At 49.9% G+C, this 69,113-nt stretch overlaps 4 protein-coding genes across 4 annotated transcripts in view; 2 read left to right on the plus strand and 2 right to left on the minus strand.

Annotated features, from left to right (window-relative positions):
- Positions 1-13,802: 13,802 nt before the first annotated feature.
- On the minus strand, positions 13,803-26,401 carry FBRS (fibrosin). The gene is made up of 18 exons (XM_060648989.3): positions 24,811-26,401; positions 24,342-24,521; positions 23,568-23,603; positions 23,418-23,447; positions 22,309-22,357; positions 21,917-22,217; positions 20,221-20,522; positions 19,810-20,015; positions 19,650-19,694; positions 19,339-19,434; positions 19,034-19,102; positions 18,202-18,231; positions 17,751-17,822; positions 17,321-17,441; positions 17,135-17,215; positions 16,086-16,169; positions 15,755-15,962; positions 13,803-15,624 (listed from the first exon to the last, which is right to left on the minus strand). Exons 1-18 carry the CDS (start codon positions 25,261-25,263, stop codon positions 15,042-15,044), a joined length of 2,946 nt encoding a protein of 981 aa, XP_060504972.1. The 5' UTR covers positions 25,264-26,401; the 3' UTR covers positions 13,803-15,041.
- Positions 26,402-27,824: 1,423 nt separating this feature from the next.
- On the minus strand, positions 27,825-32,853 carry PRR14 (proline rich 14). Its single transcript, XM_060648990.2, has 12 exons — positions 32,675-32,853; positions 31,805-31,876; positions 31,512-31,680; positions 30,737-30,858; positions 30,477-30,666; positions 30,199-30,242; positions 29,888-29,997; positions 28,998-29,586; positions 28,792-28,861; positions 28,620-28,711; positions 28,288-28,359; positions 27,825-28,197 (listed from the first exon to the last, which is right to left on the minus strand). The coding sequence occupies exons 2-12, from the start codon at positions 31,825-31,827 to the stop codon at positions 27,918-27,920; spliced, it is 1,761 nt and encodes a 586-aa protein (XP_060504973.1). The 5' UTR covers positions 31,828-31,876; positions 32,675-32,853; the 3' UTR covers positions 27,825-27,917.
- Positions 32,854-56,178: 23,325 nt separating this feature from the next.
- On the plus strand, positions 56,179-61,048 carry LOC132677642 (uncharacterized). The gene is made up of 3 exons (XM_060629424.3): positions 56,179-57,405; positions 57,592-57,705; positions 58,629-61,048. Exons 1-3 carry the CDS (start codon positions 57,210-57,212, stop codon positions 59,840-59,842), a joined length of 1,524 nt encoding a protein of 507 aa, XP_060485407.2. The 5' UTR covers positions 56,179-57,209; the 3' UTR covers positions 59,843-61,048.
- A 5,931-nt stretch (positions 61,049-66,979) lies between these two features.
- ZNF689 (zinc finger protein 689) overlaps positions 66,980-69,113 on the plus strand; it is a 5,571-nt gene continuing 3,437 nt past the window's right edge. The window contains exons 1-2 of the mRNA XM_060648988.3: positions 66,980-67,757; positions 67,970-68,083. Of these exons, the coding sequence (XP_060504971.2) occupies positions 67,553-67,757; positions 67,970-68,083 (319 nt within the window). The 5' untranslated portion in view covers positions 66,980-67,552. The remainder of the gene's footprint in view (positions 67,758-67,969; positions 68,084-69,113) is intronic.

The following is a 69,113-nucleotide window of genomic DNA, read 5'->3' on the forward strand; positions in this document are numbered from 1 at the left end:
CTTCCTCATATGCTTCTGTATTTTCTTTAAGTTTTTTTTTCCTTAACAAAACAATTGCTTCTCTTTACCCTTCTTCTTCTTCTTCTTCTTCTTCTTCTTCTTCTTCTTCTTCTTCTTCTTCTTCTTCTTTAAAGATTTTAAGTAATCTCTACACCCAACATGGGGCTTGAACTCACAGCCCCAAGACCAAGATCAAGTCACATGCTCCACTGACTGAGCCAGCCAGGTGTACCACATTGCTTCTTTATAATTTATGAACTAGCCCCAGCTTTACTGAGATATAATTGACATATAATATTTTGTTTTGAACTTCTAAATTATATTTTTTAAGTTTATTTGTTTAGAGAGAGAGAGAGAGAGAGAGAGAGAGAGAGGGAGCATGTACGCATGAGCAGGGGAGGGGCAGAGAGAGGGAGAGAGATAGAATCCGGAGCAGGCTCCACACTGTCGGGACAGAATCCGACTCGGGGCTGGAACTCACGAACTGTGAGATCATGACCTGAGCTGAAACAAAGAGTTGGACGCTTAACCAACTGAGCCACCCAGGCGCCCCTAAATTTTTTTTATTGTAGCAGTAATAAGTGTATGCTCTTCATAAAAAATAAAATCCAGTATTAAATATAAAACAGAAAGTATGTCCTTCCCTTCACCTTTTCAATTCCACTCCCCAGAAGGCACCGGTGTTAACAGTTGTTTGCATTTGCTTAGCAATTTTCCATGAGTATCTGTGTCTTTCTGCCTGCAAATGATGTCATACTATATATATTGTTCTACATTTTGCCTTTTTACACTCAATAGGTGTAATGTCTCTCCAGGTTGATGCATACAGACTTATCTCTTACTTTTAAATAGGTGCTGAATATAGGTGGATATACCATGTGTGTAGCTAACTTTGTACTGCGCTATGATGAGCAACCTTGTACACTTGATCTTGAGCTGCACAAGTGAATCTGTAAATTCTTTTTTTTTTAAAGTAATCTCTATGCCCACCATAGCGCTTGAACTCATGACCCTGAGATTGAGAGTCTCGTGCTCTACTGACTGAGCCAGTCAAGCGCCCCTATAAAGAAAATTCTTAAAGTGGAAGAGACTTGCCAGATCAGAATATGTGCATCTAAGATTTCCATAGACACTACTAAATATTGTCCTCCAAAGTAGCTGCACTTTTCTGCCACCAACAGGGTATGAAGGGTGCCTGCTTGCCCCTCCCTCATCAATACCACTAATTAGCAAGCTCTTAAAACAAACATCTGCTGGAAAACATCAGCTGTGCTGAATTAAAAAACTTGTTTTTATTTTAATTTTTAAATATTTTTTAATGTTTATTCACTTTTTGAGAGACAGAGTGTGAGCAGGGCATGAGCAGAGAGAGAGGGAGACACAGAATCTGAAGCAGACTCCAGGTTCTAAGCTGTCAGCACAGAGCCTGATGCGGGGCTTGAACTCACGAACCATGAGATCATGACCTGAGCTGAAGTGGGACGCTTAACCAACTGAGCCACCCAGGCACCCCTGTATTTATCCATTCTTCTGTTGAAGGGCGGTTGAATTCTTTCTTTTGTTGGTAGTGTGTTGTTGTTGTTTGTTTGTTTGTTTGTTTTTTTGCTATTTATTCGCTGCTGTTATGATTTTTCATATGTATGTCTCATGGAGCACAGGTGCAACACTTGCCCCTGGATATTTGCCCAAGAGTGGAATTGCTGGGTTTTAAGTATGTAAGTATTCAATTTGACAAGAAAATGATAAACTGCCTTTCCAAAATGGCTGAATGGATATACATTCCTACCACCTATGTACAGAAGACGTATTTCTCTTCTCCAACGCCTGGTGTTATTTGACTTCTTAATTTGTGCCATAGACTGCATATAAACCAGTAAAGCAGCTTGTTGTGCCTTGTATTTTCTTGACTACTAGTGATGCTGAGCATGGATCTCTTCATGCGATTTTCAACCATGTTTCCTCTTCTCTCACGTGCATATTCAAGCTTTTTACCCATTGTTTTTCACGGGCTTAATGCTCTTTATTGATTTGCAGAAGGTGTTCAGAGTATCTTGATATGTATCCTTGAGTGATTACATGTGTTTGCACATATCTTCTTCAAATCTGTAGCTTATAATTTAATTCTTTTAATTTTAATATATTTTTATTTATCAATATTTTCTTTTATGATTACTCTTTTGTGTTTTAATTAAGAGATTCTTTGTTACCCCAAGTCTGGAAAGAAATTCCCTTTAGAAATTCCACTTACCAAATAATCCCTCCTTTTTAAAAAAAATTTTTAATGTTTATTTTTGAGACAGAGAGAGACAGAGCACGAACAGGGGAGGGGCAGAGAGAGAGAGAGGGAGACACAGAATCGGAAGCAGGTTCCAGGCTCCAGGCTCCGAGCTGTCAGCACAGAGCCTGATGCGGCGCTGGAACTCACAGACCGTGAGATCATGACCTGAGCCGAAGTCGGACACTCAACTGACTGAGCCACCCAGGCGCCCCAAATAGTCCCTTCTTTGATGTGCTATGCCACCCCCCATCACTTATCAGAGCTTCTTACATTCATTAGTCGATTTTGGTGAATTCCTATTGCTACCAACACCAACTTGTCTTGTCTTCATTACTATAGCTTTTTAACAATCCTGGGAGAACAAGCCTTCTCTATTCTTCTTTAGAAACATCTTCCTGTTCTTAGCCCTTTACTCCTCTCTCTCTCCCTCTCTCTTATTTATTTATTTATTTATTTATTTATTTATTTAAAGTAATCTCTATACCCAGCATGGGACTTGAACTCATGACCTACAGATCAAGAGTCGCATGCTCTTCTAAGCCAGCCAGGCACCCCACTGCCTATATATTTTTTAACTGACTTGTTGAGTTTCATAAAAAAATTCTGTTTTAAGTTTAGTAGCATTGTATTGACTCTTACAAATCAATTTGGAGAAAATGGTATCTTTACAATCCTGAGTTTTCCTCTCCATGAACACAAGATATCTCCACTTCCTAAATAATAAATCTTGAAGATTAGTCCAGATCTTCATGTTAGGATCTACCATATATTTAAAACTCTTTATTTCTTCGTTTGTTTGTTTGTTTATTAGAGAGAGAGAGTACATGAGCAGGAGAAAGGGATGGGGGGGTGGCGAGGCAGAGAGAGAATCCCAAGCAGGCTCCGAGCTCAGTATGGAGCCTGATGCAGGGCTCAATCCCACAACTTTGGGATCACAACCTGAGCTGAAATCAAGAGCTGGACGCTCAAGCGACTGAACCATCCAGGCGCCCCAGATCTATGTTATATTTTTAAAAGCCAGGGGTGCCTGGGTGGCTCAGTCGGTTGAGGGTCTGACTTGATTTTGGCTCAGGTTGTGATCCCAGTGTCGTGGGATGGAGCCCCGTGTCAGGCTCCCCGTTGAGCATGAAGCCTGCTTGAGATTCTCTCTCTCTCGACCTCTGCCCCTGTCTCCTGTGCATGGTCTGTCTGTCTCTGTCTCTGTCTCTGTCTCTCTCTGTCTCTCTGTGTCTCTCACATAAAATTTTAAAAATTAAAAAAAAAATTTAAGCCATATTGGTCCTTTCATTCTGTGAATGTCAAATGATGTGTTTAATCAATCTCCCATTTTGGACAGTGGAATTGTTTTCATTCTCTAGGTTCTAGAAACAATACTTTAGCGGATACACTTGTAGTGAATATCTTCACGTATATGAAAAACAGTATTTGGTTTGTTGTGGGGTTGTTTTAGTATCTCTCTGTGGCTTACCTAACCAGCCTGGCCTGCGCCCCCGCACTATGGCTTGTAGGTGTCCTCATTCCTTGTTCCTCCCCATGTTCCTCCCCCATGTCTTCCCCAGGAGACTGACAGCGGCTCTGTGACCCCCAGGTGTTGAGGTCAGCATCCTCCAGGGACTCTACAGTCGCTTCTCCTGAAATTAACGGTGGGATGGGGAGGTTAGGGGTAAAATAAACTGATTTCCTTAGACAAGAAAAATTGCTTTGTTTCTAAGAGGTCCCAGGCTCTTCCTACACAGTTCAAAGCCCCCCACCAGCCCAGCGAACCTGAGGGGTTAGCGTCATTAGCCTGAGACACTGCGAGTTCCCAGTTCATAGAGCATTTTAGAGACCTCAACCGGAGACCAACCTGGGGTTGTCTCAGCAGGTCTTGGGAAATGTTTATTGAGGAGTAGAGCAGGGTGTGAGTATATCAACACACACTTGCGAACTGATTTTTCTCCTTTCAAAGTTTTAAAGATTTCCCTCGTCTGTGTCAGCGGGATCATTGTTTTGTTAATGAAAAGTCAACATTCATTTGCATCACTGAGGGCCTCTCCTCCTCATTCACAGTGGGGCTCGGGAGGGCGAGGAACTGGTATTAGGGAAAGAGTGACCGCAAAGACCTGGTTTCTCATCTGACCTCAACACCTAACACGGGCGATGCCTCAGTCCATAAATATTATAATCACTCAGAACATTTACAGAATAATTACCCTAATAGCAGCTATTTCCTGGACAGCTGCCATGCTCCAAGCACTATAGGAGGCCTTTTTCTTTTCCAGCAGCTCTTAATCCCTGAAGCCCTGTGAGGTCTGAAGCCTTGTCCCTCGAGCTCAGAGAGGTTAACTGGCCTCAAGTCTCAAAGCAAATAGCCTGCAAAGCAGGGATTGAAAATCGTATTCTGTACGTCCCTAAACTCTGCCTGTCTTGAATTTTTCACGAATTTTGTAAGCCCTTTTCATCTTTGTGCCTCATTGTACTTATGTATAAAATGGACATGATCAGACCAGCCATGCCTGCCTCTCTATATAAGTGTGAGATTAATTATATTCTTACTATTAAATAGGCAACCCAAGCAGTCAGTGCTGGAGGCAGACCAATATTAGCAGTAATCCTTTTTTTCTTTAAGTTTATTTATTTATTTATTTGGACAGCAGGGGAAGGGCAGAGGGGGAGGGAGAGAGAGAATCCCAAGCAGGCTCTGCACTGTCACCATGGAGCCCGATGTAGGGCTCAGTCCCACGAACCATGAGATCATGACCTGAGCTGAAACCAAGAGTTGGACGCTTAACCAGCTGAGCCACCCAGGCATTCCTCAACTTAATTTTTAAAAACTTAGTACATCACAGAGAGCTTTCTCTGTTTCTGCAAATGCAGACACACATCATTCTTTTTAATTTTTTTAATGTTAATTCTTGAGAGAGAGAGAGAGAGAGAGAGAGAGGGAGACAGAATATGAGTGGCAGAGGGAGGGAGACACAGAATCTGATCCGATGCAGGCTCCAGGCTCTGAGCTGTCAGCACAGAGCCTGTCGCAGGGCTCGAACCCACGAACTGTAAGATCATGACCTGAGCCAAAGTTGGACACACAACCAACTGAGCCACCGGCGTTCCCCCCACCTTTTAAAAAATTTTTACACCTCATTCTTTTTAACATCTCCATGTTTACCCACTGATGGTCATACGAGCTTATTTAATAGATCTCTGTGGATAGACATTTGGGTTGTTCCCAGTCTTCGTGCTACGGTGAACAGGGTTTCTGGGAATGTTCTTTATTGTTGTTGTTATTACAGAATTATAATCCATATACCATAAATTCCAACCCTTTCATGTATACAGTTCAAGCATTTTTAGTATATTCACAAAGTTGTTCAATTATTACCACTAATTCGGGGAACATTCTTGAACACAAATTTTTATGGCTTTGTATGAAGGTGTCAGCAGGAGGCACTTCTAGAGAGTGGTTGCTGAGCTTTGGGGAGATGATTCCCTCCAATGGGGAAAAAGGTAGGTTATTTGTTATCCACAAGCAAAAACCCTGGGCCTAGAAGCTTGGGATCACCACATTAGCCCTGTCATATTGAGCACATGGCTATGGCAATGACTGCCCAGTCCCTTAGAGAAAATCAGGTCCATCTGAAATTCCACACACTGGATTTGCTTAAAACAGGCCAGCCCCCTACATTTTCCAGTTAGAACAGGCTAATGATGAGAAATGCCCCAGTGACATGTGTATTGTAATGGCTCAGTTCACAGACCATGCTATAGTATGGTCCTTTAAAAATCTAATTATGGGGGGTGCCTGGGTGGCTCAGTGGGTTAAGCTTCCGACTCTTGGTTTAGCTCAGGTCATGATCTCACGATTCGTGGGTTTGAGCTCTGCGTAAGGCTCCGTGCTGATGGTATAGAGCCTGCTTAGAATTCTCTTTCTCCCCCCACCCCCGACTCTCCCCTGCTCGTGTTCTCTCTCTCCCTCAAAATAAATAAACTTAAAAAAAAGAAGCTAAATTGGATAATGTCATTCCTCTGCTCTAAAACTCTCCAAAAAAAAAAAAAAAAAAAAAAGGTACAGCCAAAATAAACAAATAAACTTTGCAGTGGCTAGCACCTCACTCAGAATAGAAGCCAAAGTCCTTACAAAGGCCTACAAGGCCCTGCATGATCTGGTCTCCACTTATCTCCCAAACCCCTCAGCTCACCCTGCTCCAGCCACGCTAGCCCTCAGGCTCCAGCCCACCTAGCACATTTCCACCTCAGGGACTTCGCACTGCTGTTCCCTCTGCCTAAAGCATTCCTCTCCCAGATGACTGCATGCTTCCTTTCCTCATTTCATTCCCACCTCTGCTCCCTTAAAATCCCTTTGAGAAACTCTCTTTAATCCTTGTATATAAAATAGCACCCCAGAACTTTCTAGCCCATACCTTACTTTCTCTCCATAACATGTATTGCCAACCAACATGTATTTATTCCTTTACTCTCCATCTACCCCCTCTAGAATTTTAATCTCCCAGAGAAAAATACCTTTGCCCTTTCTGGTCAGTGTCACATTGCTAAAACAGAGTCTGATATACGGTAGGTAAATAAATATTTGTTGATGGAAGAAATGAATGAGTAGCTTTCACTGAGGCAAAAAAACAAAGGTTATTAAACAAACAAACAAACCCAAAGAGCAGGGGGAGAGGGGAACGGGCAGACATTTGAAGAGGCAATTCACAGAAAACAAAAACACGAATTTTAAATGTCCAGCAAGATGTTCAGGTTCACTCACACTAAAAGAAATGCAGATTCGAATTTCTACAGGGCACGATCTTTCACCTGTGGAATTGGCAAAAATCAAAAAGCTTGTTAGTTTTCTGTGTTAGCAAGCGTATGGGAAAACAGGTCCTCTCAACACTGTGGACGAGCATGAAAATTGGCAGTTGACACAAGGTTTGTGCAGGGGAACTCAGCAGCATCTAAAATTTGAAAGCATGGACTCTTTGGCTCAGCAAATCTCTGCCTAGAAATTTATCCTGCAGATTTATTTGCTCAGGTATACAAAGAGGTGGGTATTCACTGCAGCACTCCTTGTTCCAGTGGTAAAAGACTGGAAAGAACCTAAATGTTCACTAATGGAGAATGGCTAAATATATTATGGTATAGCCTTACAAAGGCAAGCTATAACCCGCAAGAGATAGTTACTTGAGAAAAGCAGCACACAGAACAGTGTGTACTATATGTAAACATTTGTTTAAAAGAAGGAAAAAAAAATGAATTGTGCTGGAGAAACAAACAGGAAATCAACATGGTATCTCTGGAAAGGAGAAATGGAGCAAGGCAGGAGGGTATCAGGGGAAGGAAGGACACTTTTGACTCTGTCTTTTGTTACAAGCTACAAGACTTTTTATGTTAATTACACTGGCAGTTGTTTTAACTTTTAAGAACAGGTAATACATACACTGGGAGACAAAGACCCAAAGATACAAAAGGATAAACAGTAAAAAGTAAGTCTGGGCTAAAAATACCAAAAAAGCAAAAAGCCCCACAATGAAAGGGGCATAGGAGCCAACTGAAAACTGGGGAGTAATAAGTAAAGTAATACTGGAGTATGGCCTAAAGCAGAAAAGAAATACCCATGAATCCATCATAGCATAAATACATGATAGAATAAATAAATAAAGCAAGAAGAGACAACTTTCCCATGCAGAAGAATTCCAAGTAATTTGTGTGGATACTCTGCCCTCAAGGAGGTGGAACATAATTTCTCAAGTCTTATAGTAAGGGCTGTGCAGAGCGACTTCCTCTCAGAGTAAAATGTGCAAAGAAGGGGGAAAGAGCAATTTTGCAGTGGAAGCTGATAAGCCCTCCCTCAGCCACAGTGATAAGTCATCTCGAAGGCATGTACCGTCCATACAATGTGATGAAAACGGCACTTTACCTCTGCTTCCTCCCCAAACCCCTGCTTCCTCCCCAAACCCGTAACTCTAGTCTAATCCTAAGAAAGACGACAAGCCCAAGTAAGGGACATATTCTAAAATACCTGATGAATACTCCTCAAAACTGTCAAGATCATCAAAAACAAGGAAAGTCTAGAAAAGTCATGGTTAAAAGGAGTCTAAGGAGATATGATGACTCCGTGTAATGTGGTATCCTTGTGGTGGGATCCTGGAACACAAACGATGTTAGGTAAAACTAAGGAAATCTGGGGTGCCTGGTGGCTCAGTTGGTTGAGCGAGCATCCGACTTCAGCCAAGGTCATGATCTCATGATGAGTTCGATAATCACATCAGGTGAGCTTAAGCCCTCTTGTGAGATTCTCTCTGTCTCTCTCTCTCTTCTCTTTCTGTCCCTTTCACTCTCTGCCCCTTGCTCACTCACGCCCTCTTTCTCTCTTTCAAAAAAAAATGAATGAAAGTTTTTTTATGTTTATTTAGAGAGAGAGTGTGAGCAGGGGAGGGGCAGAGAGAAAGAGAAACACAGAATCCGAAACAGCTCCAAGCTCTGAGCTGTCAGCACAGAGGCTCGAATCCACAAACTGTGAGATCACGACCTGTGAGACCATGAGCCAAAATCTGACGCTCAACCAACTGAGCCACCCAGGTGCCCCATGAATGAAATTATTAAAACAAAACAAAACCAGGGTGCTTGGGTGGCTCAGTTGTTTAAGGATCTGACTTTGGTTCTTGTCATGATCTCACGGTTCATGAGTTTGAGCCCCACATCTGGTGAGCTCTTGCCCTGCTTCAGGTGTGTTCGTGCCCCGCTTTGGGTGAACACAAGCCCCGCTTCTCTCTCTCTCTCTCACCCTCTCTTTGCCCCTCATGAGATTTTCTTTCTCTGCCCCTCACACCTTCTCTCTCAAAAACAAACAAACAAAAAAAAAAACGCTAAGGAAATCTGAATAAAATATGGACTTAAGTCAATAATACATCAATACTGATTAACTGATTAACAAATGCGAGATGTTGGGGCACCTGGGTGGCCCAGTTGGTTGAGTGTCCAACTTCGGCTCAGGTCATGATCTCACGGTTAGTGGGTTCAAGCCCTGTGTCGGGCTCTGTGCTGACAGCTTGGAGCCTGGAGCCTGCTTAGGATTCTGTGTCTCCTCTCTCTGCCTCTCCCCCCCCCCCCCCCTTGCATGCGCTCTCTCTCTCTCTCTCTCTCTCTCTCTCAAAACAAACATTTAAAAAATTTTTTTAAAAATGTGAGATGTTAATAGGTGTTAATACAGGAAACTGAGTTTAGGGGATATAAAAAAATCTATGTACTCTTTTACTATCTTTGCCATTTTTTTTTTTTTTTTTTTTTTTTTTTTTTTACATCTAAGACTGTTCTAATAGTAAGTTTAGGGGCACCTGGGTGGCTCAGTTGGTTGAGTGTCTGACTCTTGATGTCAGCTCAGGTCATGATCCCAGGGTTGTGGGATTGAGCCCTGCGTGGGGGTCCATGCTGGGAGTGGAGTCTGCTTTAGATTCTCTCTCACTCTCCCTCTGCTCCTCTCTTCCCACCTCTAATTAAAAAAAAAAAAAAGAATAAAAAATAATCAAACTTATTTTTTAAATCTTTCCAAATATGTATGTCTCCTTTCTTCTAACTCCATACATCATATAAATTTCTCTGAACTTCAACCTACCCATCTTGAAGTAAGGGACCTGTTTATAATCTTTCCCACTGCGATCAGTAACAACACTCTCATTTAGTGAACGTCCAGTGTGTACTCAACTCTGTGCTAAGTACCCTCTGTCTGCATCATTCTATGTAACCATCACAATGAACCTGGGGGCTGGAACTGTCATTTTCTTTGGAAAGTGGAAACCAGCTAAAGACCAAATTCACAGAGCTGATTGGTGGAGACCAAACTTAAACTCTGATCTGTCTGATGAAGAAGGCTCTTAATCTGTGTTCTTCACTGGCTCAGGCTCCTTCTTCCTTCTGTGCCACTAGCTCTGTGCTCCTCACCTCAAAGTCTGTTGTGGAAGACGTGCCTTCCCAACAAACGGCGTGTAAGGAAGCATTCTCTTTGATTGAGCTCTAATATCTGCTTCTAAGAGTTTCTGATCAGAAAGGCATCACCGATAAGGACAGCAATAGGTTTTTGAGCACCTACTCTGTGCCAGGCACTGTTCTAAGAAGTTTGTGCTAGTTGACTTAGTGAATTCACACAGTAATACTAGGAGAACCCATTAAAACTCCCATCTTCAGACATTGCTGATAGGAATGTAAGATAGTGCAGCCGCTTTGGAAACTAGTTTGGCGGTTCCCCAAAATGATAAACTAAGAGTTAAGAGTTACCATAGGACCCAATAATTCCAATCCGAGGAACATACCTAAGAGAATTTGGAATGTGTTCATCTTGGGGCGCCTGGGTGGCACGGTCAGTTGAGCGTCCGACTCTTGTTTTCAGCTCAGGTCATGATCCCAGGGTGGCAGAATCAAGTATGGATCCTGCTTGGGATTCTCTGTCTCTCCTTCTGCCCCTCTCCCCTCTCTCTCTAAGGTAAAAAATGTGTTCGGGGCGCCTGGGTGGCTCAGTCGGTTAAGCGTCCGACTTTGGCTCAGGTCATGATCTCGCCGTTTGTGAGTTCAAGCCCCGTGTCGGGCTCTGTGCTGACAGCTCAGAGCCTGGAGCCCGCTTCGGATTCTGTGTCTCCCTCTCTCTGCCCCTCCCCTGCTCATGCTGTGTGTCTCTCTGTCTCTCAATAATAAATAAACGTTAAAAAAATTAGAAAAAAAAATGTGTTCATACCAAAACTTGTACACGGATCTTCACAACATTATTCATAGTAGTTAAAAGAAACAACTTAAACATCTGCAACTGAAGAATGAATAAACACGATGTGGTACGTCCATATAATGGAGTACTGTTTGGCAATAAAAAGGAAAGTAGTACGGATGCAAGCTACAATACGGATACACCTTGGATACTTACAATGCTGAGTGAGTGAAACCAGTCATAAAAGAGTGAGTGACTTATATGGTATGTGAGTTATATCTTAATAAAATTGTTTTTAAAATCCTCCATTTTAGGGGCGCCTGGGTGGCTTGGTCGGTTGAGCGTCCGGCTTCGGCTCAGGTCATGATCTCACGGTCTGTGAGTTCGAGCCCCGCGTCGGGCTCTGGGCCGATGGCTCAGAGCCTGGAGCCTGCTTCCGATTCTGTGTCTCCCTCTCTCTCTGCCCCTCCCCTGCTCATGCTCTGTCTCTCTCTGTCTCAAAAATAAATAAACGTTAAAAAAAAAATTAAAAATAAATAAATAATAAAAAATAAAATCCTCCATTTTCGGAGCACCTCTCTCTTTGCTAGATGGGGTGCTGCCCAATTCAGCAATCATTTAATAGATCCAGTTAGATCTTCAAATTAAAACGAAAAAACCCTCCATTTCACAAATAAACCGTGGTGCACATATAAGCCCGTGGCTCAAGCTTACGTAGCTGCACTTCGGAGCTCATCCAGAACAAAGAACTGCATTTCCAAATAGCAGCCTCAGGACAGTGAAGTGATTTCGTGTTTTCCTCAGCATTGACAGTCTTTCTGGATTCTTCTTTTCCCTCTGCCTGAGGAGCTCCTGAGTTGGGATTAGGACGTGTGGGGATGGTTCAAATGGCGCACGGTGGTTATGAGGACAGGCCCCAAGAGGCAGCCCTGGGGATTCCTGTCCTTCAACCTTTTTTCTTTTTGAGGCATGTACGGTTGCTCCTCCCAGTCCACACGTGTCAGCTTCAGGAAAGCTGGGATTTTTGTTTACCTCTGTATCCGCAGCCACTATTCAGTGCCTGGCATGACGAAGTGAGAGTGGTTGAAACAATAAAAGGCAGTTCAGACAAGTGAATCCATTGAGGTAAGAGGTGGGTTTCTGACTTGGGTGCTGATAACAGAGATGGAAATGGATTGGGCTGGAGAGCACAGCATCAGATCTAGGAGATGACTGGGTATCTGAGTTACTTGTGGGGGGATCTAGGAGAGATTGGATATACATATCTAGAAAGTATTATTCTTCTGGGGCGCCTGGTTGGCCCAGTCAGTTAAGCGTCTGACTTCAGCTCAGGTCATGATCTCATGGTTCATGAGTTAGAGCCCCTCATGTGGCTCTCTCCTGTCAGCAAAGAGACGGCTTTGGATCTTCTGTCCTCCTCTGTCCCTCCCCCATTCACACATGTGCACATGCCCCCACCCTCTCTCTCTCAAATAAAGTAAACATTAAAAAAAAAAAAGAAAGCATTTTTCTGAGAGTTTCACACCCAAATGTTTATGGGGGACCAGGGAAGTACCCTCAATAGTGACAATGGCTCGTTCCTAAACAATAGAGTGGGGGAGACAGTGGCAATGTGGAAAGATCATGCCCCATCTCAAGGGGCAGTCATAGGGAAAGCAGGTATGGCGTCAACGGATTTTTAGATTTTTCTAAAGAAGCTGAAAGCGAGGACTGCCATGTGAAATCTTGTCTACAAGCCAAGTTTCTTCTTCTGGTCAACCTGTTTGTGACTTGTTGGAGCGATCTAGGCTTGAGTCTTCCCTAGAAGTCTTGGGTATGTACAGTGAGTGACAGTAGAGAATGTCAGACGCATCTCTTCTAAGGCGATGGATACAGTGGGACAAGACAATTCTGGGTGGCTTGCGGGGGAGCCAGCGGCTCTAGCTGGGTTTAGCCACTTGGACTTTTTTTTTTTTTTTTTTTTTTTAACATTTTTAAAGTGTATTTATTTTGAGAGAGTGAGCACAAGCAAGGCAGAGGCAGAGAGAGAGGGGAGAGAGGATCCCAAGCAGGCTCCATGCTATCAGCACAGAGCCCGATGTGGGGCTCGAACTCAAGAACCGTGAGATCATGACCTGAGCTAAAGGCAGACGCTTAACCGACTGAGCCACCCAGGTGCCCCTAGTCACTTGGTTTTCAATGATCACATCAAAAAATAATGTTAAGTGTAAAAAAGGAAAATTAGGACATTTGAAAAATAGTACATTTCACAGGATCCCATTTTTTTTTCACGGTATTTTAAGCTTCTAGCTAGAAAAATAACTGGGGGAATATACTCCTGACAATTAGCAGCAGTCATCTCTGAGGGGTGATATTATGAGGCACTTTCCCTCTGTAGTATGTATTTGCATTTGTTTTATAGTGACCACACATAAAAATTAGTGTTTAAAAAAACTGCAGATCTTTTTCTAACACAACTACGCAAGTACACGTACGCGTACGTAAACACACGGAAATGGGCCTGAAGAACGTATATCAAATGATCGCGAGTGGTTACCTCAGAAAAGGCATGGGGCTTGCGTGGGTTGGCAGGTGAACGGGAAATTTAGTTTTGCCATCCTTCTGTCTGGTTTGAACCCGTATAGTATGTACCCCTGGGTTATATAAAAATGTGTGAAAAACGTCAATGCCCAACACCCCAATTCATCCATCTACAAGTAAAAGAACCACTCTCCCAGGTGGGAAGGGGAACCTTCCAGGACATGTCCTGTCTTCAGTATTGTCCTCCCTCATCCCTCCCTGACCCAATGCCCCTTGCCCGCCGCCGGATGACCCCCCCCCCCCCCCCCCCCACTGAAAGAGCAGCCAAGGGGCCTCATTGTAACACTCATTTTTATATAAATATCCGCAAGTCATGTTACAGAATAAGCCCCACCGGGGAAAAAAAGTCAACGTTATGTTTTTGTTAAATTGACCCCTGCCTTCTAGGTTGGGCCCCAGCCTGGGGGCGCCTGCTGCTTTGGGAAGGCTGGGACTGCTGCCGAGAGGCTGCTGAAGAAGCTGCCCGTGTGGCCCACCCCCGGGCCGACCCCCTTCTTTGGTGTGTGGTACATGGTGACCTTCTCTGCCCCCCACCCCCCCAGCCTAGGGCAGGGTTCTGGGGAACAGGGTTCTGGGGAGCAGGGCCCAGGAGTCCTGGGGGCACTTGGAAATGGAGTAGGGGGACTGAGCCACTAAGAGGTGGAGTCTGAAGCTTAGAGATTTGAGCCTTTTGGGAATGGTGGCACACAGAGGTAACAGGAACAAGTTGGGGGGGCGGGGGGGACCTGGGCTGTTAGCCAAGCAGGAAGCGTTTGCCCTTCTTTCCAGCCTAGGTACCCAGGTCCCTTCCCCTGTTGCTCTGTCTCCTGCTGACTCCATATTTCCAGGGATAAGCCCTGGGTTCCTGCCTGTCCCCTCCCAGCTCTTCCCTCTACAATCCCCCCTCCCCCCACAGAGAGGCCAGAGGCTAGGAACACAGCACCAGTCTGAGGATTTAATTAACCAGGAAGGGGGGTTATTGGGAGGGGCACCCCTGTAAAAATGTACAAAAGGTCTGGGGGGCTATGTGGAAGGGGAGATAAATATGTACATGGAACCCCCCTTCCGTTAGCCCCTCCTCCCCCAGCCCTGAGAGGGCATGAGGACTTGGGTGGTAGGTGAAGGGGAGGGGGGGCACTTTGGCCTCTGGCTTAGTGAGCCCTTGGGGAGGCAGGCCAAGGGCCTAGGGGCCCTCAGAGGGGGCGATGGTGTACCTCAGGAGATCATGAGCTATGACCTCTGAAATGACCCCCACTCTCATCTCTCACATGTACACACACACGCGCGCACACACACACTCACACACACACCCCTCTCTCTAGAGGATTGTGACCTCTGCCCTCCCAGTGACCCCAAGGTCCATCTGATGCTTGATCTTGTGGGGGTTGGGGCTTCTGCTCCCAGGTTCCATGACCTCAGAGATGGCTGGTGAGGTCATGACCTCTACCCTCTAGCCCTGGCTTGAAACCTCAGCTCTAGGACCTTGTCAAAAGGAAAGGGGGATGGAGCTTGGCCCCCGCCCCTCCCCTTCCCTCACCTGTCAGCCCGGGCTGGGCCAGGGGCCCTAGGTGGGGAACTAGGCCGGGGGGCGGGCACAAGTGGAGGTGGTGCCCCCAAAAGGGCTCCTGGGGGGGTCTTGCTGAGAAGGTGAGGGGTTCCCGGGGCCGCAGCAGGTGGCGGTGGCGGGGCCAAGCGGCTGTATAGCAGGGGGTGGGCAGGCTCCAGACCGTAGAGGCGGGCGGCAGCCACAGCCCCTGGTCCAGTCAGCTCCTCGCCAGCCTCATAGAAGCGGGGTGGCCTAGCAAGGCGAGGGGGCCCTGCCAACCAGGTTGGCTCCAGAAAGCCAGCGCAGCGCTCTGGGGGACTAGGGCCCAGAAAAGGGGGTGGCCGGGGCCTCTCAAACAGTAGGTGAAGGCCCTGAGGCCCGGTGGTGGCGGCAGCGGCGGCGGCGGCAGCGGCGGCGGCGGCAGCGGCAGCGGCGGCGGCAGCGGCCTCCTCCTTCCGTTCTTCCTTTACCCGCACTGATTCCTTGGCCGGTCTGGCCCCTTCCTCGCCAGCCCTGGCCTTGGGAGTAGCAGGAGAAACTCGGAGCTGGGGCCGTGAGAAGGGGAGGTCCCTGTGGGAAAGAATGGAGGTACTCCAGTGGTCTGACCAGGCTGCGACCAGACCAGGCTTCGGGGAGGGAGGGCCAGGGGTGTGGGCAGTGGGGGGGGTGGGGGGGGTGGAGGGGGGGCGGGGAAGCACACCTGTCTTTCTCCTCCTTGGTGATAGAGGGCTCTCTCCGCTCCACAGCCCGCTCCTTGTCTGAGCCTGGAGTCCGGGCGGCCTCAGGGGGCCGGACCCAGGCAGGAAAGGCCAGAGGACTGCGGTGCAGGCGGCCCCATGGGTCTGGCGGGGAGGCGAAGGCTGGTGGAGCCCCTGGGCTTTCTTTCTGGGCAAAGACGGCGCCGGAGTCTAGACAGAGGGCGAAGCAGGGAGTGACAGGAGCCACGAGGAGGAGGCCCCACTCAGGGACAACCCCCCCCTCCCCAGCCCACTGCCACAGCCACCCACCCGCCCCACCCCACCCGCACTCACTGAATGTGGGGCTGCCCAGGCCTCCAAAGGCCCCGTTGGAGAGGGCAGCCAAAGAGGCGAAGCTTGTGGGACGCCCAAAGGGATCTGTGGGAGAAAAGGGGAATGGTCAGAGCGTTGGCAGCCGGCTCTGATCAGGCACCAAGACTGGCAGGGAAGAGGCAGCTTATTAGCAAGCAGGCCCCAGAGCTCTCGGCCGCTTGGGTCTTGGTTTTAACCACCAGGCGCTGAACACCTCCTTAGGCCTGGCAAGGCACTAGGCTTTGACATGCATCGTGTTGTTTAACCTCAAAAACAAGCCCCACTAGGCAGACAGGATCACTCCCACTTAAAGATGATGAAACAGGCTCAGAGAAGTGAAGTGACTTGCCAACGGTCATCTAGCCAGTAAATGGTACCCCCAGCCCAAGGCCTCTCTGACTCCAGAGGTCAAGGTCTTACCCCACAATCCCCCGACACCAGCCACCCAGACTGGCTCTAGAGCAAACCATTCACCCGAAGATCTCTGCTGGCTTCCTCCCACCTGACATGCAGGGCCTTTCCCAACCTGACCCTAACTTCATGCACATAGCCAGTCAGAACAACTAACCTACCCCGCTAGGGGAACGTGTCACAACTTCCTCTTCCAGGAACACCTAATCCTATGCTATCAGGCTCAATTCCCTTGTGTCTACACAGACCCGAGTTAAATCTCCCCACGAAGCCTGACAAGACTGCTAGGAGCCAGCGACTATGTTCTCACCTGGGCGTGCACAGCCTTCCTCCACCCTCCTCTCCCAGGTGGCACACTATACCCCCTACCACTGGCTATTTCAGAGACAGTGTCTGAGGTGGCAGAGATTGGCAATCGCTTCTCCCTTCCCTATCCCACTTCACAGGTGACAAGATCAAGGCTCAGAGGGGTTAGAGTAACTCGCCCAAGGTCACGAATCAAGTGGAACCAGGCCTACCCCCATTCCAGCCGCCTCTCAAGTCTAATTTCCATCCCCAGCTTGAGAACTCCTGAAGTCAGGGACAAGGCCTGGGTTGCCCAACATGCCCTTGGCTCTTACCAATGTGGGTGCTGGGGCTCAGAAAGGTTCCGTGGGCCCCGGGAGCTGCGGTGAAAGGGTTGGCTGCAGCGTGGACGGCACCTGGGGCAGAGAGGTGGGAGATTCTGGTGAGGCTGAGTGGGCGCAAGGTGGGCCTTGGGCTATAGACAGGGAACCTCAGGCCCTGAGAGGGCTGGCCAGACTCACCAGTCGCAGTGAAGAGGGAGGCGGCCGGGTGGGAGAGCTCCTGCCCAGGGGGCAGGGCCCCATAGGGCCCCGGAAGGCAGGGCAGGAGGTCGTTCCGAAAGTCAAGCTTGTGGGAGTCGCCCTGCGTGGGACAGGGAGAGGGGTGGTGAGTGAGGAGCCAGGTGAAGTCCCGCTCTTGCTCTTCCACCCCTAGGTCCCCTCCAAGGGCTGGCGGGCGCCAAGAAGGGGCTTGGGTGCCTAGCCTCTGCCTCTCTCAGAGCCTTCTCAGACCACCTCCCCCTAGTTAGCCAGACAACCTAGTACTAACTGTGAAAATGCTCAGGCAGTGACCGGGACAGAGCCAAGCAATTCGGCCAAGCTCTGCCAAAGGCAGATGCCCAGGGCTCAGGCTGGCCCACTCTCGCTCTCCCCAGCCCTCCGGCCCCAGTACCTTCATCTTTTCCTGGTGTCTCAGGATCATGTAAGCCACGCGCACGTGCATGGCACACCACTTCCCTGGTTTCTGCCGCCCCAGAAGGATAACCAAAGGGAAAGGGAAGGAAAGAACGTTCACTCATCGCCCACTCCAGGCCTGGTCCTAGGCCCAGCCTTGCCACACAACATCCCCACTCATCATCCCTACAACTGAGGGATGACTAGGTTCATTTCACAGCCTAGGAAACTGAGGCTCAGAGAGATAAACTGTCTTGCCCAAGGTCCCACGGCCAGTTACATCAGAACCCAGGTCTGTAGCTTGTAAGCCTTTCCCTTTCTGCTGTTCCACATCTGGCTGCCTCCATGTCTTGGGCTTCTCGCTCATTCCCAAGCAAGACCCGCCCTTAGCCAAACACCCTGACACCAGCCCGCAGCCTCATGCAGCCTGAGGTCCTCACCAAACTCACCCTCAAAGGTGGCCGGAAATGGTCGGGGATCTGGGGATGGCAAAGCAGAGATTGGCGGCGATTCAGACCTGTTTACTGTCTTGGGCACCTCGTCTCCACAGTCCCCAATCCCCACCCAAACACCAGAGCACTTGTGTGGCTCCCTCGGGCCTTGCCTGCCTCTGTCAAGACTGATTTCCCCATCTCTCCCACTCTGGGTATCTCCCCTCCAGCACTAAGGTCTTGAACCAGGCCCCAAGGACGTGCCCCTGCTTGGAGGACTGGGGAGTGAGGAGGCAGACAGGCAGCTTTCTCAATCTCAGAACCTATCCTACTAACAGCTTTACATAGTGAGACTCTGCTGAAGATTCCTCTAGTAAAAAAAACCTTTACTGCTGCTAAAAGAGGTCGCAAAATCTCTGGTCTAGTCTACCCTTTAGGAAACACATCCTGTGCTTTTCATGATATTCCCAGAGCCGTGGGCTCTAAGGCTGCTCCCTGTGCCACTTCACAAAGGAGCAGCTTATCTTTTCATTCATTGTTTTATGGACAGGACTTCCTGGTGTGATGTCACTTGAAAAAAAAAAAAAAAAGGATTTTGTAACTTGAAAAATTAGAAAACTCCTACAAAAACTACTCTCCTAGTAAGCTCACTTCTGGGACAACTTCATGAAATTTCCTATTCCTCATGCATGGTAAACCTTGTCCTTTACAGAAATTCCCTCTCGTGAGATTCTCAGGGATGCCCCTGATCGTGTATTAAAGGCAGGGATCAGTCGTTCACTTTCAATCAACCCTGCTCTCCCTCAACAGATATTCTAGTTCCCCCAGGACCTGCCTTGGCCCCCCTCACCTGTGTCCCCTTTTGGGGAAGCCCGCTCGGCACTGGCCCCAGTCGTGGTGGCAGCTCGGGGTTCGTGCTCTGGGAAAGGGGAGTGGAGGGATCAGTCAGGAGAGCTGGCGCCAGGCATAAAAAGGGGTCTGGAACCAAGCTGGGGGCTGGGACAGGGAGGGTGCATTGGCTCTGAAGAAATCTAGGTCCACAAGGGGAGGACAGGAGAATGGGTGTGGTTTTGGGGAACGGAAGAAGGTATGTGGATCCGGGGCGTCTGGGTTTGTACAGGGTGGGAGGTGGTGGTATTTGGATTGGGAGCTCACCTTGGGCTGGAAGGCCCCCTGCAGGGAGCCAAAGGAGACAGCCGGCGGGAGGCCCGGAGGGAGGCCGGGCACTGCGGGAGGGAAGGCCGTGTACGGCTGTGGAGAGAAGGGGACTAGTCCAAGCTGGGGGTGGAGGGGCAGCCCACGTCTCGTCTGCCCATCAATCCTCTGGCCTCCACCCTAAAATCCCCCAGGGAGCTCTCCCAGGCTCAAGGCTCTTGCTTTTGAAGCTGAAGACTGGATCCCCAACAGTCAGGGCCACACGCATTGATGCATCCATCACATAACACACCACACACACACACACTCACATTATGCCGGAAAAGGCCTTCCATCTTTCCTGGATATTTCTCAAACTAGGGAAGAGAAGGGAAGAGTAAGCTGCCAGCCAGGGACCCATGATCTTCCCCTGGAAGCCACACCCTCCCCCCAAGTCTCTGAGCCTCATCACCAGCCCAATGAGGAGCTCACCATGTGGGGGCCATGGGGTGGCAGCAGGCCCGGGGGATAAGGGGTGAAGTGCTGGTGGGTGTGCTGGTGGGTGTGCTGGTGCTGGTGGTTGTGCTGGTGGAACTGGAAGGCCAGGGGCCGGGCGGAGCCCCCTGCCCCCACCACCTCGGGGCCACCCTGGGCATTCAGGTAGCGAGAGTTCAGGTCCTGGCCGATCAGGTCCTGCTCTGTGGGAGGGGAGGGGGAGAAGGCTTTAATATCTGTCGCCACCAGGTCAGCCTCCTTGGGCCCAGGTGACTGGCCTTCCCTTCTGGCCTTTAGCCACTCCCTCCTCAAGCCCTGATGTCTGCTGAGGTCCAGCTGCCCCAAAGCCGACTGGGCCCAAGCCCGGGGCCATGGCCCCCCACCCCCCGGCCAGGACCCCAAACTCACCAGAAAGGGCGTTAGCGGCTGAGGCCCCAGGGTGCCCTGGCACCTGCAGCAGGGGTGGGGGTGGGGGCAGGGTGGGGCCAGGGGAGAACAAGGAGGGGTGGGGGGGTGGTGGGGGGGGCCGCAGCCCAGGGGGGGGAAAGCTGTGGGTGGACAAAGGCAGGGGCAGTGAGGGCGTCGGGGGCCGGTGGGTGAGCTGCGCGGACGAGGAGGAGGCAGATGAGGAGGAAGAGGACGAAGAGGATGATGAGGGGGGAGGCTGAGCCACGGGAGGGGCCGGGGCCTTGGGGGGCGGCCGTGAAGAGCTGGGGAGAGAAGTGGGGAGATGAGTGAGGGGTTGGGAGGTGCCAGCTCTGACGGGAGGGGGTCAGAAGCCTGGGCGATACCTTGACCCTGGTTCTCCAACATGGAAGGTGGTAGAACCCGGCCCCCAGGACCCCCACCCCCGCCCAGGGAGCCCATCCTCAGACTGAGGTACCTCCCACACCCAGCGACCCCCACGCTCTCCCTCTCCAGATCTCTTCCACACAGCTGCCCGGACGTCTCTGGCCACATGACTTGCCCTTTTCTGACTCAACTGCAGCACGAAACATGTCGTTCACTTTGCCGCTTAGTTACAACCTAAGCCACCTGGGTTCCCACCCTAAGACAGTGGAAGCAGCACCTCCCTGGCCTGGCCTAGGAGTCAGGTGACCTGAATTCTAGGCCCGTCTTGCCATTGACACCCTGGGTGACCTTGAGCAAGTCACTGCCCCTCTCTGAGCCTTAGTTTTCTCAAGAATAAGAAAAAGAACGATAATGAAAGTGACAACAATAGAACAGCATCGATAATGATAATAATAGTGTCAGTGATTCTTACCCTTTAACAAGCACTTACTGTAGGTCAAGTGCTGGCACCTGCTTTACATGCTAATCCAAATCTCCAACATGTCACACCACCTTCCCAACTGCTGCTGCGTCCGTGCAACCACCTGTACCATTTACTTCTTTCTTTAATTTAACTCTTTCTTGGCTTTTCACTTAGCCTCGCCCAAGCCACACATGTGAAATCAAGGGTTTGAGATACTAGTCATGTTTTTCTAAAGCAAGTAACAACTGAAAAAAATTTACTCACGTAACAGCTCAAATTATCTCACGCACCACTGACGATGCACGTACACACTTTGGGAAACACTGCATTAACTCATAATTAATCCTCACAATAGCTTTGTTAGGATGAAGGTACTCTTGCTATTTCTTTTTACAGGAGGAGGAAATGGAGGCTCAGAGAGATTAAGTGACTTGTCAAAAATCACACAGTCACTATGTGGCAGAGCAAGATTTTGAGTCCAGGTCTGACTGACACCAAAGCCAGCACCCTTAACCATCATGTCAGCATTTCCCAAAGTATGTTCTGAAGAACAGTATTCCTAGCAGATGTGCCCTGCAAGAAGGTCTCACCAGCAAATAAAATTGAGAAACGGCACAAAGCGGATTTCCCTGCATGTGAATGTAGGGTGGAAAGGTTCTGGTAAGTCCTGCAAGCAAGTAACTTCTTTAAATCTGTTTCACCCAGTGTCTCTAAAACTTTTCAGCCTCGGAATCCTTTCTTCAAGTCACATCCCACAGGTACCATCCCATGTCCCAGCCACAGAATGCAGGGGTTGGCGCCAAAATGACCAGGTCCTTCCAGATCAGACCAAACCCCTGGACCACTCACCTGCCAGTGCTGAGGTCCAGGCTGCTGCCATAGGGAGAAGTGCGGAGGCCGAAGGGCGAGACCCGAAGCTGCAGCTGGGGCTGGGGTGGGGGTGGCAGACTGGGGGCGGCCGGCAGGGGTGCAGGGGGTGAGACAGGAGGCCGAGGGGCCGGTGCAGGCGGTGGTTCCTTCGGGGGGAAAGGCACTAGCAGCGGGTCGGGCCCTGGGGGCTGTTCCTGGCTCCGCTCCAGGCCCGACACTTTAGGGACTACGGAGAGTTTTGCTTCACAGTTCCCATTGAAGGCGCCGTGGGGGCCCGAGGCTGTGAGGACAGGACAGCAGACATATTCAGTTGAGGCCCACGCTCACCCAACTTCCCTCCCTTGTCTCCAGCCCCAGCCCTTGAGACCAACCTTTGCTGGTTGAGACAGTAAAGGATGGATCGAGGTCATCATCGGAGACCTGGGGAAGAAGGGTAGGGACAGGGTCAGGTTCTGCTCAGGAAGGCTCTAACCCAGGAAGGCTAACAGCCTCTAGAGCCTGCTAGGAATAAGTGATGGTAATAAGTCTATTTCACCAGCTTAGCTAAAATCCAGCAAAGACTATGGGCTCCAGAGGGCCTATCCTTGGGAGAAAGGGTAGGATAGCTGAGCCTGAAATTAGACCAGGAGAACTGAATCAAGGTAGAACTTACATAGCAAAGAAGTAGACACATCAAAGCAAAAATGTTAGAGATCACTAACTGCTGGCCCACATGTCTACCTGACTTACAGATCAGTTTGGTCCACAAGTGTTAGCAAAATCTTTGAAAATTAATTGCTGATAAACGCAAGACGTCCTCATAAAAACTCAGACTTGCAGGTTCTCTTAAAAACTGGCTCCTATTCTTGCATGAAATTAGCTAGAACTAGACAGTGGTCACCTCCTTTAGACAGACAAGAACTCTCTGGTTCACCACAGCCCCTGTCCAGCCAACTTTTTAAGCTAAAACAAGACACAGATCAGGGAATACAAACTCAGTTAGTTATAGGAGTAGAGCATCAACTGCTACAACACATTATTTCAAAACAAGCACGTCAAGCCTGATGCAAAAACCGAAATCTAATTTATAAGACTTGTTCTGACACTGACCACAACAGTTTAGAATCTTCACTGCCATAATCTCTGCTTGGGACTCTAATCTGTGAGAGCAGACTAACTGCTAGCAGGAAGGACCAGCTTAGTTTCACAGTCACCTAGGATTTCTGTGGAGAACCACTGGTATCTCCAAGGGCTTTGAAAAACGTGGGATACCAAAACATGGGCTTTCTAATCTTTGTTCATCTGGCGCTAGTTACTAAAGAAAAGAAGTCATTTACCCTCTCAATCTCCCTCCCCCTCCCCACATTCAATCCTGGCCCACCCTAACCTATGTTCCCCACTCAAGGGGAGGCTCTGTCTGCTGCACATAGGAGACCTTTAAGCTGCAGTACATTTTACAAGTTGTAACACTGCCCACCCCACAAGTTCTACCCCCACTCACCCTCTCGTCCAGATCGCTTTCTGCATCGCACTGGGGAGAAGGAAAGACAGAGATGTCACAAGAGGAAAGAAGAGTGGGGCCCAAGGTAGAGAGGGGACTTCCAAAGAGGAATTGAGAGGGGAGGGACCAGTACAGGTGGAGAGCACTTACTATGTATCCAGCTTCCAGAGAATGACGGGAGGAGGCCTGAGAAAGACCAGAGTCCAGAGGTAAGGGAGGCTGACTGGCAAGGCCTTTGGATAAAGTCTAAACTCCCCAGCAAAGAACTCAAGGTCTTTCATGACATGCTCAATCCTTTTCCAGCTACTTCTCCTGCTAGTGCCCACCGTTCCCAATGTTCTATCTTCCAAATACATTCTCACATCTCTGTGTTTTTGCTCAAAACAACTTGACTCGTTTCTTCTCTTAACACAATTATGACTATCCTTCAAGGCCTGACTAAGACATCCTAGGGGGCTTTCCCTAACCACAACCCTCCTCCCATCCCCCAGGCAGAATGAGTGGCTTCCTCATGTGGGTTTCTACAGCATCTCTCCCAGACCTCTGCCTTCTACAGCTTCTCAGATTTTGGTCTAGGTATTTGTTCACAGATTGTTTTTTTCTTGGGAGATTACTACTGCCTCAAGAGAGAGGGCTGAGACCCTATCTAATTCATTTACGATTCAGTGAAATCTCTTTGATACAGCTCTGAATTATCAACGTGTCTGAAACAGAGGCAGCCAAAAGCAGAAAAGTCTGACTGTAGGAATGTCTCTGTCAGACCCGGACTGAGGAGTAGAGGGCTCAAATTTGCTCTGCCTTCTTTGCCCTTAGAAAATAAAATCACTGTTTACGATGGGCAGTGGCATTACTGATGAAAAACAGGTCTATGTGAAGGACGTTCTGCCCAGAGTTTTAAAGGACAAGGATCTGTGACAAGCTCACCTCTTTCCTTCTCCGTTTATTGGGCCATTTTCGGGCCCGATCCCCAGAGGGCCGGCCAGGCTCCCGATCAGAGCTGTCCCCTGGCTCCCCAGTGGCCCCACTGGAGCCCCCCCTCTTCCGCTTCCCAGAATGCTTCAGCCGATGTTCCAGTCGCTCTGGGGGCTGAAGAGATGCATCCTTCTGTGGAGGAGGAGGTGGGACTAAAGTAGATGGAGAAAGGAAAGCTCCCGACCTCTCTGGGGGTGACCAGGCTACCAAAGTGGCTCTCAGACCAGATAACCTGGTTGGTCCCTGGAGACTAACTCTACCTCCTCCCACCCCAGGGTGGGGCAGAGGCCTGGCCAGAGGAGCCGGTTGCTCTGGTTTGGGGTGCCAGCATTCCCCCCTCAACTCCACCCACTCCAGGCACGATACCCTTCTCCCTGCCCCTCTGAAGCCCCCAAAGGTCCCCAGCCCCACCAGGCCCCACCTGCAAGGCCTCAAGGCTGGCGAAGCTGGCGATGGCGAAGCCATCGATCAAGTCCTCTTCTTCTTCCTCCTCCTCAGGCTCCTCCTCGGCCTCTCCGTCGTCTGCGCCCCCCTCCTCCTCCTCCTCCTCTTCCTCCCCGCGGCTGCCCGAGCCGGCAGGCCGCTTCCGAGCTCGGGGTCGCGGGGGCCGAGGCCTGGGACGGGGCCGCCGTCGTCTCGGGCCCCCGGGCCGCTCTCCAGACGAGGCTGACGACCAAGGCCTGGCCGGCGGTGGCGGCGACGAGGACGACGAGGAGCCGCGCGGGGCGGCCAACAGGGCCCGGGGCGCGTCGCCGCCGGGACCTCGGCGGCGCCGCTGCTCCCGGTCTCGGTCTCGGCGCGAGCAGCGCCGCCGCCGCCGCTCCCCCTCAGCGGCCCAGCCCGGGCCCGGAGCCGCGGCCGCTGCCGTCTCCATGGCGACCGCCCTCAGCGCCGCATCCGGAGGCGGCGGGGCCCGAAGCGACCTGTCCGCAGGCCCGGGGTCGCAGGCGCGGCGCTGGCGGCTGCACAGGGACGAAAAGGCCACGGCTTCCCCTTTAAAGCAGGATCTACTGGCCCCGAGCTTGCCCCAAGGCCAAGGCCCGGGGAGCCGGCGCCGCCCCCGGGGCGACAAGCCCGAGGGCCCCCCCTGTGGGGCCGGCGGGGCCGAGACGCTGAAAACGGGGCGGCCGTCCCTTTAAGGCGAGGCCTCAAGTTGTCCAGCCCCTGACCCCTTTAAAACGACCCGATGGTGTCCAGCCGGCCTAGTGCAGTGGCCGCCCCCTGCCAGGGGTCGAGACAAGTCTCCCCGAGGAAGAGGAAGGGCCACCCCTTTAAAAGGGACCGAAAGCTCGCCCCGAAACGTAGACCTCCCCTTTAAAAGTGTCTCAAGTCCTCCGGCTAAAAGAGGCCACCCCTTTAAGGAGTCCAGGGTCCTCCAAACAGCAGGCCGCCCCTTTAAGGGCCCGGGAGTTAAGTTTCTGGTCCTCCACAAGCGGCCACTTCCCCTTTAAGCTGATTTTAAAGGACTTCTTGCGTGGGAGAGAAACGGCGGTGAGAATCCCCACTCGTTCCAGCTCTCCCAACAGCACAGTTCTCAATTTGTCAAGCTTCTGTTCGATGGCTTCCCCTTTAAGGCTGCCGATGTAGTCTGCCGAGTTCAGTGGCCGCCCCTTTAAGGAGATTTAAAGGGGCCTCCTCCAGGCCCAGCTCTTCCAGCCTCCGCCTCCGGTCGCCATGAAAGGCGAGGGGGGGGGGGCGGGGCCGCGGGTCCAGCCCTCCAAAGCCCCGGATGTGAGGCAACGGTGACGGGTAGAGCTTCTCTGTCTGCCGACATAAAAGTCTCTTCCTCCTTTCCTCCGTCTCTGCCTGACTTGCGCCGTAAGGGATCCGGAACAGCCGTTGGGCAGCGGAGTAGCTCCAGCGCACCCTCCTGTTGTCTCCTTTGGAGTCCTGGGCCTCTTCTTCGTCAGGACTTCCCTGCCCCTCCTCCCTCTTCCTCCTCAGCCTACGCCTCCTTCCTCTCTCGGCCTCCTCCCACACTCCGCCCCTTTCCCCTCACCCCTCCACAAGCTTAGTCGTTGATAGGTTGAGAAGTGTACGTCAAGGCGAAGGGCGGAGTCAAGCTCCGGGGAATGGGTAATATGTAACCGCCCTCAAATCTTGGATTGGGTATACGTCAGATTAGCCCCGCCCTTCATCAGGTCTTGTGACTAGACTGGTTAGAAGTAAGCGCTTGGGGCGGTCCCTCAGGTGACCCCGCCTCTTCCTGCTCTCTGTTCATTGGCCCGTCTTCAGACAGCGTCGAGACTAGGAGCCAGGAGGTGGTGCGCAAGTTCTAGGAGGCGGTTGGCCGCTGGGCGGCGTGCGGCCGCGGAAAGTGCCTCTCGAAAGCAAGTTACGTCGCCTCTCCCTTTCCGCCGCTTGCCTTAAGTCCACAGGCCGCCTGGCTTTCTCGCGCACGCGCGTTGGCAGTACTGTTGAGCGGCTGGCAACTCAGCGGGATCCCCTCGGTGCCGGGTGGCTCGAGCACGCGGCATGCCTTGCGAGCACCAGACGCGCTAGAAGGAAGCTGCGTCCTCATTATCGTTTCATTGCGTGGGAGAGTGGTCTCCGCGTGCTAATAGGAAACACTTTGCACTTGTGTGCCGGCCACGGCCACTTTCTCACATATTAACTCATTTGACAGTAAGAGTTCTTTTAGGAAGGTACTGATATTAGCCCCGTTTTACAGAGGGGGAGGGGAATTAATACACATTGAGTTTCCTACACAGGATTTGGGCTCAAGAAGCCTTAACTGTGCTCTTAGCCACTGCTCTGTTCTGGCCCTAAGTTACCAAAGATGGAGAATGCCACTTCTGGCCTCTGCTTGCCTGGGTTAACCATTTTAACAAGGACATCTCATTACACATTCAGCTTCCTTCCTTTACTTACAAAAAAAAAAAAAAAAAATCTGTACCTCCAATGTGGGGCTCAAACTCATGACCCCGAGATGGAGTCACGTGCTCTACCAACTGAGCCAGCCAGGTGCCCCAGCTTGCTTGTGTGTAAAATGGGTATAATTCCCTCTCATAGTGCTATCTGCAGGGCAAGTACATGACAGGTTGTTGTAGGTGCTCAATTACAGCTGATTACTCTTATGTCTTGAATCCAGAAGCAAATCCTGGCCTGCATGTTCAGAGGAATTCAGGGCCATATTGATCAAGGCCTTGGTCCACTCTGGGTCCTTCAGTCTCCTCCTTGATGTAAGTGAATTTAGAGAACCCTGCCCAGGGTTCAGAGTCAGTATCTTCTGGAACAGATTCTCAAGTATCCCTCCACACAGGAAAATTCTTAAATCAAGGAAGTATGTCCGATGACCATTCCCCCACTTCCCGTATCAAACCCTCATTGCCTTCCCTGGCACCTCCCCCATTTCCCAGTCTTTGGGAGCCAAAGTAAAAACATCAGCTGGTACTGTCAGTCAATCTCAAACTTAGCCAGAGACATACAAAAGAATCAGAAACATATTGAAAACTTTACTAGAAATATAAAGAAAAAAATATAACTGCCTTAGATGCTTCAGGATGGACGGACAAACAGATGGAGCTCCTAGGTCCGATGGGGATGCTCCCTATCCACTTCCTCCTCCTCCAGGAGTGAGGCATCCAGCTCCTCCAGCCGCTGCTGCAGCAGAGGTCCCACATCTGGGCTGGGGGCCAGGTTGGAGGTAAGGGTCCTGCCAGCTGCAGCCCGGACTCCACGAGATGGCCGCCGGGATCGAGGAAGGCTGCTGTCCCGAAATTCTACAGCCCGCCGAAGCTTCTTTGAGCTGGTGAAAATCAGAGTCCCGTTGCGCTCCCGGGGCTCCTCAAAGATGGTTTCAAAGGTCCTGGACCAGGCAGGGAGGGGTGCTGGTTACCAGCGTGGCCCCTGGTTCCAGCCTTCCCTCTATTACCCCCAAGCCTTCAGAGTTTCTCACCTCCTGGTTGTAGGTGACTGATAATTCTTGTTGGTATAAATTTCTTCTAAGCTGAACTCCTTCTTGTTCAACCTGGGAGCAAAGAGCAGAGGCCATTGAAAAACCCAGGGCCATTGTGCCCTGAAAAAAGGATAAGCAAGGTGTGGTCTATATTTTAGTTTCTGGGACACACTGAGGCCAGGAGTGCTGCCTGAGACAGACATATAGTTCTAAGTGCAAACCATGTTCAGACCAAATTGACTCCTCCCTGAGAGAAGACAGAGCCCCACTTCAGAGGGTCCAAGCCTACACCTATTTGGCCAAGGCAGCTGCATGTACAATGAGCCACTTACCTGATTGGTCGAGGCAGTCCCATTGGTGTAAGGTTTGGCTGAGGACGGACTGGTGTCCTGCGTATTCTGAATCGAGAAACCTTTCCCATGGTCTGCAAAAACAGGGCAGAGGATAAGGGTGCAGCATGGACTCAGAGTCCCACTTGTCTCCTCCCCCCATCTCTACTCCTACCTTGGTCTCAGGGTCTGAAAGCACCTGGTCCTCTGAGGCCCTTGGCTCCTTCCCCTTGGTTGAGCCCAACCTGCAGATAAGGTCAAGGCTCAGGGACAAATAATATTCATAGCAATATCCCCATCTCCTGCCCACTGGATAGTAGGGAAGGAGGCTGGGCCCAGACTGTGGCCAGGGCTTTAAGAAGGGTTTATTGAGAGCACTACCTGGGTTCTGCAGGTTCAGAGAAGGAGGAAGTAGATGCGGTGGACGAACAAGATGTGATGAGGGGAGGAGAGCCTCCCGCTCCTCCAAGAGGGAAGACCTCTTTCCGGAGACAGGGCCGAGGGGGTGGTGGGGCTCGGGCCATCTCTCCACCACCCACAGTGTGCCGCCGGAGCCGTGACCGGCTCGGGTGGTGTGGAGCAGGGGGCCAGCTGCAGGTATCTGGGCCAGGGGGCCCCAGATCGGGGCAGGAGTGGCTTCGGCCCAGAGAGGGCTTAGAAAGAGGTGCTGGGGGATTGTGGTCTTGGGCCCGCCACTGGCGGATAGGGGGCCGGGGACTGACAGATGCAGTGTCCTCAGTAGCCCCAGACTGCTCAGCCTCTGAGATGGCAATCTTCAACTCCAACTTCATGGGAGGTGATGGGGGTGGGGGCCGTGGGGCTTTGTTGGGTGTGAGGAAGATGTCAGCAAAGCTCTCCAGCTTGGAGCGGACGGAACGGAAGAGGGGAGCCAAGCCCCAGGGACTGAGGCGGGGGCGTAAAAGGCTGGACGGCGGTGGGATCGATGGGGGCTCCAGTACAGGATCCGGGGCTAAGGAAAGGAGAGGCTCAGATGGGCATTCCTCAACTGCAGGTGTCTAAGCCCTACTTCAGTAGCCTCAGCTCCTCCCCCAAACACTAAACTTTGCCCACAGAAGTCTAAGCCCGCCCCTAAAAAGCTAAGTCCTAAATTGAGGAATTGAACCTCAGACCTCTGAAGTCTACACCCCAACTTCACACACTGAGCTCCCTGAGGGGAAGGAGTTAAGCCCCACCCCCACCTTTGCCTCTGATACTTTTAAACTCAGCTAGGATTTTCCAGAGCCCTAAATCTCATCCCTCTGAGTCCTTACCTCCTGGTGGGCTCTCCAGAGGGTCTTCAGGCAAGGCAGATGGCTGGAATGGGGGATCCAGGTCCCTGGACGGAAGCATTGGCTGGTGAACCACGGTCATGGGCTTGGCTCTGGGGTTAAGGGGAAGGTAAAGGCTGAGGGAGCTTCCAGGTCCAGATCCCACCTGAGCCAGCACCTCCCCTGTCCCTTAAGGCTTCTGAAGGTGCTACAAGGAAGGATTGGACAAGTAAATTCTGATGCCCCTAACTCTAGTTGCCTGGGTAACAGGTGTTGCCTGGACATTTCGATAATTCCTTCCCCAGCCCTCTCACCTTCTTGCTGGGATGATGAAGTTGGGAGTCTCATCAGCAAAGCCCTGGGTGTAAACAAAGAATGTTTTGGGGGAGGCAAGGAAGCCCCCTTCAGCCTTCTTAGCTACCCACATTCCGACCCTCTCAAGTCTCCAAAGGCCTGCCGGGGTTCACACCAAAGACTTTTCCATATAGGTCTTTCCTCGATGTCTTCCATCTAAAATAATATTCTCCTTACTCAGAGCAAAAGCTACCCCAGCTGAACGAGCCCTGACATCCTTACCCCAAAATACTCATACCTCAGCTGCGGGTCTTGAGCTGGCAATGTCTTCTAGCATCACCACCAGAGTAGGCTGGGGGGCCCAGTCCACCTTTTGTGAAGGGCCTTCCTCTGGGCCAGGGGTTGTCTTTGATCTCCGTCTCAGGGTAGAAGGGGGACGGTGGGTGCGGCTCAAGGGCTCTCGGCATAAGTGCAGTGGGTCGGGAGGCCTAGAGAGGACACAGGAATATCAGAGGGGTTCAGTTGTGTCCCGTTTACCCTCTATCCTGCCATGCTCACCTGGTCTGCGAGGACCACATAGCCTGTTGGGATGGCGAGGCAGGCGGCTGGTTTCGGACAGAATCTCGGCGGTTGCTGCGGTGTTGTGGGGTGGTGGTCTCTTCTTGGGGCACCAGGGGAACCTAATTGAGGAGAAAGTGTCAAGAGCAAGGTGATGGACTGAGGTCAGACTGGACAGGGCCTCCCTGAACCTAACAGTGCCCTGTGCCATCAAAGTGACAGAGACTGTGGCTAGAATTCACTTACGAACCCAAAGAAGTGAGTTGAACTGAATCAGGGGCCAGATGTTACAGTGTCCTGAGCTGCAGTAATCTCACCCTGGCTATTTGGCGAAATGAAAGGGAGAGAGTAACCTTGGGTGAGTCACTGCCCTATTTGGGGCTTCAGTTTTTTCTAATCTGTGCAATGGAGCCAAAGTCCTCAGCCTGCTTCCCAAGGATAGCCTAAAAGTTTGCCCGGGAAGAAAGCAAGGGTTTCTCATACTTAAGAGTGTAGAGATGTGGTTGCAGCCCAACAGGGTTGATGGTGGGGCAGGCGAGATTCTACCACTGAACCACCAATGCTGGGTTGATAGTGGGGAATGGGCACCAGAGACTCTGCCCAAATCTAGGTTGGATTGAGAGCTAAGCAGAACTCTAGTATTAGTGAGACTGCCTGAGCAGGGTGTGAGAATGAGGTATCTGGACCTCAATTATCCTCACTAGTGATCTAGTTTCACCTTGGTACTGAAGAGAGGACCTGAGGAAGAAGGGGCCTTTCAGTTCAGGGGGCTCACCATACGGGCAGCCATAACATCTTCCAGCACTACAGCCAGGACCCGCCGAGAGGCCTTTTCCAAGGGCGAAGGGGCTGCCAGAGACTGCAGCCTCGGCCGTTTGGGGCTCCTGGCTCCCCATAATGCTCGAGCCAGGGGCTGGCGGCACAGACGTGGCCGGCCAGGTGGGCTGGAGGATGAGAGAAGCAGAAGACAGTCGCCTGGGTCTGTCGTTAGCTCTGTGGTTTCCCCGGTACGGTCGCCAGGCTCCCCGTTTCCCGTGCTCAAGACAGGCGGGCGGGGTGCGCTCTCACCTGGAGTCCCCGGGCAAGTCCATGGGGGAAGCGGCGGCTCCGGGGAGTCCCTGGGGGATCCCAGGCTGCAGCCTGGGATGGGGGGGGAGCGGGGGAGCGGGGAGTGAGGGCCAGCCCCTCCCCTGGGGCTCCGCCCTTCATGGTCCGCCCAAGGCTCCCGGTAGCCCACAGGCCGGGGCCCTGGGGCGTAAAAGGGCGCCCCCGGCTGGCCGTCCGGAGCGAGTGTCTTCCCGCTGCCGTCGCCCGAAATCAGTGGATCACCCGCGCCCAGACTGGCACTTCCCGGGAGAACCTGGCTTGCAGCGGCCCCAGTTCTCCCACGGCCCCGAGCCTCCTGGTGGGGCCTTTGTCCCTTTAGAATCCGCCCTGAGATCCCCCGGGATCAGCTGGGATCCCGGTCCTGGGAGGCTCACTTTCTGCCGGATCCCTCTGCACTCCTCATCCACTGCCAGCGAGTGGCCGAGAACTCAGAAGCAATACTCTCACACACCGACGGCACCCCCCGCCCCACCAGATCCCCTACACTGGATCCCTGTGGAAAGAATCCTACAGCGCGGTTCCTCCAATCAGACGCCGCGAGGATCCTCCTCTCCCTGTAAGTTTGGGCTCCGCAAAGCTCCACTCAGACAGGGGCAGCCCGAGCTTGAGCATCACGAACTCAGTCCGGATCCCCGGGGATCCACTGTCAAACAGATACCCCCTTCACTCCAATCTCGGGAGGTCCCACCCACCGACCCCATCCTCCACCCCTCCCCGGCTCCCCGCCCAGTGCTCTCCCCAGCCCAGGACCAGATGGTTCAAATGTTTCCTTCCCTCCCTCCTCCCGCCCTCTCTCCAGCCGCTCGGTGCCCTCCCCCGCGCGCCGCTCACCGCCGCCTCCCGCGGATCCCGGGTCTTCGACGGCTCCCACCTCCGGCTCCTTTAAAACCAGCCTTACCCAGCACTGTCCAACCGCCGAGGGCCTTCTTCTCGGAGCCTTCGGGCGCCGCCCAATCGCCGATCCCCGTCTTCCGGGGTGGTGAGAAACTAAGTGAAGCCACCTGGCAGCCATCTTCCCTAGGGGCAAGAAGCCAAATTGGGCACCGCCGCCATTATAGTTGAGGGCAGGTAGCTCTGTCCTCGAAGAACCGAAGTGGACCGGATGGAGTCGTTTTGTGAAGGCCAGTCAGTGGCCGAAGACTATGCCAAGTTTCTTGAACTACTGAGGCAGCTGTAGTGACTAGAGTGCCGCCACGTTTTTTAAGGGCATCTTCCGGTTTTTTTTTTTTTTTTTGGTTCTCAGGCCAATAAACGTGAACTGAGTTGCTAGCGACAAGTGAAATTCCCAATTTCCTAGAGAGGCCTCATCGAGGGCGGTTCCGGTTACCCTCCGGGATTCCTCAGCCGGGTTCCCACGTCGCTGAGAAGATCTGGGGAGGGGCTAGGGGCCAGAGACTAAGGATAATGCCACCTCCAGCTCCTGTGTTTGCGCTATGTCCCGGAGAGACTGCTGGGCTGGGCCAAAATTGGGAGGAGGCTGGGGCGTTGACCTTCCTGGAGGTGTGGGGGTTTCTGCGGCGCACGCCGAGTGTTCAGTAGAGGGGCGCCTTTGCAGGGGACCAATAACCCACCTTGGCGTGCTCCGTAGGGTCCGGCAGCTTGCCTCTCTGTTCCGGGCTCCCACTAACCTTCTTTCAAGAGGGGCCCGGAAATAGCCCTTAGTAGTAAGGGATCGAGGGTGCATTCCCACTGCTTGGGAGAGTCTGCATCATGCAACCTTTACCAGGAGTCGGGCTATTAGTGGGGAGGAAGTGGGCAGGTACTAGCTTCTTGAACTGTGAAGCGGCTCTCACCGCGTAACCAGAGCCTGTACCTCCACTAGTTCTCCTTCCCCAGAATTTCCTCGTCCAAACCAGTACCTAATTTTCTTGGTGGAACAAGAAAGCCTGAAGCCTAGAATCCTGGGTCTGAGATGAAGGTGCAGCCCAACCCAGCAGAATTCTGCCTTCTGGGACTTCGTGATAAACGTATTGACATAGTGAGAATGATAGGGAAAGAACAGACTCAGCAAGAGCCGGTGTGGAAAGTGAAGACTCCCCCACTCTGTAAGCAAGGGCTCATCCAGATAGCTCTCCCAAGCCTACAGCAATTCTCTTTGTAACACAAGGCCTGCTGGGTCCTCTGGAAATCCACGATGAGGCTTCTGGTGTTGGGGGAACAACAGCTTTTCCAGTGGGAAGTGTTCTCTCTTCCCTGGATGGGGGCTGGCTGTCTGATGATGCTTGCAGCTGTGAGTGCTTGGAGATCCTTCTCAACCTTGTTGAGTTGAGAGGCCCTCTGTAGGCTCTCACTTTCTTAAACAGGTGCTTCCCCAGCCCCAAGGCAAGAAAAGCGCTCAAGGGTAGAGCATGCCTGATCAGATTTTTGATTCTCTGGGTCTCCTGAAGAAGTCAGGCAATGGCAAAGGACATAGGCTTAAGGAAAAGGTCTGGGTCTGAGAATTTGGCAGGGATGGCCCAGCCCTAAGACCTAACTTGGGGTGCTGGCGTTTATCAAATTGAAGTTTAATGTAGACTGTGGTGTCTCGGCCCTAAGCTCAGGTCAGCAATAGCAAACCTGATAGCCTCACCGTGTTACCTCTGCCTTTTTTGTGACTACCATTTCAACAACTCTTACCTCACCCATCACCTGTGTACACGCTCTAGGGCCTGGTCAATGTGTGCTGATCCACTGGCAAGAGGCCCCACACAACTTCCAGTGGGGCAGGTGATGTGGCTGGAGGTTGGCCCATCGGTGCATCATTGTTCAGAAACTCTAGGGTGCCTGGGTGGCTCAGTTGATTAAGCGTCCAACTTCAGCTCAGGTCATGATCTCACAATTCATGAGTTTAACCCCGCATCAGGCTTTCTGCTGTGAGCACAGAGCCCACTTAGGATCATCTGTCCCCCCTCTCTCTCTGTCCTTCCCCCGCTCATGTGCACACACCCATTCTCTGTCTCTCAAAAATAAAGAAACATTAGAAAGAAAGGAAGAAAGAAAGAAAGAAAGAAGTTATGGGTCCCTTTGAGTCTGGGTCTCCCATCTGCTTAACTATTCTTGACCTCAGTGGTCTCACTTGTGAAATGGGAGCAATGAACTCTATCATGCCTATCTGAAAATCGACTTGAAAGATAAAGATCAAATGAGAAGACACACCTGAATGTGCCTGATAAATGAAGTCTCCGGTAAAATGAGGAAGATTGGGGGCGCCTGGATGGCTCAGTCAGTTGAGCTCTTGATTTCAGCTCAGGTCATGATCTAATAGTGGATCCTGCATGGAGCCTGCTTAAGATTCTCTCCCTCCCTCTTCATCTGCCCCTCCCTAGTTCATGCGCGTGCTCTCTCTCTCTCTCTCTCTCTCTCTCTCTCTCTCTCTCTCTCTTTCTCTCCCTCTCTGTCAAAAAAGAAAAAAAGATAAAAACCACCTCTTCTTTCTCTCAGAGTACCCTATCCCTTCTGGCCCTCAAGCCAGCTCTGCTCAGTACCTTTGTCTGCAGAAGCCTCTAGCCCGAGCTCCAGATTAGCTGGGGTGGGTTGAGTTGGGTTGTGGCTGCAGGGGACTGGAATGGGTGGGATGGTCAATGACAGAGCTTTCCTAAGAACCACCCCCGAAAAATGACAGGAAGCTTCGGGTTTGGGTTGCTGTTGTGGTTCCCATCAACCATTTAACAAGAGTTCAACTCCTCCTACATGCTCTGCCCTGGGGATAAACAGGTGCTTATTCCCAGGAGGTTGGTGTTTAAGTCCCTGTACACAAAATTGCCATTGGCTCTACTACTTCCTGCAGCTTCTGTCCTCTCCACCTTAAAGGACTTATTCCAGCCAGGTGGCAGCACATGCCTGACCAACTTAGTTCCCCAGCTGAGGAGCTTTCAAGATCCACCTCTGAGGGCTTTTCCTCTCTGGTCAGCTATTGCTAGAAGAATTTGTAAGCAAATCCTGAGAAAAGCTGGTCCTACCTATGGTCTAACTCCTCTTCCCCAGTTAGAGAGCCACCTGCCATCAGTTCTATACTTGGCTCGTTGTTGTTGTTGTTGTTGTTGTTGTTGTTGTTGTTGATGTTGTTGAGGGAGAGATCATAGGGAGGTGTCAAGGTCAGAAGAACTGATGGTGAAGTGATAGGGCTTATGGTGAGGGTTTCAGAGGAAGGGAGAAGGTTGGGGGAAGTAGAGAATCAAGAAGGTGAAGGGAGGGGTGCCTAGGTGGCTCAGTCAGCTAAGTGGCTAAGTATCTGACTCTTGATTTTGGCTCAGGTCATGATCTTGCAGTTCCTGAGTTTCAGCCCCGCATCAGGCTCCACACGGACAGTGCAGAGTCTGCTTGGGATTCTCCCCCTCTCTTTCTCTCTCTCTCAAAATAAATAAATAAACCTAAAAAGAAAAAAGAAGGTTGGGGCGCCTGGGTGGCTCAGTTGGTTAAGCATCGGACTTCAGCTTAGGTCATGATCTCACGGTTTGTGGGTTCAAGCCCCACGCTGGGCTCTGTGCTGACAGTTCGGAGCCTGGAGCCAGCTTTGGATTCTGTCTCCCTCTCTCCCTGCTCTTCCCCCACTCGAGCTGTCTCTCTCTCTCTCAAAAATAAATAAACATTAAAAATAAAAAAGAAGGTGAAGGGAAGTGTCCACTAATATCTGAAACAATGATGTGTCACTGTATCAGTTACCAATTTATTACTTCTCAGCTCCAAATTCACTCTTTTTGCCTCCTCTGTGAAAAGGGATCTGGGCCCTTTAAATATATTTTCTTTGCCAGCTGGTATCGTACTAAATTGTCAGTAGACAGCTGGGGAGGCACTGCAGGAAGAAAGGATTTTCTTCCTGGTTCCAATGAGCCCTATGGTCAAGCTCGTGCCGTATAAGTGGGTTCCCCAGCCCCCAGCTTCTGCAGTCCCTGCAGCTTCTCCAGCACCAGTGCGCAGTGGCCAGAAACTCTCCCTGATGTGCCTCTTGCAGTTTCCTAGTGGAGTGCCTCTGGTGAGATGCCTTCCTGTAACTAGTTTCCCCTGACATCCCAGAGGGAAGATATCCAGGATGTTCCACCAGAGGTGACACCCCAGCCACTTCTGTGCTCTCTCTAAAAAGTTCTGGATCTCAGCCCCAGGGAGGCCCAGATAGAGGCTCTTCCTTGGGTGTTCTATCCCCAGCGAAGGGTTAGCGTCTTCTTATATCTCCTATTCCTGCCTTCTTTAGAATTCTCTTTACTTCCTGCTATCTGTAGTGGGCAGAACTGTGTCTCCCCCTCCCAAATATATGTTCAAATCCTAACCCCCAATTCCTTTAATTGTGACCTTATTTGGAAATAGAATCTTTGCAGGTATAATCAATGAGGTCGTACTGGATTAGGGTGGGTCCTAAGCCAGCGTCGGGTGTCCTTGTATGAAGAAGGGAATTTGGACACAAATAGAAAGGAGAATGCCATGTGAAGACACGCACAGAGACACAGGAAGAATGCCATGTACAACAGAGGCAGAGACTGGAGTGATGTATCCAGAAACCAAGGAATACCAGAGATTGCTAACAGCTGCCAGGAGCTAGGAAGAAGCAAGGAAGGATACTCCCCAGGGTCTCAGAGGGCGTATGACCCTGTTCATGCCTTGATTTCAGATTTCCAGTCTCCAGAACTATGAAAGCATGGATTTGTGTTGTCTTAAGCCACCTAGTTTGTGGTAACTTGTTATGACAGCCCTGGGAAACTAATACACATTCCAAACCCTCATTTCTCTATTTCCCTGTTACAGTTGATAATTTTTTTTAAAGATTCTATTCTATTCTTTCTTTTTTTTTTTTTTTTTAATCAGGCTTTACACCCAATGTGGAGCCCAACACGGAGCTTGAACTCATGACCCTGAGATCAAGACCTGACCATGCTTACCTGACTGAGCCACCGGGCGCCCCCTTTAAGATTTTATTTTTAAGCAATCTCCACACCCAACGCGGGGCTCAAACCCACGACCCCAAGATCAAGAGCCGCACCCTCCACCAACTGAGCCAGCTCGCTGCCCCTATAATTCTTTATAACAAACTTGTCCTAGTTCAAATTACTGTGTGGTTTCTCTCTCCTGATTGGTCGCAGACTTATTCTATGATTTAGAATACAAAAATACTAGTGTTTTAGCATTAAATGAAACAGAATATCTGAAAGTGCCTACTGCGGTAACTAAAGAGATATTTCAGACAGTCGGTCATTTCCAAGACAGGCTTAAAGTCTGCGTTGTAGACATAATCCTTAAAGGCATTTGAATGCTCCCATCACACTTGAGGAGGGGGCGGGGAGGAGAAAATGCACGCAGATGGTGCCTGTGAGGACAGCTGGCTCAACTGGGATGGAAGAAGTTGAACTGCAGCGCTCCCATGTTGTCTAAAGGCACTTCCTGGCATCCTGTGGTTTCAGATAGAGGGATAGTGCTCTAGGGAGCACTCAGAAAACAAGTCCAGGTAGAGGCTTGTGGAAATGACCGTGGTTGATGTCACAGGCTGAGGGGGCAGAGGGACAGTGGTATTCAGGGCTAGAATGGCAATTGGGGGGGCAGGGAGAACCATGACCCACACACCTGACAGATTCACACAGCCATGATCTCTCCTTCAGAGAAAGAGGCCTAAATGGAGGACAGCAATGTCCTTGGCTGGTCAAGAAGGCTAAGGTGTCCATTTATTTGCTCAATACATTTGTTGAATTCCAACCACATACCAGACACAAAAGCTACCACGGTGAATGAGACAGTGAGCGTCCTTTTCCTCAGAGAGACAAGTAAATGGACACAGGGCATAGGGAGATAAACACTAAAATCCACTTGTACACAGCTTCCCAAAAGAGCACAGAAACAGAGCCAGAGAAGACTTCTCTGAGAATGTGATGAATCATCTGAGATTTAAAGGAAAGGGGGTCGGGAAGAGAGACTGTGTATGGATCACCCCAATCGTCCGAAGGGCCAGAGGGCAAGACTCAGGAGGCTGCAATTCGGTCGTCAGCCTGTTGGAAATAATGCATGCCTTTTATTTATTTAAAAAAATTTTTTAACATTTTATTTTATATTTGAGAGGGAGAGACAGAGAGCGTGAGCAGGGGAAGGGCAGAGAAAGACTGAGACAGAATCCGAAGCAGGCTCCAAGCTCTGAGCTGTCAGCACAGAGCCCGACCCGGGGCTTGAACCCATGAGCCGTGAGGTAATGACCTGAGCCAAAGTTGGACTGAACCACCCAGGCGACCCTGCACGCCGTTTAGAATAAATATTTTGAATGCTCCTTTAATGATGATGAAATAAATGAATAGAGAAGTAACTCATTTACAGTCCAACTTTTTTTTTTTAATTTTTTTTTTTAACATTTTATTTGTTTTTGAGACAGAGAGAGACAGAGCATGAACGGGGGAGGGGCAGAGAGAGAGAGGGAGACACAGAATCTGAAGCAGGCTCCAGGCTCTGAGCCATCAGCCCAGAGCCCGACGCGGGGCTCGAACTCACAGACCGCGAGATCGTGACCTGAGCCGAAGTCGGACGCTTAACCGACTGAACCACCCAGGCGCCCCTACAGTCCGACTTTTAAAAACTCAATATAACCCTCAATATAAAAGACAGGCCATTTATATTAAAATGTGTATCCAGTAGTATAAGAGTATACTATACATGATTTAGAATACAAATTACAGACAGCAATATGAACTTTAGAAGGAAAAGAATCCAGACACGAAAGAGTATGTATGTATGTATATACTATATACTGTATATGTATGTACATATTATATATATAGTATGATTCCATTTGTATTACATAAAAAAAGGGAAAACCAGGGGTGCTTGGCTGGCTCAGTCAGAAGAGTATGCGACTTTTGACCTTGGGGTGGTAAGCTGGAGCCCTGCATTGGGTATACAGATGAATAAAAAATAATAATATAAAAGAGGCAAAATTAATCTATAATGTTAGAGATTGGACTAGCCAATACTCTTGGGAAAGACAGTGATTGGAGAGTGCATGGGAGGGTCTAAGGTGCTAGAAATGTTTTGGTTTCTTGATCTGGGTACTGGTTATATCCACCAGTTCACCAGTTATATTCTGGTTACGTTCACCAGAAAATTCATTGAGCTTACACTTAAGAATTGTGCACTTTTCTGTATATTATTCTTTAAAAACTTAAGTAATGTATATCTCAATGTGTGAATGCTTGGGTAGGGCTTTGCCAAAAGATTTAGTGAAGTGATCATAATGAAGTCATCATATGCTTGCATCTACATATAGGATTTTCATGAATTCTGTAGCTACAAGCTCAGACTGTCACAGATGGGTTGCATTGGTGACTCAAATTCAAATTGGCCATCTGTGCCACGATTTTCCAAAATGCCAACAATTCTTGGTGAAATTCCAAAAAAACAAAATACAATTTTCCCTTGATATATATGGCTGTCTGCCTCTCTGAAAAAGTCAGAATTAAAACTATTCTTAAAATTTTTAAATATACATATATTTAATGTTTTATTATTTCTGGGGGAGGAGAGAGGGGGAGTGCACGTGGGGGAGGGGCAGAGAGAGGGACACAGAATCCGAAGCAGGCTCCAGGTTCTGAGCTGTCAGCACAGAGACCGATGCAGGGCTTGAACTCACAAGCCTTGAACTCACAAGCTGCGAGATCATGACCCGAGCTGAAGTCGGACGCCTAACTGACTGAGCCACCCAGGCACCCCTAAATATATTTTTAAGTTTTACTTATTTAAGTAATCTCTACACCCTTCATGGGGCTTGAACTCATGACCCTGAAATCAAGAGTCGTATGCTCTTCTGACTGAGCGAGACAGGCCCCTGAGATTAGAACCATTTATAACTTTATGTTTATATATATAAAATGAATGTTGGTTCTGTACTTGGGTAATTATAAATGTGTTCTTACCTACATGAATGTCCATGGAGCCTTCTGAAAATGGTGGAGGGCAAGGGACATTTTTTTCTTTTTTTCATTGAATAAGGCTCTTTGGTACTATGCAAGACAACTGATATCCCTGGGTCCACCCATTACATGCCAATAGGTCCTCCACCACTGTGATAAAGAAAAAAAAAATGCCCCCACAAATTCACAGAACAGTCCCTATGGGTAGCACTGCCCCCTGTTGAGGACCACTGATTTAGGGCCACAGATTTAAGGCATAAAGGTCAGCAATGGGGGGACGAATACCCAAAGAAATGGGAGGTGGAAAGATTAGTTAGAGCTCAGGGAAGGTCAGCTTAGTTGGAGGGGAAATGTAGTGGGGGAAAAAGACGGGGAGTGGCACTGGTATGCTTGAATCCATAAAGATTTGTTAGGTGAGTCAGAGAACAAATGAATGAGTGGATGTTTGCAGGTAATAAGAAACTATTGACTTTTGATTATCCTGTTTTTATTTTTATTTTTAATTTATTTTTAATGTTTTATTTATTTTTGAGACAGATGGAGACAGAGCATGAGCAGGGGAGGGGCAGAGAGAGAGGGAGACACAGAATCCGAAGCAGGCTCCAGGCTCCGAGCTGCCAGCACAGAGCTGACATGGGGCTCGAACTCACAAACCGTGAGATCATGACCTGAGCCGAAGTCGGATGCTTAACTGACTGAGCCACCCAGGCGCCCCAATTCTGTTTTTATTTTATTAAAAATTTTTTAATGTTTATTTATTTTTGAGAGAAAGAGAAAGAGTGTGAGCAGGGGAGGGGCAGAGAGAGACGGAGTCAGCACAGAGCCCGACTCGGGGCTCAAACTTGCGAGCTGTGAGATCATGACCTGACCCAAAGTCAGACGCTTAACCGACTGAGCCACCCAGGCACCCCAAGTGTCTGACTCTTGATTTCCGCTCGCGGCATGATTTCACTGTTCCTGAGTTCAAGCCCTGCTCCTGGCTCTGCACGGATGGTGCAGAGCCTGCTTGGGATTCTCTCTCTCCCTCTCTCTCTACCCCTTCCCCACTCATGAGCACACTCTTGCACTCTTTCTCTCTCTCAAAATAAATAAATAAACTTGAAAAAATAATTTTCTAGTCAGTCCCGGCACCCTATAGAAAATCATTCTTATTGGATTCTTATCTATCCTGCAGAGTTTCTTTGTGCATACAAAAGCAAATTTCCATATCTACTATTTTCCCCTTGGCTTTGTCTATACTTAAGAGGTAGCATACTACATATACTGTTCTGCTCTTTGCTCGATGAGTCTGGAAGCTTTTTCCTTAGCAGTGCCTAGAGCACTTCTGTGTTATTTTCAACAGCTGCCTAGTTTGCCATTGTGTGATTCCACCATACTCTCTTCAATCACTCTCTTATTGATGGGATTTGAGTTGTTTTCTATCAGTATTAGAAACAACGCTTCAATGATAACCTTTACAATGTGTCATGTGTTTTATAGTGGAGATTTTTGAGGAAGGACAAAACAACATTAAGATGATGTTTTAGAAAGATTTAGCAACTCCTGGACAAGATGGGTTTGGGAGTATGGGCAAGTTACTCTATTATATGGGAGGGCAAGTTATTAAAATAGACTAGATATAACAGGGTGGGAGGTGTGGTGGTTTTACAAATATATCCATAGAGGGGCGCCTGGGTGGCTCAGTCGGTTAAACATTTGACTCGAGGTCAGCTCAGGTCATGATCTCACAATAGGGAGTTCAAGCCACACTTTGGGCTCCACACTGAGCATGGAGCCTGCTTGGGATTCTCTCTCTCCCTCTCTCTCTGCTCCTCCTGCCCCCTCCTCTCAAAATTAATAAATAAACATTTAAAAAACCAAATATATCCATAGATTCTTAGAATCTTCTCCCCTCAGATTTGGAGGCTAACTCCCCCCTCTCCCCCCCCCCCCATCTTGAGTAGGAGCTGACCTAGTGCCTTGAATCTAATAAATGGAAGAAAGCAGAACCGATGGTATGAGACTTTGGGCACCAGGTCATGAAAAGACATTCTCTTTTGGGGCGCCTGGGTGGCTCAGTCAGTTAAGTGTTCAACTCTTGATTTTGGCTCAGGTCAAGATCTCATGGCTCCTGAGATCGAGCCCCGAGTCAGGCTGCTTGCTGACGGTTCGGAGCCTGCTTGGGAATCTCTCTCTCCCTCTCTCCGCCCCTCCCCTGCTCTCTCTCTCTCTCAAAATAAATAAACAAAACTTAAAGAAAAGACACTTTATTTTGCTCTTTCTATCTTGGATCACTTGTTCTGGAGGAAGCCAGCTGACATGTTGTAAGTAGCTCTATGGAACCCTATAGAGAGACCCACATGGGAGAAACTGAGGCCTCCTGCCAACAGCCATGTGAGTGAACTTGGAGGCAAATCCTTCAGGCCCTGTCAAACCTTCAAATGACTGCAGCCCTGGTCAATACCTTGCTTGCATCCTCATGAGAAACCCTGAGCTACAGCCATCCAGCTAAGCCTCTCCTAAATTCCTGCTTCACAGAAACTGAGATGATAGATGTTTATTGTTTAAGCTACTAAATTTTGAGGCAATGTATTACAAACGGGCGGAATTTTGGGCATGGGAAAGAGAGGGAGGGTAAAGGAGGCATCTGGAAATACCTTTCACCTCTGTTTATTAGAAATTGTCCATATACTCTCCCCTGGCAGTGTAAGCTCCTTGAGGAGAGGATCTTTGCCTGTTCTTTTTTCACTGACTTATCCTTAGCTTCTAATATATAACAGACTCTCAGGATTGCTAGGGAAACCCTTGAAAAAGGGGTCAGATAAAGGAACAGTAGGTCTGATATGTCAGTAACAGGAGTGAAGTGTAGTTGAATAGTCAATTAAAATACCCCCCAAAATAACAATCAGCCAGTTAGATGTGTAGGCCTGGATGAGGATTTCTCAACCTCAGCACTATTAATAGTTTGGACCAGATTATTCTTTGTTGTGAAGAGATGTCCTGGGCATAGAAGAGGTTTAGTAGAAATATCCCTAATCTCTACCCACTAGATGTCAGTAGCGCACACACATCGCGTCCCTGTTCTCTGTCACCACCCTCCTTCCCCTGCCCCCCAACCAAAAAGTCTTTGCCAAATGTTCCTGGGAAGGGGGATCACTCCCCAGTTGGGGATCACTGACCTAGAGGATATAATGACAATTGAAACCAAGGGAAAGGGGTTGGATGCCTGAACCTTGGGGAAATGCACTTTAAAAAGGAGGGCCAGGGACGCCTGGGTGGCTTAGTCTGTCAAAGGTCTCACTCTCGATGAGTGAGATGGAGCCCCACATCTGGCTCAGCACTGGGTGTGAAGACCTGCTTAAGATTCTCTCTCTCCCTCTGCCCTTCTCCTGGGCACATGAGGTACATGCGCTCTCTCTCTCTCTCTCAAAAAAAAAAAAAAAAAAAAAAAAAAATGAGGGCTGTAGGGGCATCTGGCTGGCTCAGTAGGAAGAGCATGTGACTCTTGGCCTCAGGCTCATGAGTTCGAGCCCCATGTTGGGTGCAGAGATTGTTTAAATAAATAAATAAGCTCAAAAAAATCAAATCAAATCAATCAATCAATCAATCAATCAATAAGAAGGCTGTAACAGAAGACAGAAAAGCCGAAAAGCAAAACCAACAGAACAAAAAGGGATTCAGAAGTCAATGAGAACAAACAGCAGAGTGTTTTAGTGAGGAGGTTGGCAGGATTTGGGAGAGGATTGCTTTAATAGAATAGTGTGACAAAACCCTGGTTGCGGTGTGTTTGCGTGTGCTTGTGCACACCTATGTGTCCTCTCAGGTGAGAGAGGAGAGGAAAAAGTAGAGGCAGTCTGGTAGCTGGTAATAAGAAAGCAATCAACCGAATGCGAATATGGAATATCGCGGTGGGTGGAAAGCAGAGAGAAAGGATCAAAGGAGAGGGCGAGGCTGCAGGGGAAATGTGAGAAGAGAAAGCAGTGGTGTATTCCACCATATCCTTCATCTCTGGAGAGTCATGGAAAGGACGGAGAGTATCAATCTTTACCCTTCCCTAGAAGGAAGGAAGAAGGGAGCAGAGAGCTTTAACAAATTAGGTTGGAGAAAACCGTGAAATGGGATCTGCAATGGACCCTTAACTCCCTCAGACTAATTTCAAGAGGTAGGCTTCCTGGGTTGGAAGCCGTAAGAATTTTCTCTGAATAAAACAGTATGAAGCCATGCCATTCCTTTAGAACACAGTAGACCACCAAAGGTTCTGGAAAGGACTCTCCTGTGCATTTCTACTACTCTTCCATGAATTAAGACCCCTGTTTACTCTGATGTGGATGAACTAAGGCTCTTCTCACCTCCAGGTTCTCCTCTTCCAAATCTTCACATCATATAACCCCCTTGCTTAAGAATATTTACTACCTCCCTGCCACCTACAGTGTAAGGACCAAAATTCTTGTTTAATTTTCAGGGAAGGGGAGGAAACTATCACTTATCAGTGCCTAGCATATGCTAAGTGTATTCGTTTCCTAGGGCTGCTGTAATAAAGTACCACAAACTCGGTGGCTTCGAACAACAGAAATTTATTCTCTCACAGTTCTGGAAGCTAGAAGTCCAAAACCGAGGTGTCAGCATGGCCATGTTCCCTCTGGGACCCTGAGCAGAATGCTTCTTTGCTTCTTCCTGGCTTCTGGTGGTGGCCACCAGTCCTTGGCATTCCTTGGCCCACAGTTGTATCGTTCTAATCTCTGTGCTGCCATCACATGTGTTCTCCTTGAGTCTGTCTTTGTATGTGTTTTCCCTTCTTGTGAAGACATCACTCACTGGGGCACTTGGCTGGCTCAGTTGGTAGAGCATGCCCCTCTTGATCTTGGGGTTGAGTTCAAGCCCCAAGTTAGGCATAAAGCTTACTTAAAAACAAATAAATACGAACACCAGTTCTATTAGATCAGGGCCCACTCTAATTGGGTGTGATCTCATCTTAACTGGACTACATTTACAAAGACCCTATTTTCAAATAAGGTCACATTTCTGAGCTGCTGGCAATTAGGACTTGAACATGACTTGAACAGGGACATTTGCAAAAACTCTCCCTCAGATACTCTACACTAGAGCCAAAGGGATCTAATCATTGCTAGGCTATATAGCCTATGCTTTCCCACCTTGTGCCAGGCCATTGTTAGGTTTCCGTTTACCCATTCTTGAAGGCCCAGACGAAATGGCACCTCCTCCCTACAGACTTCTTCAGAGTCTCCTTCTCCTGAACTTTCAGGGCATTTCTCATTGTCCCTTCTGCCCTGCAATTATTTGTGTTCCCTTCTTAAATGCTGCTCACCTCCAAGAATTGGATGGAGGACAAATTGGATAATACATGGAGAAATTGTTGTTGTTGTTTAATTTTTTTCTTTATTTTAGAGAGAGTGCGAGCGGGGGAGGGGGCAGATGAGAAAGAGCATCTCAAGCAGGCTCCACACTCAGCAGGCATGACCTGAGCTGAAATCAAGCATCTGACGCTGAACCTGAACCGACTGAGCCACCCAGCACCCCTGCGTGAGGAAGTTTTGCAATACCAGAGTGCCCCCAAATTTTAGACCAGTGACAACGAACTTTCACACACTTTAAAACAGCTTTATTGGGGGAGAGCTCACATCCCACATAATTCACCTCTTTGAAGAGCGCAATTCAAAGGCTTTTTTTTTTTTTTTTTTTCCTATTAGCATCACTGCAATCTAATTTTAGAACATTTTCTTAACCTTCCGAAAGAAACCTTCCGAAAGAAAGTGACTTACTGTCACTTCCTATTCCCCAACCCCCTCCCCAGCCCTTCTACAAATATGTTTATTCTGGACATTTCATATGAACCTTCACCCATTTTCATTTGGCTTCCGCAAAGGCTTCACTTTGTGGGAACTTTTACAGTATTGTTTGGGGAACAACACCCCTATTTTCACGGGACAAGACTGACCGCTGTTGAGGATGTGTAAGACTTCAACTCGCACAGGGATTTCGGATTCCATCGCTCTGTAGATGCACGGATATCTTGAGTGGGAAGTCCGCCGTCCTCCAGCAGCCCGGTTGAAATCGAAGCGGCGCGGGCAGGAGCTAACCCCGAGCTCCTCCTGGGTTCCCCCCAGTTCTGGTCGCTGCACTGCCAGTGAGGGCAGCCACACGCTCCCTTTTCCTCCAGGCGCCGCGGTCACCAGCCCCACCAGGATCCCGAGCGGCGCCGAGGCAGGTCACTCCACGCAAGCGCCATCCAAACCTCCCCGCCCTCACCCCCACCCCGAGGCCCAATCACCGCGCTGCTCGTTTCGGCGTGCTACTGGAAATGGCCCACCTACCAGCGCGATCGTGGGACCGCCCGCAGCTCCGGCGGCGCCGGGAGCCCAGTGCCCCAGTGCCTAGGGCAGCGAGGAGCCTGGAGCACGAGTCGTGTTCGATTCAGAGGGTGAACTTGACCTAGCGAGGAAAGGCCATCCCACGGCTCTGGGGGAAATGGCTGTGAAGCTGGCGTCGCCGGGTTTCCTCTGGGACTTTCTCAGGATACGGATCCAAAACGAGGGGCTCATAAACATAAGGGGAGGCCCGGGGCCCTGAGTGGGGAGGATCCGTGGGCGGGAAGGAGGCGTCCCGGGAGTGCTGCCCCAGGCCGATGTGGGTCGGCAGACTGCCCTGGCCCTACATATCTACCCCCCTCAAAAACTGCCAAACTTTTTTAAGGGGGGGGGGGGTGTACAAAACAAAACAAAAAGTGTAACAGTGGTATAGCTTAAAGCGCATTTAGCATGAGCTTTTAACACAAAAGCCCACTGCAATCGGGCGCCTGCCTGGCTCAGGCAGTTAAGTGTCTGACTCCTGGTTTCTGCTCAGGACACGGTTTGTGAGATCGAGCCCAGCATTCGGCTCTGCACTCACTGACAGTGCAGACCCTGCTTGGGATTCTTCTCTCTCTCCCTCTCTTTCTGCCTCTCCCCTGTTCATGCTCTCTCTCTCTCTCTCTCTCTCTCAAAATAAATAGAAAAGTAATTTTTTTTAGAAAATACACTGCAATGTAATTGTGCTATTCACAAAATAACTCTATGAGAAAAATAATATATAAGATCAAGGTAAGGTAAGGCCCAGTAATGGTCTCTGGGTCCAGACTACTTGTTTGAAGATAAAAGTTTACATTTCAGAGTTTCCTGGAAGTAAGGCCTGGGACCAAAGACCCTCTGCCCCTCACTCCCCCTAGGCCATGCTTCTGAGGCTCTAAAGCTGTGGGTCACAGAGGCAGCATATTCAGTATCTCCAAGTGGTTAACCACTTGGGGACTGATGTCAGACAGACTTGAATACTGATCCTGATTCTTTCTCTTACATGTGGTGTGGGCTTGGGCAAACCACTTGATTTTTCTGAACGTCCAGTTTTTTAAACATTAAAATGGTTCCAATAATGCCTAGCTGAGGACTCACAGGAGTTGTACACACACACACACACACACACACACACACACACACACACACACACCACATGCTTCCTTTGGGACTCCTATACGACTCTGACTCATTTATTCTTTCCTAGGATCTGAGAGAACTTTTGTTTCTTGGGTGGGACAAAAAGTTGAGGTCTGTGGTCCTCTGAAGAGATCCCAAAGATAAGGCACGTCCCAGAGAAGTCAGTCTGTTGAGTTGAGGGGGTCAGTGTATGCCTGAAGTCAGACTTCTTGGAAAGCCTCAAGGATTCATTCCTCACAAAGTTCTCCCTCTAAAGGCACTTATCTAGTGCAATTTCAGTACCTTTTCTAGGTTAGTTCCATTTTCTCAGATTCCAAGTGGTGCCAGTCTGCTCCTAGGTTTGGAGAATATAACAATAAGTTTGTGAAAATAACCCTTGACTATTCTTTCTCTACACATCTTTTCTCCAGTGAGTTTTATATAGAGAGAGGGTCCTGAGGTGGAACTAAGGGAGATAAATAAATTTGGTTCAGCACTTACCGAACTCAGGTCCTGAACTCCAGTGTTCTTAAAGAGGATCTTTAATTACATTATCTCATTTAATCTTCACAACATCCCTAAGAAAAAAAGAAATGATTATCCCCATTTAACAGGTAAGAAAATTAAGGCAGAGAAGTTGGGCCCCTTGCTAATGGGGGGGGGGGGGCAGAGGATCAGAGTGCTTTATAAATGGGAATTTGCAAGGAAACATGAACTCTTTGGAAGGGGTACCAACAAAGAGTTGGGAGCTCAGAGTTCATTTTCTTTGGTTGGGGTGGGAGAATTGTATAAGGTCAGTTGATGTACATGATCACTTCAAGGTGAAGATCAGAATTTTAGTATGCCACTCATTAAAAGAGGTTAAGATCTAGTAGTTGGTTTTTTTTTTTTGTTTTGTTTTGTTTTGTTTTTTGTTTTAAGGTTTCCAGCTACACGTTTCTGAATACTCATGTGTTACCAATCTTGGGCCTTTAGAAAGGTAAAATGTAAAGGACGTTGAAGAAGTTTCTCTATAGGGTGAGGATCTCAGGACCCTTGTTTTTTCCTGAGCTAGTCCTAGAGGCTCCCTATAGGGTTCCTGTTATTGAAAAGGAGAGTTGGGGCGACTCTACCTTCACACGTGGAGAATAATGCCCCATCTGAGGCATTCTCTCAATCCTCACTGGTGAGGGATTAATGGTCCCAGATTTCCATAGGACTATGAGCCAGCTGTGGGGACTTGGGACACCTCTCTCAATCAACTGTCCAGGGGAGCTGTGAGTCAAGTCTTTGAATTTGCCCACTGCCCTCATCCTCACCCTCATGGACCAAAAGTGGCTACAGCCTAAGTTCTGAGATTCTCCCTATTTTCCAGCAGAAAACAAGAAGTGGTAGATGCAGAAGGAAGGGACCAAAAGCAAGAAACTTTGGGGAGATAGAAATATCAGTGCCAGAGCAGATGCCTCACCTTGACACTGAGGATCATGGGCTGGCACTCATGATGCCCTGATATCTTTGGACCTAAAGTCTGTGTCCTGGTCTGTGTTAACCCCCCCACTGCAAACCCTGGAATCCGGTACGTTACCTTGACTGTAACCGGGCCTTCCGGAAACTCTCTACCTTGGATTTGCACCAAGGTGCGTGGCCTTGCCTGTTTCCTGAGTGTGACTGTTGCTTTTCTAGGGCCTAGAAACTGATTAGCACAGAAGCAGCACCCAGGAGTATGTCACTACTTGTGCGGGGGCCCTTCTCAGCTCTTACAAGGACATACTGGAATGAGTAAGTGGGAAATGACCTCACACCTTTCCCAAAGGCCTGAAGTGTTGTTCTAGCTACTAGCTCTGATTAAGCATCGGCAGAATCACCCTCAGTAGTTGAAAAAAATCCAGATTAAGAAGTAGCAAAAAGACTCAGGGCGCCTGGGTGGCTCAGTCGGTTAGGCCTCTGACTCTTGATTCAGCTCAGGTCATGATCTCATGATCTCACGGTTCGTGAGTACCAGCCCTGCACTGGGTGCCACTTTGACACTACGGAGGCTGCTTGGGATTCTCTCTTCCCCTCCTGAGATCCTTTGATATTTTTGGACAATGCTGTGCTTAGAAATAGCTGTGTAGCACTGTGGTTACGATAAATGGGCTTCAAAGTTGGATACCTTGGATTCTAATGCTGGCTGCTTAATTTAGCTGTGCTACAGAGGGTATCTTACTGGACTGAGTTTGAGCGCCCCCATTCGGAAAGTGAAATGATCAGCCTCATTAGGGTTGTTTCTTGAGGATTAAATGAGCTAATGGTTTTGAAGTGTTTTGCAGTTCCTGGCACATTGCGTGGGTTGTTGTTTTTGTAGTTACACTACAGTTTTTAGATGGTTAGGAACAACAAAGAATAAGATTCTGACTTTGGCCACTCAGCCTTCAGAGCGGTGGATAAAAGGGAAGAGGGCACTTCTGTAAGTCACTGGAGCCCAGCTGGTGGCCAGGACTTCTATCCCAGGAGTGTGTGTGAACTGCTCAAGGGCGGAGATGGCTCCGAAGAGAAAGCTCTAGTGTTAGGTCAGCAGAAAGAACACTGGACTAAGGAGCAGTAGCCAGTCTCAATGTTTTTATTCTTTTTTATTTTAATTTTTAAATGTTTATTTATTTATTTTATTTTATTTTATTTTTTTTAACATTTATTTATTTTTGAGAGAGAGAGAGAGAGAGACAGAGCATGAACAGGGGAGGGCCAGAGAGAGGGAGACACAGAATCTGAAACAGGCTCCAGGCTCTGAGCTGTCAGCACAGAGCCCGACGCGGGGCTCGAACTCACGGACCGCGAGATCATGACCTGAGCCGAAGTCGGACGCTTAACCGACTGAGCCACCCAGGCGCCCCTAAATGTTTATTTTTAAGAGAGAGACAGCCAGACAGACCGTGAGCGGGAGAGGGGCAGAGAGGGGGCAAATCCGAATGGGGCTCCAGGCTCTGAGCTGTCAGCACAGAGCCTGGCTTGGGGCTGAACTCACCATCTGTGAGATCATGACCGAGCTGAAGTCAGATGCTTAACCGACTGAGCCACCCAGGCGCCCCTCAATGTTCTTATTCTTAAACAGGGGCCACAGTCCCTACCCTCACAAGGAATGTTGCTCAGTTAGATGATTCACAAAAAGGCTGTTGCACACGTGGGACAATGAAGAAATTCCATAAATATGCTTAGCTCCCTAGAATTGGCTTCATTTTTGCAGCCAGGAAGCACTCCCGGAAGCCTGTGGGCCAGCGGAACAGAGGTGGAATCGCTCAGAGGACGCTGATCAATGCGGGTTCCCTACACACAACCTTCTCGGGACACCTGGTAGTACGCCTGTGGCGTTACCTAGCAACAGCGTTCTAGAGTCTGGCCCCAGGGACCAACCAGCGCAGACCTAGTATTTCACTAGGTCCAATCACTGGGCGCCGCCAGAAGGCACGTCCTCTAGCCAATCTCCGCCGGCGCCCAGAGGGCTTAGGAATTTCAAGAGCCGCAGCTGAGCGTTTGGAGCTGACTCTTAAATGAATAAGGTCAACCGAAACGAGTAACAACTTTCCGAGTGCATCTGAATGACCGTTGTGAAGGCAGGTCGCCATATTCTCTCGGGGGCATTTTCCTGTACCGTTGTCCACTCTGAGTACCAGAGTGACCCACGACGCCGTGATTCCTCTGTTCCGACCGCAGCTTGGCCCCCATGCAAAGCCGGATCCGGGCCAGCTCCGACGCTGGGCCCAGCGCAACAGTGTCTCCTCAGCTCGGAAAAGACAGTGGACCTGGGGTTGGAGCTTCCAGGGTCTGGGAATGGAAGAGTCCAAAGCACCCCCTGCATCCCCGCTCCCCATGCGGAGCCCAGAGCCTGGACCCGAGCGGAGAAGGCCGGGCGCCGTCAAGCCTCGCCGCGGTGGTGGTGTATTTTTTCTTGGGGGAGTGTGGAGAATCTGAGGCTCAGAAGGCCTTGAACTAGATGTGATGCCAGAGGCCTACGGCCACCTGGGGGCGCTCACTCTGCCCATTTTTGCACACCCCTTTATTAATTTTTCACAATGTGTCTAAACCAGTCCTTGGGCGAGAGCTGCAGACGCAGAGACCACTCAGACAGTGCAAAATGCCTAGAGCGGCTGGGGGACAGAGGGCAAAATGACGAGTATTGGGCTGAGGCTTACGGAGGGATTATTCTAGAATGCCTCCTGGAAGCCTTGAGGGTTTTTTATTTAAAAAAAATAATTTACCTTTCCTTGTCTAAGGCTACAACGTAGTTGCTTTTTAAACTTTTATTTTTTTTATTTTTTAATTTTAATTTTTTTTTATTTTTTTACATTTATTAATTTTTGAGACAGAGAGGGACAGAGCACGAACGGGGGAGGGTCAGAGAGAGAGGGAGACACAGAATCTGAAACAGGCTCCAGGCTCTGAGCGGTCAGCACAGAGCCCGATGCGGGGCTCGAACTCGGGGACCGAGAGATCATGACCTGAGCCGAAGTCGGTCGCCCAACCGACTGAGCCACCCAGGCGCCCCCAACGTAGTTGCTTTTTAAAAACAGCTTTATTAAGATGAGATATAATTCACACGTCATAAACTTCATCCCTTGAAAAGTATACAATTCAGTGATTTTTAGTATATTTAGAAAGTTGTACAACCATCACCACAATCTAACTCCAGAACATTTTCATCACCCCAGAAAGAAACCCTTTAGCCATCACGACCCCATTCTCTCCTTCAGCCCCTGGAAACCACTAATCTACTTTTGTCTGTTGAGTTCCCTGTTTCAGACATTTCATATCATTGGAATCATAAGATATGTGGTCTTTTGTGTCTGGCTTTTTTCACATGGCATAACGTTTTGAAGGTTCATCCATATTGTAACATGAATCATTATTTTTAAAACATTTTTTAAAAGTTTATTTATTTAGGGGTGCCTGGGTGGCTCAGTCGGTTGAGTGGCAGACTTCAGCTCAGGTCATGCATTCTGTCTCTGTGTCTCTCAAAAATAAATAAACATTAAAAAACTTTTTTTTAATGTTTATTTATTTTGAAAGAGAGAGAGATGGAGAGTGTGAGCAGGGGAGGGGCAGAGAGAGAGGGAGAGAGAGAGAGAGAGAGAGAGAGAGAGAATCCCAAGCAGGCTCTGCACTGTCAGCAGAGAGCCGGACTCGGGGCTCAAACTCACAAACCGTGAGTTCATGACCTGAGTGGAAATGAAGAGTCAGACACTTAACTGACTGAGCCACCCAGGCACCCCATTTTTAAAACATTTTGAATAGATTTTATTTTTAAAACATTTTGAATAGATTTTATTTTTTTTTTTTTATTTTTTTTTTATTTATTTTTGGGACAGAGAGAGACACAGCATGAACGGGGGAGGGGCAGAGAGAGAGGGAGACACAGAATTGGAAACAGGCTCCAGGCTCCGGGCCATCAGCCCAGAGCCCGACGCGGGGCTCGAACTCACGGACCGCGAGATCGTGACCTGGCTGAAGTCGGACGCTTAACCGACTGCGCCACCCAGGCGCCCCTAGATTTTATTTTTTAGATTTTTATTTTAATTTAGGGTTAAGCTGACAGTGCAGAGAGTTCCCATATCCCTTTACCCTCTATCCCGGCCTCCCTACTATCAGCATCCCATACCAGATTCGTACATTTGTTATAATCTATGAATCGACATTGATATATCATTATCACCCAAAGCCCATAGTTTACATTAGGGTTTATTTTGATTTACATTCTATGAGTTTTGGCAGATGCATAATGCTATGTATCCACCATTATTATAGAATCATTACCCTAAAAATCCTCTGTGTTCCTCCTGTTTGTTCCTTCTCCCCAAACCCTGGCAACCACTGATCTTTCTATTGTCTCCCTGGTTTTGCCTTTTCCAGAATGTAATGTAGTTGGAATCATACAGTATATAGCTTTTTCAGATTGCCTTCTTTCTCTTAGTAATATGTGTTTAAGGTTACTACATGTCTTTTCATGGCTTAATGGCCCACGTCTCTTTAGTGCCAATATTTCACTGTATGAACGTACCACAGGTCATTTATCCACTCACCTACTAAAAGCAACCTTGGTTGCTTCCAAGATTTGGCAATTATGAAATAAAGTTGCTATAAGCATCTGTGTGCAGGTTTTTGTGTGGACATGATTTATCAACTTATTTAGGCAGATACCAAGGAGCATAATTGCTGAATCATATGCTTAGTGTATGTTTAGTTTTGTGAGAAATTGACAATATTCATTCATTCATTCATTCATTCATTCAACACTGGGCCCAAACTCACGACCCTGAGATCAAGACCTGAGCTGAGATCGAGTTGGACACTTAACCGACTGAGCCACCCAGGCACCCCATAGGAACTGACAATCTTCTAAAATGGCTGCACTAATGGCTTCTTTTTTCTTTGTCAAAGTATGCTCTACACCCAGTGTGGGGTTTGAACTCACGACCCCAAGATCAAAAATCATATGCTCTATCAACTGACACAGCCAGTTGTCCCAGTACTAACGGCTTTTTAAATGAATTCCTCAAGAATTTGTATATCATGTCATCTACAGATAGCAGTAGTGTTACATCTTTCTAACCTGGATGTTTTATTTCATTTTATTGCATAATCGTTCTGGCTAGAACAGTACAATGTAGTCAAATAGAAGTGATGAAAATAATAATGGTGAGGAGAATAGAAGTGGCCAGAGTGGCAAGAGCCTTGTTCCCGATCTTATGAGGAAAGTATTCAGTCAACAGGTTGAGGACATTCCCTTTTATTTTTAGTTTTTGAGTGTTTTTATCATGAAGGGGTGTTGGATTTTATCAAGTGCTTTTTACACTTCTGTTGAGATGATCATGTGGTTTTTGTCTTTTTACTGATATATGATGTATTAATTGCTTTTCAGATATTAAACCAACTTTACATTCCTGGGTTAATCCTGTCCAATCATAGTATATACTTTTTTTTATATGTTGCTGGGTTTGGTCTGCTTGTATATTTGGTCAAGTATTTTTGGTTTTATTTGTGGTAAAATACACACTGCATAAAATTTACCACCTTAACCATTTTTTTAAGTGTACACTCGCATTGTTGGGCAACCAATCTCCAGACCTTTCTCATCTTGCAAAACTGAAACTCTATACTCATTAAACAATTCCTGCTATCCCTCTCTCCTCACCCAGTGGCAATCACTCAACCACAACCCCACCTCTGCTTCTATGACTTTGACTGCTTTAGATACCTCATATAAATGGAATCATTCAGTATCTTTTTGTGACTGGCTTATTTCACTTAATATAATGTCCTCAAGTTTAATCCAAGTTGTAGCATGTATCAGAATTTCCTTCCTTCTTAAGCTGGATAATATTCCATTGCATGTAGCCACCATATTTTGTTTATCCATTCATCAATCAACAGACACTTGGGTTACTTCCATCTCTTAACTATTGTGAATAATACTGCTATAAACATGTGTATACAAATGTCTCTTCAAGGCCATGCTTTGAATTCTTGGGGGTATATACCCAAAGTGGAAAAACTATTTTTAATTTCTTTAAAACCCATCATACACTTTTCCATAGGGGCTGCACCATTTTACATTTCCACCGACAGTGCATAGGATCCCAATTACTCCACATCCTCACCAACACTTGTTCTTTTCTTTTCTTTTTTTTTTTTATAGTAGGCATCCTAATGGTTTTGAGAACACAGCTTTTTTTTTTTTTTTTTTAATACTGAACAGTTTTCTCTAATCATCCCTGTTTTAAACAACTGCTTTTAATATAATTTCTCTAGTTCTCCAGGTTTTAGACAATTGGGAGCTATTTGCCTTTTTTCTTCCTTTCTTCTTCCTAATTCATTCACAATATCTCTTTTTTTCTGTGCTCAACTCAGGTGAGAGAGTGTCTTATGATTCCCTGGAGTGTATCAGGGCTACCACTGTGGCTTTCTCATAGTAAATCCCGTATAAATCTTCACAGGCAAATACGTTGGAAAATGGGTGTCACCTGAGATGAAATATGCAAGAGGCCTACTGCCCTGCTCTCAAATGCATATAGAAGACATACTAAGCTGGGAGTGAAGTCTTCAATGTATTATGATGTCTTTACTACCTCGGGACTGCTGGCTCCGATCTGAGGCTTTTCCGCCTCTAGAGGCGCCCAGACCTTTGTGTATGTGTGTGTCTCCCTCACAAGGTTGTAAGCACCGCTGAGCGCAAGCACCCTTAGAGCCACCTCTTTCCAGTCCCCAGCATTATGTTTGGAGATGCCACGTTTAATCACATCAGACAGGAAGAGCTGCGGGGGCTCAAGGACTACATCGTGGGTCAAGCCCGGCGAAGACTCGAGAATCTGGAAGGCTGTAGACAGCAATGTAACCTCCATGGCCGAGGAGGCTTTGTTTAGCTCCCTGCTCTGTACCGGGCTCCTGGAGCTGTGCTCCACGCAGGAGGCGCCAATGCACGTTTGAACGTCGTTCATATCTAGGTGCAAAGGAGGCAGGGAGCCCCAGCCGCAGACAGCGCTCTGGTCCGAGGCCCAGCCGGCCAGGGTGTGGGGGGCGGGGAGGAGGAGCGGTGCTGTGGGCCCGCCGTCCCTTCGCACGCGCGGCCTACGACGGCGCCGGGCAGGTGTTCAACCAGCTCAATCCCCGGGGTCGTTGTGGCTCCAGGGAGAAGGCCGGCTCGCACGCTGCAGCCGGCTTCCCTCCAACGGAGTGATTCTCTGAGACCCAATCAGAACGCCGGCTCGTTGCTTTCGGCCCCGCGCCACCCAATGACTGTGCACGGAAGGGAGAAGGGCGTGAAGCCCAGCGACGCCATTATTCTTGAGGGCAAAGGGTTTCTAGCGCCCGTGCGGTGGGGGGGTGGGTGAGCGAGCTTCTTGCGCGCTTCCACTGTGGCTGAAGGCATCCTCCGATGCTCTAATCCGGGTCCATGTAGGACCTGTAAGAATAACACCTTAGGGGTTTGCGCTGGTCCCACGAGAGGCTGGGACCCAGCCCTTCGGGCTTCCTCGGCCGTGCCCTGGGCCCGGGACCAACCAGGTTTGGTCCCGCGGCGTCCAGAACCCCGGGCCCGCCGGCGAACGGCGGAACAGCGCTGGACCCATGGCGCCGCCCGGGGCCCCGCGCCTCGCCGGCGAACAGGGGGAGGCCCACCCAGAGCGAGGGAAGCCGGGCGCCTTGAGCTTCGCAGACGTGGCCGTGTACTTCTCTTCGGAGGAGTGGGGCTGTCTGCGGCCAGCCCAGAGGGCCCTGTACCGGGACGTGATGCGGGAAACCTACGGCCACCTGGGCGCGCTCGGTGAGGCCCGGCCCGCCCCCTTCTCTCCCTTTTTGTGACACGGGGATTTTTAGACTTCTGGTGCGGACGCGTCCAAGTGTCTGTTGTTAAGGAGGGTCTTCTCCGCTAGGGTCCGGAGGCTGTGTCCCCCGCCTTGGCTGGGCTCCATCCTCTCACCCTGTCCGCTGTTGGCCTCTTCTCCCCTAGGATTCGCAGGCCCCAAGCCCGCCCTCATCTCCTGGATGGAGAGAAAGAAGGAGGCGTGGAGCCCGGAGGCCGAGGATCCCGAGGACAGGGCGAGGCACCCAGGATATGGGATAGGTGAGGAAAGTGGGGCTGAGCTGGAAGTCACCCTCTCTTGGGAGCGAGTCCCGGGCAGGAACTTTCCCCTGGCAGTCTCCTTCCAACACACAGCCCAGTTAGTGAGGATCTTCTGAACCTTCACTTCCAAATTTCCCTTTATCAGACCTGGTGCCTTCCTTACATCAACGATAGCTGGGTAGGGGGGAAGAGAAGGTGGGGGAGTAGAATTTATTGAGCCTTCCTTCTCTATGTGCCCAGAGCATTTGCATGCCTCAGAAAGGGGCCAGAAGTTCACTTAGTGAAATTGGTAGTTTTGGCCCAGGTGGTGACTGCTGTGTGTGTGTGTGTGTGTGTGTGTGTGTGTGTGTGTGTGTACACGTGTATTTATTATTTATTTTGAGATACAGAGCACAAGCAGGGGAGGGGCAGAGAGAGAGGAATAGTGAGAATTCCAAGCAGGCTCCGCATTGCCAGCACAGAGCCTGCTGTGGGGCTCAAACTCATGAACCTCGACATCATGACCTGAGTGGAAATCAAGAGTTGGAGGCTTAACCGACTGAGCCACCCAGAGCCCCTGTGACTGCTGTTTTTGTATACACTGACCTGTGGTCCATTCCAGTGCCTTGAGAAATCTCTGTCCCTACTGAAATGCCTACTTTTAGGGGCTTTAATGTGGCAGGTGATTGCTTATTTTTGACAGGCAGTACTGTCCCTCACCTTCTGACAAAACTGTAATTTTCCAAGCCCTAAATGAGGGTGGGGGGGAAGGCCATGGAGTGGGGAGCTGCTGCCTTAGATGAACCCGGGGGCTCTGAAACAGGGAATACACCAGAGAAACTGACTACTGCTCCCTTCACCTACATCTCCCCATGGTGAGAGAAAACACAGGCGGGGGCATGCAGGCACTCAACTCTTTGGTTTCAATTCTCTCGTCTCTTTAGAAAGCAAGAAAAAGAATGAACCAAGCAGCAGAATCAGGGCCAAGGAGCTTGAGGACCCCCCTGTGAAGAACGGGCCACTGATGAAGGCCAGGCTGGTTCCTGGTTTTAGAGACTGCAGCCATTCATTGCCTCAGGTCTCCTCTGACACGGGACACCAGTGCACCGAGACTCCCAAGAGGCCCTACCCCTGCCTGGAATGCAGCCGTTCTTTCAGCTACCCCTCCCTCCTAGCCAGCCACCAGCGGGTCCACTCTGGGGAGCGGCCCTTTCCCTGTGACCAGTGTGGACGCTGCTTCCGCCAAAGAGGCAATCTGGCTGTTCATATGCGCATACATACAGGGGAGAAGCCCTTCTCCTGCCCAGACTGTGGGAGGCTCTTTGCCTACCCCTCGATGCTGGTCAGACATCGGCGAATCCACTCTGGAGACCGTCCATATGTCTGTGGGCCTTGTGGGGTTCAGTTCTCCCAGAGGGCTCACCTGGTCCAGCACCAGCTGCTTCATACAGGGGACAAGCCTTATTCATGTCCGGATTGTGGCCGCTGCTTCCGCCAGACGGGGGCCCTGGCCATCCACAGACACAGACATGGTGGGGAGAAGCCATATGTGTGTACCGAGTGTGGGCGCCACTTTACACATCCTTCGCTCTTGGCTATCCACCAGCGCACCCACACGAGGAAGAAGCCCCATATCTGTTCTGACTGTGGTCGGGGCTTTGCCTACCCCTCCCTCCTGACCAATCACCAGCGGGTCCACTCCGGTGAGCGCCCCTACCCTTGTGCCCATTGCGGTGCCCGTTTTGCCCAGCAAAATAACCTGCTTCAGCATCAGCTCATTCACACAGGCGAAAAGCCCTATGAGTGCCCTGATTGTGGCCGCTGCTTCCGGCAGAGCGGCTCTCTGGCTATCCATAGGCGCACACATACAGGGGAGAAGCCCTACTCCTGCCCTGAGTGTGGGCACCAATTTACCTCTTCGTGTGTCCTCAACAGTCACAGGCGTGTCCATTCTGTTGAGAGGCCCTTCCCCTGTTCCCAGTGTGGGAAAACCTTTAAACGAAAGAGTGCCCTGGAAGCCCACCAATGGACCCATCGCACACGCAGGACAAGTCAGAGGGGGGCCGGACCTCTGTTACAACCTCCAGCCCGAGCTTCTGTCCCTGAGGGTCAGGAACCGTCAGTACACTTCCGGCATTTTCCTGATATGTTTCAGTAGTGCGAGTGTCTGAGTTCAGCAGTGTGAACGAGCGTTTTAAGATTCTCCCTGATCAAGTGTTGGGAAGGAGGTGCACAGAGGGCATAGGAGGGGTAGGAGAGGGGAGGAAAAGGGAATCGATCAAAAAGGAGATGGTGGGGGCTGAGCCACATCTAGAGTCTGTGAGTGACCTGGAGCTGAGAGGGAGGACATCCAGAGGGAAGCACCATCCAGGAAAAGCATGAGTCTCCTCCAATCCACTCCCAGCACCAACTGCTGACCTCTGAGCTTTCAGCTCCCAGTTTTCCCTAACTCTAGAGCTCAGGAGTTCAAATCTTAATTTGGACCAGAAGCCAAAATGAAAGAGGAGGATCATAGGCTTTGAGCCAGTTTATCCCATGTTCAACCTTGGTGCATCTTGTGTCATCAACATCTTTCTATAAAATAAGTACATGAATCCGGCCCCCAAGGTGGTTGTGAGGATTAAATAACATATATTCAGTCAAAACTGTCTAGTACAATACTTTTTGCTGTGTATATCCTCCCAAGCTTTGCAGGTAGAGTCGTTTGAATATTGTCTAATCATCCCTGCTGAAAACAACTCTTTCAATGTGATTTTTGTAGCTTTAAAAAAAATGTTTTTTTAAATGTTTATTTTATTTTTTGAGAGAGATACAGGGCTCCAGTTGGGGAGGAGTAAAGAGAGAGGGAGATACAAAATCTGAGGCAGGCTCCCTGCTCTGAGCTGTCAGCACAGAGCCCTACCACGGGCTTGAATTCACCAGCTGGGAGATCATGACCTGAGCCTAAGGCAGACGCTTAACCGACTGAGCCATCCAGGCGCCCCTCGTAGCTCTTTTCTATATTTCAGCAAGTTATAAACTATTAATGCCTTTGTTTTCCCCCCAAGTGATTCAATGCTTATTTTCTCTGTGCTCAACTCAGAAGTGAGAGTCTGTCTCATAATTCCCTGGAGTGTGTTAGAACTACCACACTGGCTTAGGCACCCATGCCTTTGCTTACATATTATGTGTCCCTCTCACGGGGTTGTAAGTACCACTGAGAGCAATCACCCTTAGAGCCACCTCTTTCCAGTCCCCAGCATTATGTTTGGAGATGCCACGTTTAATCACATCAGACAGGAAGAGCTGCGGGGGCTCAAGGACTACATCGTGGGTCAAGCCCGGCGAAGACTCGAGAATCTGGAAGGCTGTAGACAGCAATGTAACCTCCATGGCCGAGGAGGCTTTGTTCAGCTCCCTGCTCTGTACCGGGCTCCTGGAGCTGTGCTCCACGCAGGAGGCGCCAATGCACGTTTGAACGTCGTTCATATCTAGGTGCAAAGGAGGCAGGGAGCCCCAGCCGCAGACAGCGCTCTGGTCCGAGGCCCAGCCGGCCAGGGTGTGGGGGGCGGGGAGGAGGAGCGGTGCTGTGGGCCCGCCGTCCCTTCGCACGCGCGGCCTACGACGGCGCCGGGCAGGTGCTCAACCAGTGCGTGTCCTGGAGAGTTGTGGCTCCAGAGAGAAGGCTGGCTCGCGCACGCTGCAACCGGCTTCCCTCCAACGGAGTGATTCTCTGAGACCCAATCAGAACGCCGGCTCGTTGCTTTCGGCCCCGCGCCACGCAATGACTGTGCACGGAAGGGAGAAGGGCGTGAAGTCCAGTGGCGCCATTATCGTCGAGGGCGAAGGCTTCAAGGCTCTGGTGCGGTGCACTGGGCTGTCTTCAGGGAAGTGATGCGGGTGACCCAGGACTGCCTACCTGGGCGCGATCGGAAAGTCCCAGCCCTCCCCTTGTCCCCCTTTTAGCGAAAAGGGGTACTAGTCGGCTTCGGTCCGGACGTGTCTGAGTGTCTGTTGTTGGGGAGGGTCTTTTCCGGTAGGATTCAGGAGGCTGTAACTGCCCCTGCAGAGGAAGCCCACTCTTTAGGCTTCATCCTCTCACCCAGTCGTCTGTCAGCCTCTTCTCCCCTGGGATTCGCAGGCCTCAAACCCGCCCTCATTTCCTGGAGATGAAAGTAGGAGGCGTGGAGCTCAGAGTCCAAGAAGGAGGGGGCAAGGCACTCAGGATCTGGGATAGGCGAGGAAAGTGGGGGCTGAGCTGGAAGTCAACCTCTCTTGGGAGGGAGCCAGGGTAGGCCCTTTCTGCCGGCAGCCACAGCTACACCGCACCCTTCTCTTTAAAGACCCCAATTCATAAGAATCCGATGAACTTTCTCTTCTAAAGTTCTCTTTCCCAGACCCGGAGGCTTCCTTGTGTTCAAGGGTAGCTGGTCCTGTTGGTTCCAGTTGGGGGTTGGGGCGAGACAACAGTTGGGGATTTAGGTTCTTTCGCCTTATTTCTGCTGAGTGTTTAAGAGTATTGCTTCCAACAGAGCTTTCTTCAGTCATGGGAATGTTCTGTATCTGTGGTGACCAACACAAAAGCCACCGGCCACATGTGTCTATTTAGCACTTGAAATGTGGCTAGTGTACCTGAGGAAGTAAAATTTTCATTTTAATTAACTTAAGCCTAGAGAACATGCATGATGTATTTCTGACTGGCCTTGGAAGGAGACCAGACATTCACTTCGGTTTCTTGGCCTGGCCTTGTTTCTCAGGGCATATCCTGCCTTTTGAAGCTGCCTAGAGCCCTCTATAGAATTTAAAGCCTTGCCACCTTTCATTGAGGATGCAAACAGGTGTTTTTGTGTGCTCAGACGGCACTGAGGTCTGTTTTTTGAGGAACGTTTCCACTGACATGTCTGTATTTAAGGTCTTTCACTAGGGAGAGGTGCCGGCTTACCTCTGAAAAGAATTCAGCCCTTCCTTATGGGAACGCTCTATGGTTCTGGAAGCCTGGAGTGAGAAGGCATGGTACTTTTTCTGAAAACTAGAAACTTCTGCCTGAGGCAGGTGGGGGATTGCTGTGGAGGGATGGGGGGTGGGGCGGGGATTCGCACTTAGATCCTCCTGCCCTGAACGAACAGGCACTCTGTCTCCAGTGCTGCCCCACCAGTGGCGATTCAGAGCACCCCACAATCTTTAGTTCCGATTCTCTTGTCTCTGCAGAGAGCAAGAGTAAAGAAAAGAAGGGGGAAATGGAGGTGAAGAAGCTTAAGGAGCCTGTGTGAGAGAGGATGCCTGGTTAGGCAGCATGGCAGGAGTCCTTTGAAGAACCAGGGGCCCTGAATCAGGGGGTATGGCCAGATATCACCTCAGGGCTCCTGAACTATGGGACAACAGTGCTGTTTGGCTCCGAAGAAACCCTACCCGAGTCTTGGCTGTCCTCTTCCTCCTGGCCAGACACCAGCAGGCCTACTGTGCTGGCAGCCTTCCCTGTGACAGTGTGGATGCTGCTCTCTCAGTGCAAGAACCTGCCCCACCATCTGCCCGTCCACAGGTGAGACAGTCGTCTCCCCACCCCACCCCCACCCCCCTGCTGTGTGGCTGCCGCCTTTGAAAAAGTAGGGCCCTGGCCACCTACAGAAGGAAGAAACTTTATGCAAGTCTGGACTGTGGGCAGCTCTTTGCCACCCCTCACTGTTAGACACGGACAGACCACTCCGGTGACTGTCCCCGTGTGTGTGGCTCCTGTGGTGTCCTCGTTTCCCGGAGGGCTCACCTGATCTAGCACCAGCTGCTCCACATAGGGCACACCCGCGTCCTGACTGCACCACACCGCCTCCACCCGGGGAAGCGCCCTGGGTGCCCATAAGTGCAGACATGTGGGCAGACTGGGGGTGCGACTTTGCATACCCGCCTCCCGGCCAGCCACCTGCTCATGCACTTGAGTAAACACTGCTATACCATGGTCTATAGTGTGGTACTCACTTTTGCTCACCAAAAAAATTTGCTCCAGCACCAGCTTATCCACACGGGAAAGAAGCCCTCTGGTGCTGTGGCTGTAAGGCGGTGTTCTTTGGCCGTTCGGTCCTTTGGCCGTTCACAGATGCCCACGCACACCCGGGGAAACCTTCCCCCTGCCCAGAGTGTGGCATCTGCTTCCTGCACTCCTCCCTCCTGCTCAGCCACAGGCACATCCACTCTCATGAGAGGCCCTTTCCCTGCACTGAATGTGGGAAAAGCTCCAAGAGGAAGCACGCCCAGAAAGCCCACCATGGAATCCATCAGGGATACACGGAAGGGCCAAGGTGTGGGAGCCCTGAGCCAGCCTCCTCCCTTGGGGATCAAGACCCCTCAGTTCATGTCCACTGTTAGATACATTCCAGGAGTGTGGGTGACTGGGGTCAAGTGCTGCGAAGGGGTTTATGATGGAAGACATTGTTTCCCGTCAAGCGTTCACCACTCAGAGCGGGTAGAGGCAAGAGAGAAAGGAAAAAAGGGGGAGGTGTACAAAGTGACAAAGTCCATAGGTGCCTTGGAGTCCTCCTTCAGAGAGCAGGATATAGAGGTAATGGGAAATGTACCAGCGAGTTACGTCACCCAGAAATGGACAGGTTGGAACTGGACTGCAAGAATCTGTTAGGGAAAGGGAAGATTCCATCATTACCCATGACTTTGTCCCAGGACTAACACTGCTTGCTGGAGTCTGGGTTTATGGCGCAATGACATTTTAGGCAAATCGAAGGTTGCACTGCCTGATGCTTTCCTCTCACTGAGCATGAAACAAGGAGAAATGACGCTCAGAGCCTTTCACCCAGTTTAGAGCTGCCAGTGCAAGTCAGAGGACATTCTCCAGCTTCAAATCTCATCCCCGCCTTTACTAACAGGCAGTCTGCTCGCTCAACTGTCTGCTAACCATCCTCATAAGGACTCTGGAAGGTGAATTTCCACTGTGGTTATCTATCTCGATGTGCCTACAAGGTGGCACCTGGGACTTAGCTGGCTTTCAACACCATTTCCCTTTACCCCAAACAGGGAGCCTTTGGTGGCCTCTTGGTGTGTAGACTCCCTGGATCTTCTCCATCCTTCTCTACAGTGGACATTCTGCAGGAGGAGCCCCGCGTGTCCCTGTGCCCAGTGTGAATCCAGGAATTTATACAGAAGGGAGCAAGGGCCTCTGCTTTCACATGAAGTCCTAGGTGCATCTCTCTCCGAAATGTTTCCCTATAGGTAAGAGCACCTGACTCTGCCTGATTCCTAGGCTCTGCCTTAGTGGCTCCCACCAAGATCACCTTGGCCAAGATCATCTTTGGCAAGCCAGGCCAAATGGGGCCTTTCCAGCCCAGGGCCAAAAGGGCGAGGCTGAGCCTGTCTTGCCATCTCCTGTATGTGGGAAGAGGGCTTAACACTCTTTCTCCTCAGTATTTAACCATCTTCTTTCCTAGTCAATGTCAGCATCATTGACAGTGCATCATTACCATTTAGGCAAAATATCCACAGAGGAAGTCTGATTCCTTCCCAACCTTCTCTGTTTACTCATTGTCTTCCCAATGAAATAGTTTGCTGTCTGTTTGCCCTTTTATTCCCTCAGCAGCCCACGTTTACCTTCTGATTTCTCCAAACTGAACTATGTGTAGGCACAAAGCTATCCGTTTGCCCTGCACACTATCAGAGTAATTCTCTTAAAATATTAACAGAAGGTAATTCACTTCTTTAGACCAGTGTAGAGCTCCCCGGTGTGCAGGATGAAACCATCCAATATCTGGTGTCAACCTATCCTTTCAATCCTTCAGGGTTTTTATTTTATTTATGTTTATTTATTTTTGAGAGAGAGGGAGAGAGTGCAAGCAGGGGAGGGGAAGAGAGAGAAAGAGAGAGAGAGAGAGAGAGAGAGAGAGAGAGGATCTCAAGCAGGCTCCGCGCTGTCAGCACAGAGCCTGACGGGGGGCTTGAACTCACAAACCCTAAGATCACGACCTGAGTTGAAACCAAAAATTGGACACTTACAAGACTGAGCCACCCAGGGGCCCCTCAATCCTTGTTTCACCCTAACAGTATCTGGTACTGCATCAGAAAATGTCCTCATTCCCTTCACACTCAGAACTTTCCTGAATTCCTGGCTTTGTATCAGAGATGTTTATGGTCATGGAATTCAGCTGTTTACTCAACAAATATACATTGAGCACTGCTGCCCTCTCTGAATCCCACCCATTCATAGACCAAACTCATTTCCCACTTGATGCATCAATCTGGAAAGTCATTCAGAGCAGGGATTCTGTCTTATTCATTTTGGCAATCTTGACATTCCACTTGCTCCCCCAGTAGTTTGTTCAATAAACAGTCACTATGCTTGGGACAGAGTAGAACTCAGTGTTTACTGTCATTTTGTTGTTGGTGTGTTTTGTTTTTCCCTACCTCCTCTGTTCAAAAGTCATCTTCCTCAGAAAGCCTTACTACCTCACAAGGTTATCTTGTGAATTCCTGAAATGTTGTCTTCACTCCTGGTCAGTTCTGGGATAGCGTTTTATCCATAAAAGGTGCTTTAACAAATTGATCAATGGGTTGGAGAGAGAGATGTGTATGTCACCAGTTGAGGTACGTAGCAAATGGCATATTCTCTGCCCCCTAGATCGCCTGGGAGATGACCCTGAGCTGATGAAACCCTGAACAACAACACATAGATAGAAGTCGGGACTGATGGAGTGGGAGCCGACTGGTTACATCAGCAATTTTCCTATGCCTTTCACATACATGCTTGCTGCACTCTGTTAATTTGTAAATTTATATGCCTCACTCAACTACAATCTTCATTCAGAGCATGGTTCATGACTTATTTCCAAACTGCCTAGCACTACGCTTTGTACACTGAACAAATGTCATGTAAAAATAAGGAACGGAGATGTGCATAAGACTGAACCTGGAAACAGGCCAGGAGCTCTGATTGTTGAGTTGACGAACGAATTCGCATAGTGCGGGGAAGGGGGTCGTGTTCTGCGGTATGAATGAAGACCCGGTCGGCCCTGGGTTTAAATCTCTGTTGGTTTTCCTTATTAGCAGCATCCCTCTGAGATTTTCCTCATCGGTAGAACTGGATGGTGACCACCAACGACTACTGTACTATTGTCACATAATAGTAACAAAGAATAAATAAGATCCCCTCTTATTAGAGGGGAATGGTGCCTGCGCGCGGGAAACGCCAACGTTAATTTCCCTCCCCAAAAGGCAACAAGGAAGTTATCCAATTCTCTGAGAAGGTCACCCGGGGTAATCTCAGCCCCGGGCTGGCCGGAGTGGCTCCGTCACTCAAATCCTTCCCTCCCTCCTCGAGGCAGCGCGTGCCAGAGAATAGGGGCCCGTCAGCGACGCCAGGCTAGCTCACAGCGGCCGGACTCAGAACCGGCCAGAGGCACCCGGCTTGAAGGGTCGGCTTCCTGCCCTTACGCTTCCGTTGGCTTCGTTTAAACAGGCCGCTTTCGACAGCACCCAATCAGGAAGCTCGATCTTCGGCCGCCGCCCAATGAGCGCGTGTAATGGGGGGAAAAAGGGCGTGAAGCCCAATCGCAGCGCCATCACACTTGAGGGCAAAGAGGTTAGGAAGCCGGCATGGCGCTCCGGTCAATAAAATCGATAGCTGGAAGCTGCCTGTGTTCCAGGCTAAGGCGGTGCGGGAGCAGCGCCGCCATCTTCCCCGAAGGCATCTTCCGGTGCCTTTCACCCAAGTTCGGGCAGGAGTTTCCTGAATAACAGCGAAAGGTTTCCGTTAGCCCCGCAAGGCGGCCGATTCCGATTCCCTCCGGGCCTCCCCAGGCACGCTCAGCCCCGGTCCGGCGGGGGCTCCCAAATCTCCGGGTCCGCCAGGGGTCCAGGCCGAGACGGGGAAGGCCGTGGCGCCGGCTTCTGGGGTCCAATGGCGCCACCTTCGGCTCCGCTCTCTGCGCGGGGACCAGGAGAGGCCAGACCCGGCCGGAGAAGGGGAAGGAGGCCGAGGGCGGTGAAGTTCGCAGACGTGGCCGTGTACTTCTCCACGGAGGAGTGGGGGTGTCTGCGCCCCGCGCAAAGGGCCCTGTACCGGGACGTGATGCGGGAGACCTACGGCCACCTGGGCGCGCTCGGTGAGGCCCGGCCCAATTCGCTTCCGCGGGGCCCGAAGGGATGGAGGAGCTTAGGGGCGGGGGTTGGGGGGACGGCAGAGTGTCCAGGGACCTGGCCTGCGACCAGGTTGTGTCAGGGGAGGAGGACAGGGTCTTGGCAGGAGATGACACCGGGTAGGTATTTACCCAGCGTTATCTAGGAGCTGGGCGTCTGACTGGTTCTCCTTCCCCAGGGTGCGCAGGTCCCAAACCAGCCCTCATCTCCTGGTTGGAACGAAATACCGATGATTGGGAACCGGCTGCTCTGGATCCGCAGGAGTGCCCACGGGGGGTAGCAGTCCAAAGAAGTGAGTGAAAAATGCCTGTGGAGGGCCTGCGGCCTCTAATGACTCAGTTTCAAGTTTTGGTAGCTAGGGGTTCCTCTGGCCCGTCCTGTAGTGCTTTACTTACTTACTGTGTTGGTTTTCATAACTTCAGGGTCTCGTCTCTCTGATGGTGTTGGGTGGGTCCACCATACAATGGTTTACCCATCAGTTTGCAAACTAATGGTCTGCAGTTCTCTATTGTGTGAATGAACCAGTGAGCTTTTCAAAGGAGTTACACTCCGGTGTCCTTCCCAGGATCCCTGTCCTCAGCTAGCTTTGAATTGGGCCCTGAGGCACCTGGTACCTTTCTGAGTTTTCCGGATTTTGGTTGAACGGATCTCATAGGGAACAGCTGCCTGGGATGTAGGGCCCTCTTTCTGCCCTTTTGGCGGGGTGACTGCTGATCAGTGCAGGAATCTGTACTCTTCTCAGGATCAAGCAAGGCTCTGATTGATGCCATTCAGGTAGAAGGACCCCAGATCCACCCACAGGGACGGATGTAACTGTCGGAGCTGGAGTTTTGGTGCCAGATTCTCTGAGACCAGTGCTATCTTTCCAAGATTCAGATCTGACCATGATACTTCCTTACTTAAAACCTGTTAGTTTGCGGGGCATCTGGGTGGCTCAGTTGGTTGAGCTTCTGACTTCGGCTCAGGTCATGATCTTGAGGTCCGTGAGTTCGGGCCCTGCATCGGGCTCTGTGCTGACAGCTCAGAGCCTGGAGCCTGCTTCGGATTCTGTGTCTCCCTCTCTTCTCTGTCCCTACCTGCGTGCCCCCCCTTAAAAATAAACATTAAATTTTTTTTTTTTTTTTTTTTTAAACGTGTCCGTTTTTGCCACGACAGGTTGGCAAATGGCTGTCAGTTATATCAAGTCACTTGGGGAACTTGGTAAAAAAAAAATACACAGATTTCCTGGACCCAGAACTATTGACTTACTCTTATGGATGTCTAGGCCGTTTGTAACGGCCCCAGTCAGTTGGCATGTACGTTTAGATTTGAGAACCACTGGA

This window comes from Panthera onca, chromosome E3 (genome assembly GCF_046562875.1).
Source record: "Panthera onca isolate mPanOnc1 chromosome E3, mPanOnc1 haplotype 2, whole genome shotgun sequence".
NCBI lineage: Eukaryota > Metazoa > Chordata > Mammalia > Carnivora > Felidae > Panthera > Panthera onca.

Coding starts and splice junctions, on each gene's coding strand:
- FBRS (XM_060648989.3), bottom strand. CDS start 25,263: ATGGAGACGGCAGCGGCCGCGGCTCCGGGCCCGGGCTGGGCCGCTGAG. Junction 24,522..24,810: donor CCAGCCTTGAGGCCTTGCAG/GTGGGGCCTGGT, acceptor CCTCCTCCACAG/AAGGATGCATCTCTTCAGCC. Junction 15,625..15,754: donor ACCAAGGAGGAGAAAGACAG/GTGTGCTTCCCC, acceptor TCTTTCCCACAG/GGACCTCCCCTTCTCACGGC.
- LOC132677642 (XM_060629424.3), top strand. CDS start 57,210: ATGGCGCCGCCCGGGGCCCCGCGCCTCGCCGGCGAACAGGGGGAGGCC. Junction 57,406..57,591: donor CGGCCACCTGGGCGCGCTCG/GTGAGGCCCGGC, acceptor CTTCTCCCCTAG/GATTCGCAGGCCCCAAGCCC. Junction 57,706..58,628: donor GCACCCAGGATATGGGATAG/GTGAGGAAAGTG, acceptor TCGTCTCTTTAG/AAAGCAAGAAAAAGAATGAA.
- PRR14 (XM_060648990.2), bottom strand. CDS start 31,827: ATGGACTTGCCCGGGGACTCCAG. Junction 30,859..31,511: donor ATGTTATGGCTGCCCGTATG/GTGAGCCCCCTG, acceptor CTCCTCAATTAG/GTTCCCCTGGTGCCCCAAGA. Junction 28,712..28,791: donor TTTCAGACCCTGAGACCAAG/GTAGGAGTAGAG, acceptor CTGTTTTTGCAG/ACCATGGGAAAGGTTTCTCG.